The sequence below is a fragment of the Oculina patagonica genome, chromosome 2 (assembly GCF_052425735.1).
Source record: "Oculina patagonica isolate OP01 chromosome 2, crgOcupat, whole genome shotgun sequence".
NCBI classification, from domain to species: domain Eukaryota; kingdom Metazoa; phylum Cnidaria; class Anthozoa; order Scleractinia; family Oculinidae; genus Oculina; species Oculina patagonica.
The window spans coordinates 4,387,499-4,447,382 of NC_135759.1; the positions used below are offsets into that span (position 1 = coordinate 4,387,499).

Genomic DNA, 59,884 nt, shown 5'->3' on the forward strand with positions numbered 1-59,884 from the left:
CACTTAGAGTGACGTCTGGTACGAGCATTTCTTGAACAAGAGATCCGGCAGCAGAGAAGCCAAGCAGTTTTTTCCTTGTTGCGTGGTCCCCTGCATCCAAACTGTTTTTATAATTTGTATGACAGTTGAAATACAGAATACCGCTCACGGATAACTCTTTATGCCAAAATGTTTTACAAATGCTTTAGTTTCAGCAAAACATAGTCTTTCTATTTAAAAACGATTATTTCAGCTTTTGAATTTCGATGAAGTTTGTACTTTCACTCGCTATGGGTTGCCATGATGCAGTCAGTGAGCAGTGTCAACTAAATCTGCGAATGCGTCTCTCTTTTTTAACCTTTATTTCGAGGCCTGGGACCGATATCTTTAAGAGTCTATCCCATCATATCAGATGTCCAAGATCGCGTCTAAAAAGCAACATTACATCTCTTAATGTCTCAACAACGACGTAATTTCTGACGTCATCCACGTCTGATTCTTTGAATTTGCCACCATCTGTGTTTTCCTTGTCAATATCTTCGAGGAAGCACTTCTAGAGAAAAAGAGAAAAACTTTAGTAAAATTGATGTGAAAAGAGCACAATGTCAAATAAATTGCACAATTTTGTTTTAACTTCTTTTCTCTTACCAAGAACGACCTTGTTAACTCGTCTAGTCGGTCTTTCAGGCCACTGAAGTCTTGCGGATGTGGTGGCGAAATACTGTTTTCTCTCAACTGTAATAAATCAGAAATCTCATCATAAATCATAAATCAAATGAATTCTTACAGTTACTGTGACGGCTATTGCTAGCCTTCGACATTTACGTGACTGTAACGTCACACAAAGGTGGAAGTTGACTGTCACGCGTGACTGTCACGCTAAGATGTAGATTGTTTTCCGTGTTTCTATCGAGTTGTTTTAAGACGAGTGGAAGTTTGTGAGAACGAAATATGCTATGAGAGTTCCTTGAAACTTTCACGAGTGTTTCTAGAACTCGATAGTAGCAGAGGGAAAACTGAAACTGCGGGAAAAAGAAATAAAAATATTTGTTTCATTTTGATTGTCAAAATATAAATTCTCTTTGCTCCCGCGATAATTACGTCAACTCGTGCTAGTTCCGTGTTTCTATTTAACAAATAGAAGGCATCTGTGTAGCCAATCAGATTGCGCGTTTTGTCAATAGAGGGCCGCTAGGTTATGCTAATGAGTTATAGAATTACGCCTTTTAGCGCGGTTTTTTTTTTGTTTTCGCACGGATTTTTTTCTTAAACGAGATGGAAAAAGTCGAAATAGACACGAGAACACGAGATTTCGTTTACAAAAAATAAAATTATTTGTAAGTTCGACTTACCACTCTTCTCATTAAACTTGAGATGGTAATTAGACCTGATTCTAACTGCTGGCTTAGATTCTGTATTTTGTCATCACACGAGCTTTTGTTCACCATTTTCACAGTCGTTGCGAATCTAAGGAACCTTTGCATATCATCGCTAAGTATTCCTGCGTCTGTAGTCTGCGTAAAAATAACACAAACATGATTTTTAATCCTTTTTTTCACAGAAAATGAAAATTAGATCGTGACGGTTATTTTTTGAGAGAGAGACTCAAACCTTGATCAACATGTTCATGAAACATTGGTTTAACATCAGTTCAACAACTATCAATGAAAGGCGACAATCACGCACCTTTTTTCTACTTACTCCTTTAAAAGGAAAAACTACCACGCGCGCAACAAGCGGTTCGCGTGCCAACCAGCTTTTTTGGTAACGCAAAAATATAATGATGTCGGTCGTTCTTTTTTTGGCTTTTTTTTTTTTATTTTTTTTTTTTTTTTTTTATTTTCGTTCTTACCCGATCGATGGTAGTCTTTGTAAGTTCTTGAAACTGTAAGTTTTGTATATAGTCAATGACACGGCGAGGTACCTCGGGTTTCTGTAAGTAAAAAAATGAAAATACGTAAAAACATGTTCACCTAAATTTAACACTTCATTAAGTAGTTTGATAAGAAATTATTCAATTAAAACTGTCAGCTAGAGCTTCACGCCTTCACCTTTGCATTGAATAATAAACGCCCACTATAAATGCTTATAAACTGTGACAAAACGCACGAGGAGATAAACTCCACGCAACTGACTTAATGCCGGCTTTGTTGCTAAATTTAATAACAACAACATGCGGTAGTTGGGCGATTATTGCTTATAGCTAAGCAGGAGCCCATTATAGCAGAATTTCAATTCATTCTAAGCTCTCTCTCACCAGGTCATCTTGTAGTTGCTTTTGTAAGCGCTCCAACTCGTCGCAAAGGGCTCGAAAAGTTTGTACTTCTGATGTGGTGAAATTCAGCTTCGCTTTGTCCTTCATGGTTACTGTATATTTCAGTCTAATGCTCGAGGTCGATCTTCGCAGTTTATTTGCTTGTCTTGATTTGTAGAGTATGAAGATCTTGCAAACTTGCTGGGTATTTATTGACCCGGGCCGGGCCCGAAAGGGAAAAACCCGAGATGTAAATAAGCCATGATTACTGACCTTATAAGTCACGGGATGTTTGGACAAACCCTTTCGATAATGGAAAATTAAATCAAGGCCGTCGTTTTCTAGGAAAATTATAGGCTAGTTTTGGGTGAGGTTGGGTCAGTACGTGATAATTTAAACTTCAGAGTAACATAAACACACACTGACAGTTTAATACTCGAAAGAAAAACAACTTGAATTATTTTGCATTACTTTGATTTATTTTAATCGTATCAAACATTCTCTTCTATTAAATACGCCCGTTGAAACGATGAACAATATTAATTTAACTATTTGAGTTATTATTTTAAACAATTGATTTTCTTATTCTCTCAGATCGTGTCAGAATTGACTTGATATAATTTTGTCTGCACAAAAATAGATCTCCTCGACTCAAGTAAATTTCAGTTTCCTGAGTTTCCGCGAATCTGTCTTAGTTTGGTCAATCATACTTGATACACGTGAGTGCCTTGCGCATAAAATACTGAGAAAATCTAAAAAATTACGCTATAATCCGTTTACATTTATCCAGAACTTCCGTTCTAGAGAATGGAACACAAAATAGAAAATGAAAGTCACATCATCTATTTGATGGAACGGCTAGCTTACCTTTGGACCAAGGAACATTTTAAACTTCCGGTTTAAATCGCTTCCTGTTTTGAATAAATTAGACTCGCCCATGTGACATCACTTAGTGTCCGTCGAATGGCGGAACACGATTCACCTTCAGTGACATTGTCAGGGTGCTTGTTAGATTTTTTTAAAAAGTTACTCTGCGGAAAAAGAGTAAAGGAAAGATGTGTTTTCTCCCTGATATTACAGTGTACCTCCGTAAGAATTTTTTCTGGCTACGGCGCTGCGGTGCTTGTTAAAAAGTTGGCCTCTCTACCACAATGCGATAATTGGAAAACAGATGATCTGAAAGTTGAAATTTGGAGATGAAATTTTTGCAAATTTATGTCGGTTCTCCGTAAGAATAGTGTTCTCCTGTGTTTGCCGTATATTTGTTATCCTATATCAAAAATTTGAAATAATTTGTTTTTCAAAGAGGGCTAGGTAATATAAAGCCTAGCCTCTTCTAGGCTCTCGGTTTGTGCGGGAGAGCGAAAAAAGCGGGCGAGCGAAGAAAAGACGAGGGGGGTGGGTGGGGGGTGGCGAAGGTTGGTCAACCTCTCGTCTTTTCCTCGCTCCCCCTTTTTTCGCTCTTTCTCACAAACCGAGAGCCTGGAACAGGCTAGGGTAAAGCGTGGAAATGTCAGAGGTTAATATATCACATACACCTGATTGCAATAAATTTTAGTTGTCATTTTAAAATAGGAATTAATTGGTTTTATCATCATGACCGGGGTAGCATTTGCAGGAAGTTCGCGGGTTTTATATATCTGTACACATATTTAAAAATCGTCTTAGAAGATAAATTGATTTACGTGCACTGTTGAGGCATTTTGAGGCCGTTTCTTCGGGCGAATTTCAAACATATCGTTTTTTTAAAATGCCTAATTACGGTAGTTGCACTGGCCAATTTTCACTGTTTTCTTCTACTCTGAAAATCTCCATTTTGCTTTTTTTCTATGACAACGTTATTGCAATAAGGTGTATCTGTATTTTCATTGCAAAAAATCCAATTTGTTTGAACAGAATGTGTTGGAATGAGAAAAATAATGGAATGTTTTTTTAAAGGCAACCTGGTATTACGATCCATTGAATCGCTAAAAAAGAAAAAAAAAAAGAAAAAAAAAAACGAAAACGTTAGGAATCACATGACCGGATGTGGGTAGCAATTGTGTGACTCAGCGTGACGGAATCACGCCACAGTTTTATCACGCTAAAGAGAACTCAAAATGATACAAGCATGTACAACAAATGTTTATCTTTATTCCCGAACTTTCAATATAATCCTCTGTATTATAAAACCCTGTATAAAAGTAATTATTTTTTTTATAAATCCTAGCCTAATTCTAAATACATCTTTCTGTATATGCCTTCGACGCCTTCGTTTAGAATGCAATGTTTAAATATTCGAATTATATTACACTTAACCTTATATTGCTTAAGCATTAATCAATGTCTGGATAGATAAAAATCTGATTTTTATATATCATCTTAGAATTTAAACGGGTTATTTTCTCTCTGTACATATTATATATAACTTATGCTAGCTAGCTCAATATTATTTGCAGCAAGCGAGGCTTATGACCTTTTTTAAAAGCTATATTTTAGCTGTATGTTGCTGAAGACGCGCGTTTGATATTTAATGCCTTCTAAATAAATTAAATTTAATATGTGTATCTTAGTATCTTTACAAAAGGACCCATCTAGTCCTGTCAATCAAAAGGAACTCAGCGAATCAGGTGGCCAAGATTCCTTTGGAAGTTTTGCAACGCGTCACGAAGATCTCGTATAATGACGTAATTTCTGACGTCACTAACTGCTTTCATGTCGACGTCATTGTTGTCAGTAAAATCTTCTTCAATTGTGACTTCTGCCATCCATACATTTTCCTTGTTGTGCTCACCAAAGATTTCGCCCTACAAGGAGAAATATTATTAACTCAATGACTGCACTAATCATCATCATCTTTTTTTTTATCATCAAGTCTCTTCGCGCCAATTGGCGCATAAGGCCGTCACGCTTTCTAACCAACACTCCCTCTTCCGTGCCACCACTTTGGCTACTTCCCAGCTTGCCCACCCCGCTTTGTTTCTTTCCTTTTTGGTTTCTCCGGGACCATCAATGCCGAGAGAAAACAAAATTCATTGTTTCGTAAGGGGGCAGTCATTTATTGAACAGAACAGTTTGTTGAGGGTAGCAAAGGGGGAGATCGTGATCCCGTTTCATGCACAAACTATAACCGGCAAATTCACGTATCACGTATACTTGAAACAGCAGAATTCACGAATCACGTTTCTCTTCTAGCTACCTTTTTCACGCGTCACTGTCTAATTTTTGCCCTACGAAACCCTTTGCTACACACTTCGTCTTAAGATCCAAGAGTGAACAATTAATGTAGAAATGTATGAGATAATAAACAAGTGACATTGTTGGCTAAATTGAGCTTCACCCTTTACACTTCGCATTTCACACTTCATTTTCGATGTTGCAGTTCACAGTTCACACTTAATATTTCTCTCCTTAAGGGAACAGGCTAGGAATGCAGTTGAAACGATGAGCAAAAACAAATGCTGAAAACTAAAAGGATGTATAGTTTCACGAGCGTTATGCTTTTGTCTCCTGAAAGAAACAATGCCATACAACTTCCGGTGTCATTCATTTTTGTAAACCGGAAGTAACTTAGTACCTAAAGCATTTTAATAGTAATGGAAACAGATCTTACCAGAAACTCTTTGGTGGTTCTATTCAGCCGTTCCTCTAGATGTTCTGATCGTGGTGAATCAGGAGGCGAAATATCGTTCTTTCTGAGCTGTTAGATAATTTATACAAAGTATGATAAGAAATTAAACAAATATTATACCTAATTACAAACGTCAAGATTCTTACTATAATCATTATCTGAAAGGATTGAATCGTTAACTTTTTTTGTGGCTCGCATTGGAACAGAAACATGCACCTTTCACTCGCTCAATAAAAATAATTTGATAACAATGATTACAAAAAAAGGAAATTGTAAAAAAGGAAAACTGAAAATAACAATGAGAAATCGCAGACAAATAAAGGGAAAGGAAAAGAAAAAGAAGAAAAAAAGGAAAAAGTCCTACCACTCTCCAGATCATACTAGTCATGTCAGTTAGCAGTGATTCCAGGTTATCACTCAGTTCCTGTCCCCTCTCGGTGGCACTCTTAGTCACCAGTCTCTCAGCCGCGAGAAATAACCGGAAGCGCTGAAGGTCGTCCTCCATAATGCCTGCGTCTGTGTCCTGTGTTGATAATAAATGATTTTTAACACTGATTTATAAGTTCAGATCAGTTGTATTCTGAACAATTGTGAATAACAATCGACGCTTCGCAGAAATGGTGCGTATTTACAGTTCCATGTTTTGTTTTTACTTTCTGATTTTCAAAATAGAAAGAGATCAGAGATAGAGTACGATTAGTTTACACATTCACTTTAGAAGCCAGTCATTTATCACGAACTTGCTAAATCGAAAACGGAACTAAAACCTTTGACCTGTCAAAGTTTTAAAATAGACTACTAGAACTAAGCGTCCAGGGGGCTTCCAATAAATGATGCAACATTTGTCATGATGCTAGTTCAGTGATATGGGACATTCCCCTACTACTAAACCGACGCGCTTTATGCTACACAAGGGAAATATTGAACATTTCAGGTGACAATCTCACTTACCCTTTTTATCAAACATTTTGTGAGGTCATTGAATTCCAACAAAGTCACTATGTCGACATTTAGTCCATGGCGTCGCAGTAATGGTGCCTTAAAGAAGGGATAAAGAAAGCAAATTGTTTTTAAAGTCAACATTAAATCTACAAACTGAACTTACGTATTAGGCCATGTATAAACAGTACTATATAAGCGTTGACGGTTTGTTTACATACGATTGATTTAAACTAACAATTACCCAGAATGTTTCACACTTTACTTGAATAAACGTTTTATGAAAGATTTTCTATGGATATCAGTTCTTAATAGTAAAATAACAACTATAAAAATGTTTAAAAGGAAATCCGCCAGGACTTCGAGTAGTTATTGGACAAAATTATGTACCAAAACTATTTACACCTGATTGCAAGCTTTTGTGTTACTGCTTCAAATATCTTATCGAAAGAAATCTTTTCTAACAACACCACACATCGAAAACACATTTTGAAGTTCTGCTGAATTCCACTGAATCGCTTAAAAGATGTAAGCTTTTGCCCATAGCTTGTGAACTTTGAATATCATTTTCTCAGACTCTGATAAGAAATTGTTGTACCAGAATTATTTACACCTTATTGCAAACTTTTTTGTTACTGCTTCAAATATCTTATTAAAAGAAATCTTTTCTAACAACACCACACATCGAAAACACATTTTGAAGTTCCGCTGAATTCCACTGAATCGCTTAAGACGAATTTACAAAATGGCTTCACGTGAGATTTTGCCCATACCTTGTAAACTTTGAAATTCATTTTCTCACACTCTGATAAGAAATTGTTGTTGGTGTTATCACGGATAATTACTTACATCTTTACCTTTTATTAAGGGTAGGAAATAACGCAATAGGATTTAAATTATTCTGGAAATTGATTTTTGTCCAACTTTAATAAATATTACTCGACTTCCTAGTGGATTCCGTCTTAATTACATTTGTAAATGTGGACTGAGATAACTCTCACTTTAGAATGTAAAACAAGTATCGTAAATTTCTTACAAGAGAATAGTTTTTATCCAGTCTTAAGATTTTCAATCTTGATCTAATATTTTTGGAATAAGCAGAACAACTTATAGTTTCGGAAATAGCTAGTGGTGTATTTGTTTAGCCCGAAATAGGTATTCTTATTTATCAGGATAGCGAGGAAACTATCTTACCAAAACATCTTGGCATAGCTGTCGCTGAAATCTGTAAAGCTGGTCCAGCAAGCTTCTCATTGTGTTAACATCCTCTCGGGTTAGCACAAGTTTCTTTTCATCTTTAACTGAAGCTGAAAACACTTGTGCAATTTTGAATTCCACAAAGCACGTCTCACCAAAGCTATTCATCGTTAAGTCTTCACTCGCACTCGGCAACTGAGCAACTCGACGGTGCATTCTGTTTATATACAATTTCATAGAAAAGAGGGGAAAACCCCGTCCTTGAAACGCATGTCACGCGATTTGAAGCTGAAGTAAAGCTGCTAAGAATTGAATATTTATGAACAGCTTCCGCCAAATTATGATTCAAAAGCAATTTTCGTTTTAAACAACTAAATTGACTTTTATTTGCCTCAATGTACCTTTCTAAGCAAAAGAAGTATAAAACCCTTTATATATATGTCAGCTTTCGCGGTCATTGAAAGAGTATTGTGCCGTATTAAAACATCAAATTTACATATAACTGACTGCCTTTCCAGTTTAAGTTAAAAATAGATTTACGTAAGGGACGCTGGTCAGTCAAGCGTCCCTTTTCACATACTTTCGATTTCAGTTCTGAATAACATCATTTCTTTGTTTCAAAGCACTTGACTCCAGGCTTTTCTTAAAAAGAGACTAACAGAAGAGATCCTTCTCACGCGAGCGTCCCTTTGTTATTTTCGGCTTTTATAATATTAATTTCATTTCTTCTTTATTTTGATCGCGTGCTTTACAATATTCTAGCCGGTTTAACAGCTTAATTGCATCCGCCTATTGTTCAATTTCTTAGAATTTTCCACTTGAAAACACAGTTTCACGTGTTTTGCCAGAGGTTATTTAGACTTCTATAATCACGAGTTGGCGTCTTGTGATGCGAGGCGTACTTGGAAATACCAAAACAATTTACTTAATGATACAATTCTGTATGCCACGACATTCTAATCTTATTGACACGAACGTTTATGGGTTGCATTGCAGAACCGCTGTGATAAAGAATAGTAGTCACTGAGTAGTATTAGTATCCAAGATTTTATGGCCATTATTTTAACACGAGAAGTTACGCTTGGTCTTGTAATTTCACGTTGCGTAGGTTGATACAGGTAGTTTTTCATAATACCATTCTCGACCCTGATAGGGCTCTACTTGGTAAAAGAAACCGAAAGCTCTGGGGTTGAGAATGGCCAAGCTGTCCAAGCTTGTGACCTTAAGTGCCACTGTCAGAGAAAGTGTTCCAGACCTTCGAAGTCGGGGTCAACCGATTTTCCTGAAACTTACTGCAGAAGTTGGCCTTGATGAGATATTCTAAAAGCCATTTGGGTTTTGTTTTCTGACTTTTACTTTCAAAGTTCCAGGGGTGGTGCCATATTGAGCCTTCAAATCATGAAAAATCCTGCTTTTGAAGGAGTATGTTTGCACTTGTATAAAATCAAACACACAAAACCTTTTGACTAAATACTTGTAGGCTGTGATTCTACTATAAATGCTCTTTCGTTTCATATATGCTGATTTGGCATAGAGGGTTCTGACAGTGTGAGGCATAACACGAAACTTGGCCAACTTTTGATGAGAAAACCACTACCCAAAATTGCCAAAATTTAGATGTTCATATTTTTTAACTGCCTAACTAGAAAAAAAGGACACTTATATCAGGAGTTATCCCAATGCATGTAGAACAAAATTCAGTTGAGAAAAATTTGGGCCGTGTAATGTTTTAGTTCTTTAATGACCCATTTTGAAGCACACCCTGACCTAATTTGCATATTGTCAAAACCAAAAGTTTAACATTCATACTTATTTTATTTATTGTTAAACACTTTAATTTGCCTTGGCGAGGCTTAAAATTCTTAGGAAAGCTATTATTAGTAGTAATAAGACGAGTAAACATAAATTTTGACTGTTAAAATTAGCAAAAATTAAAAAACACAATACTGAAAAAAATCAGTTTGTTCCCCTCCAAAGCTTGTTCCTTAAAATATAATGTGCATACAATACAGGAGTCCGTATAACGTCTACGTAATAGTTTACTATACTAATAAATACACTTGTTTGAAACGTATCCATGCTGAACTTGCTAAAACTTAACTTACCAAAGCGTATTAAACGTTCTAAGAGTAAAGGTAAATTTCCATATCTTTGAAAATCGTGTGAGTACAAACATCCTACGGCCAAATCGTATTTTGCAATGATCGCTTCATTCTGCATTTGATAACAGAAGTCCTTAATAGTCCCTTACAATCAAGAAACGTTTCTGAAGCCGCTCAGTTCCTCGCCATTAATGCCATATAGTTTTGCTATTTTGGTTGCACGCTGTTCATCCGCCATTTTGCATATGGTCGCAAGAGAACTGGGGCGAGAGTCGCCTGGCTGAAAACGTGTGGACCCAACGTTTTTCAAACGAAACTTCCATAGAACTCATTAAGATACCTTTAAAATGTACTGAGAAAATTATTTTTGTTTTCAAATTAGCCTCTTTTGACGCTGTGTTATAAACTTGTTGACATAATATTAAGACTTTTTCATTTTGGTCGCATTTTATAAGACCTAGCCCCCGAGACCGAGCCTGGGAGGAACAATTGATAATGCGACACAAACCAAATGGCTTATTAAAATCATTCTTATAATGAAATGAAACAAGTATCAACACGTGTTTTATCTCTGGTGTCGAGTGAGGGCCATTAAATATTCTCTTTTCGGCAGATTACACTTCAATGGGGTATAAAGGAACTACATCACAGTTGAAAAAAATGACAATTTTTTAAAGTTTTTCGTCATAATCAGGCATTAAAAAAAAACATCTGTGTTTTTTCTCAGGTTTTGATAACTTGCATAATTACTCTGTTGCCATTTTTTATGTGAGAAAAATATTATTTTTAGACAAACTTCAATTTGGAAGTAATTGAAAAATTGGCTAAAAAACCCGTGGCTGATTGCTTGATCAAGAGGAGTGTACGTAAACGGCAGTGTCTGCCTTAAACATGCATGAACTTTACTCTGTCCTCCACAGAGGCCTCTTCTTTAATTTTTTGTAAGGGCTGGGAAATGGGGAGAGGTGAAAAGTTAGCGCGAGGCTGAGGAGTGAAAAACAAAAGCGCTCGGGACACTGGGAAAGAAGGAAGGAAAAATCGAGTCGTTCCACGAGCTCCCCCTATTTTTTAATTTTTTATGCTTTTCACCTTTCCCCTTCCACTGAAAGTGTCTCATTTTTATTCGAATGTTGATTATAATATAGCGATGAACTAACAATAGTTGGGCCTTCTGTCCTCAAATCCTAATATAAACGCTAACCATATCCGCATACAGTCAACTCTCGCCTTGCGGACACCCCGCTATTGCGGACACTCGCTATTACGGACAAAATCCAGATCCCCGGCGAATAAGGTTTGACTGGAAATGACTCCCGCTATTACGGACTCTCGCTATTACGGACACTAAACGACGCCCCGAGCGTGTCCGCTATAACGAGAGTTTACTGTAATGTAATGTCACTTATATTAGAGTAACCGATGTGCTTTTTAAGCAAACGGCAATGGCTTGCACGACTCGAGGGCTCGCACATTGTCAAGATTCGATAGTAGGCTCTTACCGATAGTGCTCGTAAAAAATTAAAAGCATTAAATGCTTAAAGCAGTGCTCGTTTATTGCCAAAAAAGTGCTAAAATAATGCTAATTTTTTTTAAAAAGTGCTCGTGGTCTACATAAAAATGCTCTCTCTTTACGATTTTTTTAAACATAGAATATTACATTTTTCAGATTTTCAGTAACATTTTTCATTTTTTTGCCTTGGCTGGCTGTCTTCCATTGTTCCTAGCTGAAAACGTGGATGACGCCATCTTGTATCGAGTGTGATGGACTGGGTTTTTAGAAGGAAAACGCTGACCTATCAAATCTATTCCTCAGGTCTCCTCGGCTCCTGTGACTAAAATGAGGGCAAAATGCATCTGGGTTCTGGGAGGCTTTGGACGCCATAAAAAAGTCAGATTGTGCTTTTTAACACAAAATTATACAAATAATCAGTCGAAAATTCAAAATAATGCTAGCAGTGCTTTTTGGGATAAAATGTAGAAAAAAATGCTCGCGAAGCCAAATAATGCCAAAATAAGTGCTAGCCCTAGCACTATCGGTAAGAGTCTATTCCATGGCGTTTGCCTATAAGGGCCTGTTTACATGGAGGGAGGGTGCCCCGGCTAACCGAGTTACCCGGCTAGAAGGGATAAAACCTAGCCCGCCTTAACATGCAAAATTCACAGCCCTTCTACCCGAGTTGAGACAGCGTCATTTAAGCGTGTCACAGCGTGGGAAAACCATGTAGCTCCAAATGATTGAAGAAAAATATGATTTTTTACCAAATAATCAAGGCTAGCCGTCTTTAAACCTATTTTATTTTGATGTGCAAGCTCTCAGAACTTTACTACGTCCAATTATGGGGGAATTCAATCGAAATTCAACAGTCTTTGGCCGCCAAATTGAAATTAAAGTTGTTGTTTCGTGAGTAAGGATAATCATTCCTACGAAAATTTCGAATTAATTAGCTGTTGCTCAAAGAAAAATTTTCCAGCCTACAGATAAAACTAATTTGATCTAATTTTGGTCAAATAGCACTGTTTTGGTCCAGAATTTATAATTTTTATGCCAACACGCGCGAAGACTTATCCCGGCAAGCTGGGATAGCCCGGTCAACCGTTTACATGGCAAAAAGCTATCTCGCCTAGAAGGGTGCCCCGGGCAAGTAGACCGAGTGCCCCGGCAAGGCGGGTTTCCCGTCTTGCATGTAAACGCTTCGATGCGTGTTTTAAAGAAACGTATGGAAAGTTGGTTCGCCCAGGGTAGCTCGGTTGGCCGGGTAACTCGGTTAGCCGGGGCACCCGCCTTCCATGTAAACAGGCCCTAAGTTCTACCCGCTGAACCCACGCAACAAGCCGGGAGGATTTAAACGCAGAAATTAATGGAAAATTAAAAACGTAACTGAACGCTTTATATCCCAGCTACATCATTCAAATTTGTTTGATTAAATATTTTACCTAGAAGCTAGGCTCCTTCGGATAGTCCATCAGATTCCCATAAGACACTGTAATTTGTGACGGCGTTGCATATCCTTCCAGATGGCGGTCAAAACCGTGACCGGCCTGAAGATCTATTATTTTCGTGTTGTGCTAAAATAATTAATACCGTGAGTCAACTTTCGTTATAGCAACACGCTTGGGACGTCGTCGTTTAGTGTCCATATTAGCGAGAGTCCGTAATAGCGGGATGTGAGGGAAAAAACGTTAAGTAATATAGACTGTTTTTTAAGAACTGTAACGTGCTCATCAACAGTTCTAGAAGAGAAACTACGCAGTAGCCGTTGGGTACGGAGCATGACAATGGTTGAAAGTTAATTCCGTTTAAGGTAAGCACTCATCTGGAAGAAAAGGTTGCAGTAGTTTCCTAAATCTAACCTGAGTTGTCGTTTTTCTGTTGTAATTCACTAGTCAGGTCACTTTGACTGCTAAGCTGAAGGAAATGGTGAGCGCACCATTGACATGCATATATACGAATGTGGCTATTCTTGCCAACTGCAACTAGGACTGGTTTTCGGTCTTGTGCATCATTGTAGAGTTGTGACAACATTTTGATGTCGATTGATGGCTCTTATCTACACCATATACAATATACATGCTGTTACTTGTTACTAGTTCTTCTGGCCGATCGTTCATTTATTTAGCTGTCTTAGCTTGGTGAGGCACACCATTATGATCATTACGTGTATTAAGTCAGTTTTAAACTCGAAAAAAAAAAAAAAACAGTAGAAATTTTAATTTTTAACGATATGACAGGCGGAAGTTCCAGGAATACGATTCAACATCAATCTAAAAACAAAAACAAAAAACTCTTGAGCCACTGTTGGCCACTTAGTTGATTTTGGGGTCCGTGTCATATGCTTTAAAGTCAAGTTCCACCCAGGTCTAATAAAATGTGACCAAAATGAGAGTGTCACGATCAGTTCTGTCTTTAAAGTTGAGCAAAGGACTTCTGTTGGAAAAAACCTCTGAACCATTCTCGTCCCCATAGCCCTTTTCGTTTCTCTTAGCCGGCAGGGCCTAGGCACGAGGAAACAAAGGGCTCTGGGGACACAGGATTTCCAGTCCTAGATTCTAGGACTTCCGGTCTTCATGTATGCAGTCGTGAGATGTCTATAGACTGTATGCGATTATCATGGCGGCCGTCGAGCCACAATTCGAGGAGTCTTTGTCACGGGCGCTTAGTGGTCTCAGTTTGGAAAATATTTCCCTCCGTGTTGAACAGAAAGAGGCAATACGGAACATTGTTCTTCTAAAGAAAGACACTCTTGTTATTTTACCGACAGGCTTTGGCAAGTCGTTAATTTTCCAGTTATATATTGCCCTTTGTTTTTGACTCCAAGCTTGGAGAAACTAATGCTTTTATTTTGGTTGTTTCGCCACTAAATGCATTAATGCGAGACCAAACAGTGAAGCTCAATGATTTAAATGTCACCTGTCTAATGGTTCGCAATACCGAGTCGCTAAGTGAAGTTGAAATCAACGACATCAAGCAATCAAAGTATCGAATAATTTATGGCCACCCGGAGGCATTTGTTGGAAAATTAAGAAAAGTGTTGGATTGCAAAGAAGTGAGACGTAATATGAAAGCTGTCGTAATTGATGAAGCACATCTCATTGTAGAGTGGCAAGTATTTATTAATTAGTATCTGTGTTTAGTTATTTCCATTGACAACAGTAATAATATATAAGGTTCTGTAAGTGAAGCAATTTTGTAAACAAAATGTTGTTATGACTTCAGTATATTTATAATACTACATCCTGTAAATGAATTTTCTACTTTTGTCTTTTCCCACCTTCAAGCACATCTAAAAAAGTAGAGTGCTGTAACTATAGACAATATGCTTTGAGAACATAGAATAGAAAAGCTTATTAAAACACTCCATTTTGAAACTGACAACATGACTAGTTGTATGTTTTTATTGTTAAAGTATTAATAGTATGTTCCTTTTTTAAGGTGGCATCTTTATTTCATGGGTTCACTCAGACCATGGGAAGCACTAGTTGCACGATTTACAGCTGTCAGAGTCTTTTGAGCCCCTAAAGCATATATCAGATTCTTATTTTTCTTAACAAAATGTTCTTGCTTTAGGTCATTGGCTACGTTTTGCCCCTCCCCTCCGAAATAGTTCACGTCTCTTTCGTGTATGGCACGATGAGCCATTTTTTCTGTGTAAAGTGCCTTGATGTGAGAAATAAATCTCATGGACTCAAATCCATATTTCATGCTTCTCTTGCGTGATCGAAAAAAATAAAAAGAGCATCTTCCAGTTAATAATCACTGAATCATGCGGTTGCCGTCTCCTTCTCGCTCATCTAGATGCATCAAAAATAGACCCATTTGCAGTATTTGTCTGGCGTAATTTTCAACATGGTCACTGGGATTTTCTTTAATTCCTAGAAAAAGAAATTATAAGAACTCTTAAATTATTATCAGTGTATATATAACTTTTTACTTGTTATTTATTTTTAAAAATGTTGTAAGGATCAGTTTGTTTAGAGATTCAACTGTCTCAATATTGAAAAACTTTAACATGAAATTGTTATGGCATGGTGGATGTGAAGTTACAGTATATCTGTTTGCTACTTTTAAAATAAATATCATAAGATAAAATTGAGCATACAAAATTTGGAAGTTAGTGCTTTATAATTATTTTAAAGAGATGATCCACAATGGTTGTACAGGCTACCAGTAGGAATGTGCTCATTTTCATGCAAAGTCATATGATCATAAGATTAACCTCGTTTATTATTGTTGTTTACCCTCTTTGCATTAGTTTTAGCACCTTCTGAAACATGTCCTGTGGTACTTGCATTTCTGGTTGCTTGTGATGTGGGATGTTCATTTTGTGCTGTGTAAAAAAGATAGCATAGTGAGATTCATATTTTATTGCTTTTTGTTAATTAAAATGCACAGTAAAAAGGGTATTTGTCTTAAAAGATACTGTATTTTTGTTGTGTTGTGAAAATGGCTCTAGGGTTTGTGGAAGAGTGAGATGGTAAACAAACCTCCTTTTCTAATGTGATCGAGAGTAGATCTTTTGATGAGATAGGTATTCACTTTTAAGTGATGGTGGATGGTTAAAACCATCCACCATTTGGAACCATAGGTATTTTCTGTAAATGTCAAATCTCTTTTTTAAAATGTAGAACTTCTTATTTACAGTGGTGGGTCTAGGAACACCTCACTTCTCCCCCTCCTTAATTCCAATTTTTGCCTGCTGTATTTCCCATTTAATCAGTCTACACTTCCACAGCTGGCATACCAAACATCCTTATAACTAGGAATCAATAAATAACAAATAAAAAATTCGCGCATTTTTTCTTATGAATGAAAAAAAAAATAGGCTGTTTCCTCGGGGGTCCGCATATACCGGCCGCTAAACTCATCTTCGCCTCGGATATCCTCCCATTTTTTTTTTTTCAAATTCGGAAGAAAACCTCTATTTTTTAAAAATACCTGTAAGCTACTGGTAAATGTTGCTAGCAAAGTTTATTAAACTGAAACGAGTGTACTCACCCTGCGACTACATCCACCGGACCCAAGCAAAATTGATAGCAACTTCTGAAGCATACCCAGCTTGGAATTTCTCTGATACATCAAAACTGCGTAACCAAAGCACACTGGAGGCACTTGTGACTCTGACGGTTGTTTGCTAATTGTAGCAAGAACATCCAAGACATCGGGAGACCGGTCTCTCATCTCAACCATTACTTTGGCACGTCTGCACTTCTCTCTCTTTGTTGATGTCTTGTTTTTCTCTACTAACTTGTAAGAATTCGGGAAGGCGCCGTGGTGCACTCACATTACTCTTGGGAGCAATAGGTCTATATCTGGGAAGATTTAGATCCTAATTCTGACCTCCCTTGGCGAAAAGACACATCCGCACACTATCACCACCTTCGCGGTTCACTGAGATAGCACTCTTTTTTGTCTGCTGGCTTGAAGAAGGCGAGTCTCCAACTTGTTGCGAGGCACACATTCTTTTCACACCAGTTGCTTTAATCGACAATTCCTGTTTGGAAAGTGACGCCAAAGACATAGAACGAAATTCTATGACTGTCTTAACCTCTCGAAAGCACGGCTGGCACAGTTTATTCGGAAAGCTATCGTCAGACTTGTCTTCTTTTCCAGTTAAAAACTCGAGCACCTTTATCCATGCTTTAGCAATTCTGGCTCTTTGTTAATTACTTTTCTCGCCAAAAATATTAACTGGATGGTTTCTAAGTAAAACCGTTTTATTACAACAGCGACAAGTGTTTTAAAGTTGGACGTTTTTTGTTTGGCAGGATCGTTTTTTATCCTCCATGTCTTCATCTGTTCATATTTTCGCGCCATCAGCCTTCCGAACATTTTGACTTCCGTGTAAGATTTCTTTGTTTTCAAACAGCCAATCAAAAAAATTCGAATTTTTTCGGTAATTCTCTGTCCCCAGAGCCCTTTGTTTCCTCGTGCCTAGGCCCTGCCGGCTAAGAGAAACGAAAAGGGCTATGGGGACGAGAATGCCTCTGAACAGGAAAACTTCATAATGTAAAACGCGTAGGTCGAGTCCACACGTTTTTAGTCAGGCGACTCTCGACCCAGTTCTCTTGCGACCACATCTAAAATGGCGGATGGACAGTGTGCAGCCGAAACAGCAATGGCAAAGAACTGAGCGGCTTCAGAAATGTTATTTGATTGTAATGGACTATAAAGGAATTCTGTCAACAAATGCAGAATGTAACGATCATCAGGAAGTACGATTACGCCGTAGGATGTTTGTACCCGCACGATTTTCAAAAATATGGAAACTTACTTTACTTGAAGAGCGTTTAATACGCTTTGGTAAGTTAAGCTTTGGCAAGTTAAGCATGGATATGTTTAAAAGAAGTGTATTAGTATAGTAAACTATCACGTAGACCTTATACGAACTCCATTTATTGTATGCACATTATATTTTAAGGAACATGCTTTTGAGAAGAACAAACTGATTTCATCAGTGTTGATTTTCTAATTTTTGCTAATTTTATCAGTCAAAATTTATGTTTACTCGTCTTATTACTGATAACAACAGCTTTCCTAAGAACTTTAAGCCTCACCAAGGCAAATTAAAGTGTTTAAAAATAAATAAAATGAGTATGGATGTTAAACTTTTGGTTTTGACAATATGCAAATTAGGTCAGGGTGTGCTTCAAAATGGGTCATTAAAGAACTAAAACATTACACGGCCCAAATTTTTCTCAACTGAATTTTGTTCTACATGCATTGGGATAACTCCTGATATAAGTGTCCTTTTTTTCTAGTTAGGCAGTTAAAAAATATGAACATCTAAATTTTGGCAATTTTGGGTAGTGGTTTTCTCATCAAAAGTTGGCCAAGTTTCGTGTTATGCCTCACACTGTCAGAACCCTCTATGCCAAATCAGCATATATGAAATGAAAGAGCATTTATAGTAGAATCACAGCCTACAAGTATTTAGTCAAAAGGTTTTGTGAGGTTGATTTTATACAAGTGCAAACATACTCCTTCAAAAGCAGGATTTTTCATGATTTGAAGGCTCAATATGGGACCACCCCTGGAACTTTGAAAGTAAAAGTCAGAAAACCAAACCCAAATGGCTTTTAGAATATCTCATCAAGGCCAACTTCTGCAGTAAGTTTCAGGAAAATCGGTTGACCCCGACTTCGAAGGTCTGGAACACTTTCTCTGACAGTGGCACTTAATAGTTAAGTCATTTCGGGCTCGGTTGTAATTAACTTTTAGTTGATTTCCAGTTGACGTCTTTTCGAGTTCAAACTAAGCACAGTTCGGCTCCGCATCACGGGTTAACTACTTTGCTCTACAACTCTACCTTTCACTGATAACCACAATTTCATAGTCGCAATATTCACCTATTTTCTTGTTTCAACTGTGAGCTAATCGATCCAAATAAGAAACTTTGCCAATTACCGTACAGTCGAGAGGAATTGTGGTGTAAAAAAAGAACGCGGGAATGTCTTTTAATTTTAACTGCATGCAGCTTTTCCCCTTTTTCAAAGCCTTCAGTGACGTTAATTTATCTCAGTAACGTAACTGAAACACGGGCGGGGAAACCCCAGGCAGTCTGCGCATGCGTCCAGGTCTATTTTCAAAATGGTGGACATTCAATTCTGGGTCATTTATGTAAGAGTTTGTGTGATAGAAACTTAAAATGTTGTAATAAATAAAGAAAATAGGGTTTACAGTTTTTAGTTCGTTACAAACTCACATATAAGGATTGGTTGAGTCTTGCAAATTTATCTGGTCCAGTGTCTTCGGTTGGCTTGCTTTTTGTTTCGGTCACAAAATGACACTGTAAAACGAGTAGCTCTAGGGACGAGAATGGTTTTAGTAAAGCTAAGGTAAAAAACGAAAAGCAATCACGTTATCTGCCTCAGCTGCCGTCTGGCAAACTATATCCTGACCTTTAGCCAAATGTTTTGAAATAAAATTCATTACATCGAATAAAATGAACTAATAGTTAAAGGGCAACTCTCGGGAAATTTACCCCAATTTTTTTATTTTTTCTATAAGTTGCTTATAGCAACAGGAATCTTTAGCAGGTAAATTTTTTAAAGGGCAACTCTCGGCTAGAAAACTATATTTCATTAAAAGCTTCCGAATGTTCCCAAAATCATACAGAAAGCAAAAAATTTGACTTCAGAAGCTTTTTTACCGGTTAATTTTAACGTAAAAGTTCGTATTTTGGCGCTTTTGTGACATTTCGCCATGAACGCTTCGATTGTGGTCACGTGATGTGATACGTCACAGGTGTGGAACCACAAAGTCACGAACATGGCGGACTCAAATTCTAGCAGTGAGAGCTCAACTTCTGCTAGCGATTCCACTATTTTTTAGAGAGCTATAGAAGGGGATATGTCAGGGGATGATTTTTATTCATGGTTTGCATTTGAGATGGTCGTTTTGCTGTAACTGCTCTACACCATACGTGTCTTACAGCCTTGGCATGTTTTTCCTAAGTTATCTCGTAAACTGACATCTGCACACACGAAGCTGTTTTGAGGCGAGGCTAGGGAGACACGCTTTCGTACTACACCATAAGTTGTTTAATTTACAACAATACCTTCTCAAAAGGAATCACAGAATAAGTACTACACGCAACACAGTCTTCTTCTGTTTAATTACTTCGCATATTGTTTTATATTTGCTTTAATTTCCCCATTTCCGCCTCCATATAATTAAGTATACCCTGCGAGAGCGCATCTGCTAGCGTGGGGAAGTGAATTTGTCTGGCTTCGTATTGCGCAATACTGACCTCAGTGCACGCAAATCACGCGCGCCTTTCGAAGGCTCTAATTTTAAAAGACTACATTTGCTTGGGAGAATTGCTTTTTTTTTTTGCCAATTAACAGCAGGAGAAATCTCATGGTGGCTACAGATTTCTCAACATAAGAGGCGAAATATATTTGTATTTTTCCGAACGCGTGGATTTCGTTCATATATATAGACCCATAGAGACGACCATAGACGCTATTCCTGCTTATAAATGAAGAGATTTCTGACAAATTATGGGAGTCAGCACTCGCAGACCCTTTCAATCTATTATTTACTCCAAACAAAATGAATCTTTATCATGATATAGTGCAGGGGGTGATGTATCGAGGTCAGGAAATGTTCGTAGCTTTATGATACAGAAGGCCGATCGATCTGACGGATTTGTTTCGTTTCACAAACGCAAGATTGAGTCTATTTAACTTTATTTCCTTTCATATTTAAGCACTGAAGCACTACCTTTTTTATCTTGGACATCATTGGACAGCATACGGTCTTTCTCTCCTTGTCATTCTCATTTATGAAAAGAAGCTTGGCTTGTTTTCCTCTTATCGGAAGCAAAAGCAAATCTGCCTTCCACACCTGTGACGTAGCATCACGTGACGTACCAAAATCCGAACGTTTTCAAAATGGCCGCCAAATTGGCGTTAAAGAAAATTCATAGTAAATTCATTTTAGCCGGTATCTTAATTATTTTTTAAAACCCAACAACGCTTTTCAGTTTTCAGAACATGTTTCGATGTTTCAAACATCATCATCAGCCATAATGAATATATAAGGTTTACAGAATGATCGTTATTATATGTGTAACAGCCTATACAATGAGCCTTATAAATTCAAATAAACGTAAAATGCGTTGATACAGATACAGATACTGCAGATACAGTAAAAACCCGCGAGTAAGATCCTAATTTTTAAGAGCCTATTAGGCTAACATTCAGCCAGCTAGACACCCTCTTTATAAGAATCTCTTTAGCCTAAAATAAAAACCTTAATTTTAAAGAAAATAAGTCGACATTCTGGATCCTCTTTGGAGACACCTAGGAGCCTTATCACTTCAGCTGCAATGTAAATGCCAATGTTGAAAATCATGAAATATTATTGATACAATCACAAAAATATAAAAGGCTGAATGCCACTAAAAAATCAGCAATAATGTTAAGTTTTCTTTAGAAGTAAGAACCTATTAAGAATCTAAATAGCCTACTTGTGCTAATTACCATTCAGTTTATGCAAGAACCTGTTCAGGCTAACTTGGGATAATGCAGGGTTTTTTTTTTCGCGGTATTTTGTGGTATCTAACAAGACCCAGCGGTGATTGACTAAATACTTTACATTTACCCAGTGAAGATAAGCGATTCGATGAAATCTTATCTTTGATTTACAGTTTACACTTGCATGTTATTAAACAGCGAACACTGAAAAAACATCGAAACAACTTAACTATCTGTTCCATTTGGTATAACCCATGATATTCATCAAACCACCACAGACATCTTCCACAACTGCTATTAACTCTTTTGAAGCTTCTGTTTTCCACTTGTTAATAACAACTGAAGCATTTCTGTACAGGGAATACGGGTTCTTATCAACCGCACTGCTCCGCGACCTTTCATGATCAGCTACCCATTTATCAACCCTTATCGACCAATTAAAACCCGCAAATCTGTATAGCTCCCGTGCTACAATTGTAGTATTGACCACAAGGTCTTCGTAGCGAATTACTTTAAAGCGATTTCTTAGCCACGACGGAGGAGATAACAAACCATATCGCACATTTTTCTCCATGGGATCACAAATCTTGCGAACATTTACACGAAAATCTTGGTCCGAGTGATTTTTGATCCAATTTGACTTAACCCACGAATAAACCACAGCCCTGGGATCGCGAACCAAGTTAATAAATTTCACATCATAACTGCTCTGGCGGGCGAAATGCTCTTGGAAACTTTGTATTGAGTTGTTCGGCAAACGCGAACTCAAAATCTTCGTAACTGTATGTTGATGAGAGCTACAAGCTTTCCTGAGCAGGGTTTTTGAGAATGATGCACATCTCTTAGACTTTTGCTTCCCAGGGCATAAAAACCCGCTGTTAAGTGCTTTACTATGAAGCCGAAATCCGCTCGTAGAAAGTTCTGACAAAGTAGTATTCGTTAAACTACTGAAATCGCATTTGAAGAAGCTATCGATTAACCGAATGCAAGTGTCTTTGTATGTGACTGGCTCCTCGTCCATAAACAAATTCACATTTAACAATTTTCCGACATTAAAAAGTGGCTCAAACCAGTACATGACTTGAGGGTTGCAATTGAAAATCTCTCCAAGAAAAGAAGATCCTCCTCTTCCTTGACTTAATATGATGAGATTTTTTCTTGTAGGAAAGGTTTGTTGTTGTTGTCGTTGTTGTTTGTGCTCATTTTCTTCCCTATTCTGTGGCTTAATATCAAAGTGAACGTTTTGTTCCTTCAAAACTTGCTCCGTTCTTGCTAGTTGTTCATGATTTTGACGGTCTTCTGCTTTTGACTCATATACATTGAAACGTTGCTTCGTGCCATTAGAATTACCTTTTGCAATTAAATCCAGGATTGGCTTCCATACAATGGACGAACTCGCGAAATAAAACAACAACACACAGAGTGAAACAATGATGCAACGTTTCGTAAAGAACTCCTGGCGTTTCTTCATGATAAAAGAAATTCTTAGTTACTAAAAGTGTTCTTGTAAGTGTTCAATAAGACCGTAATGAATTTGATTTTCGGCGAGAAGGACAGATATTTCCTCAGATTAATATGTATCCATTCTTGTTTGTATTTGCAGTACGACAGCGTTCTGTTGATTAAAGTGTACGATAGCTGGGTCGGCGAAAATGCGAAGCCTGAATTGAAAGAAAAGAAAGCAATTATTTATGAGATGTTATGCGAAGTAAGCTAGGTAATGTTTTGGGCGATAAAGAAATATTAGACGAGTTAAAATATTGTGGAATGATAAGAAAAGATTTCAATTTAGGTGAAAGCAAATTGAAACAAGAAGGTACATTTACATACAACCTCACAAGTATCCTCAGAAACAAAATAAATAAAAAAGTATTACAGTGATTTGACTATTACTTCATTCTACTTCTCGAAGAGTTCAGATAACCTTCTGGCTGTCGGTAAAACATTGACTCGGGCTAGGGTTTGGTCATTTTTAGTGTCATTCTTTAGTAACATATCTTTATTGCTAAAGCAAGAATAAAAAAGTCGTGTTTTGTTAATTTAGCATGAAGATCTTTCACTGCAAAAAATCAGGCGTTTTTTTCTTTCAATCTTGAATCGACCGATCCCATTTTAACAAAGACAGCCTCTTGGCCCAGTTACAAAATAATTACGTTCAATAGCAATTAAGTACCTTTTAGCAAAATGCAATGAAAGTCGGTCCTTGCAAGAAAGTCTTTTCAATTCATCATGATTTCCTTTACCAATAACCGCACTTCGTCCTCGAATAAGCGCAAATGAAAACAATTTAAAAAGATCTGAATAGGGTTTAATGACACTTCACGTTTTTCCAGCTCGTCTCGCGTTTCTATAGAAACAAACTCCGCATTTCATTTACCGAGCTTAAAATTACCATCGTTCTTCTCTAGCTCCACACCGGACGCTTTCGACACTGCCGATCCTAGCAATATACGGGACGCGAGTTGTACACGAAACTAGAAACAAAGGTGGGGGGGGGGGGGGGGAGGGGGCGCAGATCGCCACCAGTCTCCCTTAGACCGGTGTGGGTTCGATTCCCATCGGAGACTGGGAAGTTTTCTTTGTTCCACGGACGTGACAACAAAAAAATACATCTTTCCCAATCTCAACTACATCGTGTTTTAATCCATGAACAAAATAACTTGCTCCGCTAAACTTACATAAACACCCGAAGGATTTGTTTGAAATTCGAAACTCTTTAGCAAGTCACTTACGAATTTTAATAATTTATTTACGCGAGATATTTATTTTATTCCTCAAACTGTCAACTAAGTAAATGCAGAAAGCCGACCCAAATTCGATGCAAATTACAAATTGAATACCTTCCGAAGTTACCTACATTTTTTTTCTTGCAACTTTAAGCATCAAGTAAGTAAAAGGTCAGGGACGAAACCTTCATTTACGAATGTAGGTCAAAACGCCCCCCAAGACAAAACGCCCGACAAAAAAACCCAGGGATTTTTACGTGGAATATGTTTATTATAAAAAACCCTCGTCGCGGCACGTTTTAACAACGAGAAATGTACAGCCATTTTTTTTACGTGAATTAATTATTTTCGTTATGCTATAAATGGAACGTTTTGTCGGGGGCGTTTCGTCTTGGGTTTTTTTTGATCGGTTACCTTATTATAGTTTACGATTGTTTTCGTTTCCGCGGCTTTGTGCGTATCTTAATCATTTTTAAAAATTCTTTCTTCCCCTGACAGCGGCGTAGTTTACGGACCGGCAAATATCCTTTCTGAGAGCAATGGTCGGTCGCCAAAACTTGGTGAAATGAACTTCAGGTATACGTATTCTTGTTCTACGTACAGCATTCTAGGCCTAAGCCTCTTTTAACCTGTTTAAATTGCGTTGTTAGAGTAGCTAATTTGTAAAAGTCAATACGTGCGCTACACAACTTACTACTGTGTTGTTTTGTTTTTGTTGTAAAGATCAGATCTTACAAGTGTATTGAAACCTTATTTTTCGGAATTGTTAAAAATGTCGGAGTAATGGTTATGTAATATTTTGTGAAACCCAAATATTGGTAAAAAAATGAAAACTCGCGTTTTCTAGCCTCGTTAATTTTCTCATTTCGAGATAAAACGGTGAAGCCATAGATGTTTATATTTTTCCTCGGAGCAATTCTCGGTGCCTCTTCTTCGCTAATTCTTCGTAAACAATGCTCTTGAATTGACCATAACAGTGGTTCTTCGTTGACGCCAGCACTTTCGCCGAGTCGTGTTCTTTTAAATTCTGTCAAGTTTGACACACTTTCCCATTTTCTGGGAATAAATCATGTCGTTTAAAATGAATAAAAATAACAAAGTAACATTACAGTTCTATAGTTACAAATTTCACGTAAGGAGTTTACGAAGACTACAAACAAAAGCCTATTACAATCACTTACTCGGTCGCAGGCTGAAGGAAGGGGGGGGGGGGGGAATAAAGGAAATTTTAACAATCATAAAACTAACACTGATCAACTTTCAAATCCTCAAACTAACACAATAAAAAAGCGTGTTGTGGTTGCAAAGACGGACAAAGACAGGCTTAGATAGTTTCGTTGTTGACTATATCATCTCACAATCCTGGCTTCGGTTTGGTAACTTTGATGTACATGTACCAGATGACTCCAGCAACTCTTAGCGCCGCGCCATTTTTCTATTTTGAAAATTATTGAGAGCTCGGAGAAAACGAATGGGTTGGTGCTTTTTATTATCAATACTGCTGAACGAAAGATTTTAGTTTTAGAACAATTTTTTTTTAAACAGAACTAGAGCTTAGCGGTCATTCAGTCGGTCGATCGGTCGGTCAGTCGGTCGTTCGGTCGGTCGGTCAGTCGGTCGTTCGGTCGGTCGGTCGTTTGGTTGGTAGGTTAGTCAGGCAGACACTGACAGACAAGCAACCCTTTATGTTCCAGCATATCATAGGTATTAACAGAAACGTACACAATGTGTATATGTAGCTATGTGTTATTTATTTCGAATGCTTGGAGAATGTATCAGGAAAATACGTTTACAGTTTGTGAACCATTTGTTTGATAGAGAATAATGCTTTACACGTTCTGTTGCATAGTGGGTACGCTACGCATGCGCACGTAGCCACCAAAAAAGTGGAGTACGAACAGGAGTCGCGCTAAAGTTGAATAATTTAACATCTTGGTTTGTTTTCTACCATTCGGTCTAAGTCATACATGAAAAATGGTAAGGACGCCATCACTGTCCAGTCCCTGTCATGCATAATAATCACATAGATTTCGCCAGGGTCCGGATAGGTATGCAGTGTATAATAATTATGTGAATAAAATCAAAACGCAACTTATTATTATTATTATTATTATTATTATTATTATTATTATTATTATTATTATTATTATTATTATTTATTATTATTATTATCACTGAAGCCCTTACGAAACTATGTAGGAGCAGCTAGAGAGCATCTAGCTTGTTCCATAATTATATTTGAAACTGATTCGTCTTTGTAAAACTACGTAGGCGTTGTGTATTGGGTCTCAATTGGCTTTACGTGAGCGCCTTTGTGACGGGTTTGGATTTTCAGCTGAAACAATAATTATTATTTACATGACATTGCAAACTGTTTGCAACTCTCCATTTCTTTCTCAAGTATTCTCTGCGAGAATACCCTCGCCACAACGTTTCTATTTCTACACCCTGTAATACCAGGATTGATTTACGTAACACTTTTATAGTTTACGTCCAAGCATTTCAAGTAAATTAAATTATTTTTCAATTATCTGCAGCCAAATAACAGCATGAAATATAATACACGCCCCAATATTAAAGGCTAGTTTACGCGAATAGTTTTAATATGACAGTTTTTATTTGCTCGTGTAGACGAGGAAAATTGGCCAATGTTTTGTGACAAATATATTTGCTGAGAAACTGGAGCCAGCTTTTATGTGACATAAAAATTGTCACATACGAAAAATTGCTCGTGTAGACGACTCGTCGCATAAAATGTGGCAATTACCTTATTATAGGAAATTAACGCTTGTGTTAATTAAGGTATTTGAAATTAACGCGACTTAAATTAATGCGAATTGAAGGGAAAATTACTTCCCAATAAAGGAAATTAACGCGAAAGAGGGGGTAACATTTCAAAATGAAGGAAATTAACGCGACGTACACAACAGGAACAAGTTTATTTCAACACTTATATGCGTGTTATCTTAAACGAAAACAATGTTCGTGGTACTTTTCCCACTTTGAGCGTTCTTCACAGTATCAATGATAGTGGCAGATAAAATTATGCTTTTTCCTTGGAGTCAAGAACATCTGGACTGTAACGAAATATTGGAGCCAAAATAATGGAAATTAACGTCATGGAAATTAACGCTCCACTTAATTAACGGCGCGGAAATTAACGTTAACAAAAATTAACGCGACTTAAATTAACGCGAAAGTTTGAAATTCGCGTTAATTTCATGACGCGTTAATTTCCTATAATAAGGTATTGCAACAGCATTGTTCGTCGCCAGTCTCCCAATCTCTCACCAGGCACTATGCACGCGTATCTTTGTGCGTATCCCTGCTGTCCAAAGTCATTACTGGCGCACTTAACTTTGAACTGTTGATAAATATATAATTGTTGCGCCATCTACACGATCAAATATATTTCAGTGTCACATAAAAATCGCCCGTGTAAATCCGGCTTTAAGTGCTACAGTAAAAACCCACGTATATAGTACTAGTTTAGATGATAACCATACAATAAATTTATCTTTCAAATGTACTAGCATGCATGTCTAGTCATCTGTGCTTTCATTTTAGTAAAATAAGAACCTATTGAAAATTTTAGGCTTAATAGGTTCTTAGGAAAAGGGGGTTTAAAATGAAAGTTTTAGCCTAACAGGTTTTTAAATGTTAGGTTCTTATATGTGGTTTTTAACTGTACTGTACAAACAGATTGATTTGAAAACATCACTGCTTAGACTTGGGCTTTACTTTCATCTCAGTACGTTTTAGTGAATAGTTATATCCTCTGAAGCTGAGCCAGTTGACTCCATTTGCAAAAGAAGAATGTGGCCCTTTCAGGTATTTGCCATTGAGATTGGAGTCGTGGCATTCCATGTACCACCAAGCTCCTTCATACCTCTTGGCACAGTTGTCATTCGCGGAAAGGTCGTTTTCGTTATCTTTCGTTGAAAACTGCATATTACTAAAAATCAAAAGAGAAACACGGCTAATTTGTCAATAGATTTTTACCAAAGGACTGAAAAATACTTGCGCGTTGAATATGAGATGGTGGATAGCCAATAAGTCACATAAACCCCATTTACACGCGCAAAAAAATCGGCACGGCACGGCAAATTTTTGGCACCGTGCTGACAATTTTTGGGCACGGCACTCCCAATTATCGACGTGTAAACGTACCGGTCCCAAAAAAAATGTGGCACCAGTGCCCAATTTTTTAGGAGTGCCGAGACTACCTCCAGGAGGTAGTCTCGGCACGGGTAAATCGAGGCACCGTGCCGAAAACAAGTGTGACGCATGCGTTGTTTCTACGAAAATGGCGGCCACTGCGTCATTCTCGCCCCAAGAGACTTTGTTTCTTTTAGTCACGTGGTCGGCGAAAAGAGTACAAAAAGAGAAGTTCTGGGGGATAAGAATGCATAGGCGTACGGGCACCTTCGGACCCGGGGGGGCGGAGACCTCGTTGCCCGAAAAAAAAAAATTGGCATGGGTTGAAAGCCAAATAAAGAGGCATATATAATATGCAAAACAAAACGTGCATTGAAATAGTTTTGAAAAAGCTTTCCCGTTTGCTAAAAGGAAACGATAGTACTTAAATTAATTTCGTGGCATTGCCCGAAGGTGTCAATGCACTGAATCCTTTTTCTTCGGAAATATTTATTTATTCACTCTAGTTCAGGGAAAAAAATTATTTATAAAAATTAAAGTATTTTGGGGGAGCCAATTTACATTTTGTTTTCCCCCACCTTGAAAGTTACACAAAAGCGTGCGAAACATTTTCAGGGATAAATGGATCGAAAATTTTGAGCTATCCCTAAGAACTTACATGTAACATTTGAGAAAAGCATCTGCAGCTTCATCACAATTGTAACAGCTTTGTTTCAAGGTCTTACACTGGGTCCACCGCGCGCAAACGCTCAAGCTATGGAAAAGCTGATTGCAACTGAATCAAACTGAGGGGTCACACAGAATTTTCGAGGAAAATCGAACATGATGATAGCAACTTTCGAGAGAAAACGAAAGCAAATGAATGAGAAATTTAGACTTTTCAACCACAAGGTTCGGTATATTTCCAATACTTTTCCTGTTAATGTAATTCGTTTTGAACGTAATTTTGAGATTTGTCGGCTTATTTTCTATTTTTTGCTAGGCTTATTGCCCGAATTCTAAGCATTTTGCCCGAAAAATTTCGGCACTGGGGGGGGGGGGCTGCAGCCCCCCTCGCCCCCCCGCCTCGTACGCCTATGTAAGAATGCCACCGAGGCAGAAGATAAGAGAAAGCTCCCGCTCTAAAATAATCACCGCGTAAGTCAGCCACTTCCACCATCACTGCAAAGAGCCATTTATTTTTCAGACTTTTCAATCTTCTTCTTCTGATTTCGTCAACTCCTTTCAGATGTCGATTTGTTTTGCCCCTGAACACTCTTCATTATGTTGAATGGTCGACAACTCGTTCCTTTCCGATAAAATTCGCGTTTTGCACTGAAAGCACGATGAACTATCACAGCAAAACATTTTTCTGCCATTCCTCGGCAAGGAAACCGATGGAAAGTAGGGGTGCCAAGATAAAAATTGGTACCGTGCCTAGCAGGAGAGAACCTTTTTGTTTTGGTCGTGTAAATGGGCAGTGCCGTGCCAAAATGGTTTGGTCACGGTGCCAAAAATTTGCCGTGCCGTGCCGATTTTTTTGCGCGTGTAAATGGGGTTATAGTGGCATGTTTGCTATAATCATTTCATATCCAACCACCGCGAGTGAAAAAGAGATGTTCAGGTTTTATTCAAACAAACGACCACGAAATATCAATGAATCCTGCTGATTTTATTTTGTAAAAAATATACCGAAAGATGACCGCTTAGCCAACTAAGGCTCTGGGAATACCTATTTTTAATGAATGCCATGCTGTAAATTAAATTGAATAAATGATACATGTAATTTCAATTTCCTTACTTTGCTGAGATCAAAGCATTCATGCCCATCGAATCACCAGCCGTGCCGTTGTATCCTCCAATCAAAAGCCGGTACTTATCTCCCTCGTCTGCCACCTTAAAAGTCGTGTACTTAGCATATGTGATGTTCCCATCAAAGTCCTCCAGGTCAACTCTTAGCATGACGTCATCGGCGGCTGTCAAACGGTGAAGATTGTCGTTTCCAAGCCAGAACTCGCCGTTCAGATCTCCAAAACCTTTTTTGTACGATCGCCATCCAAGATAAAAGTCAACAGAGCCGTCTAAACGCTTCTGAAAAACGGTCCAACCTCCACCGTCCGTGGTCATGTCACAAAACACTTGCATTGGTTTGCCGCCATCTGGATTGATAATGTACACACCACTGGATGTGAAACCATCTTGAAGGAGTTGGGCGCAGCTTTTTGGCTCTTTTCATCGATAAAAATAAAAAATAAAAAAAATACTTCATTGACCACTCCCCGAATGGGGCTTTTCAGGGCCAATTTGAAACAAATATTGTAAATGAAACATAACATGGTTAAAAATCCCAACTGACAGCAGGCAGACCAGTTGGCTATTTACAAGCGTAGCCGAGGAGTTAAACTCGGGTGACCGAGGACAAATCCTGCTAGTGGTCAGAATGGGACTTGAACCCGCGACCTCCAGATTTCAAGTCCGGCGCTCTAACCACTCGGCCACCCTGCCTCCGCAGACAGAACAATATTTAACGCTGAGTTATTTAAAATGGGTCTTTATAATTCAAGTCAAGTCACACAATTTGTGGTGAAACATTTCAGAACTTACTGCAAGGTTTTCCTGCATATCCATCGTTACACTTGCATCTTAGGCTGTCATCTTGATAGTTTGGAATGCAGACTCCTTTGTCGCCACATGGCGAGTTGCCCGTCTCACAGGCACTCTGTTTAAAAAAAATATATAACATAAGCGTGTTATAGGTTTGTTAAACCGCTATAGTAAAGTATTGTGTTTGCATCACGTGATAGTTTCTCGCTTCGGCTGGGTATTGAAGCATAAACATTTTCCTGTCTCCAATTGAAGGTCAACTAGTAGAAAGATGCGCAAGCAACAATACGCCTTTTCCTTACCCAAGGGAGTACCGAGGTGGTCCATAATTATTACTTCCGTTTTTCTTGATTACTAGGGAAAAACAAGCCAAAAACGTAGCAAGTGCACAAATGCACTTTATACTTTCATCGTGCTTTTTTAAAGATTTCGAGAATTTTGTCAAAATTTTGCATATAGGGAAGCCAAAAAACTTTTGCCTTGAAATATAAAGAAAGTAATTTACATGAAGACTTGTTTGAGAAAAGTTTTAGAAAAAGTTTGAGAGAACTGACAATGTGTGATATAAACAGACGTCTTCCATGTTGCTATGGCAACTTTTGATAAAAAAACAAAGCTATGACAACTTGATACAATATGACAAAGTTAGAAGATGTCTTCTTCGGAATTTTGTTTTTCCAAAAGTTTCTCACAAGGTTGTAATAGTTGCGAGTCTTAGCATTAAGTGCTAGAGGCGTAAGATATCATTGACCTTCAATATGTAGGAATTATTAGATGATATAAATAATATAAATTCCGTCTCAATTAAGGGCCTCTTCATAAGAGCCCAGTAAACGGGCTGCCTCGTTACCGGGACGAAATTAATTTTCGTCTGTTCATTATGGGGAATTTCAGCCCGATTGACCGGGATGAAATTCAAGAGACGAAACCAAAATAGCGACACATAAAGTTGCATCGTTCGCGACTGAAGAGGCCCTAATAATTCCGTCAAAATAAATGCTTCGAATTACCTTTATTCCTCTGTAATTGAAATCTTCATCTTTTGTGAAGTTAATTGAACTAGTGAATCGATCAGAGTCACATAGTTGACATTTGTATCTGCCAGCGTTGTTTTCTGTAGTTCCAAAGTTGAGAGATTGACAACGCTCTTCCTCAACGCACTCAAACCGACAAGAACTTTCGGAATCCACTTCTATTTCTTTTATCACGCTTCCATTTAGCTTATGTCCTGCTATGACTTTAGCAAAGTTAACAGCTTTCAAATCTGGCTGTGAAATACGGCCTATACCGTGCACAGTCGTGCAGACAACAGCAAGAATCCAGAGCTCGAGATGCATGTTCACGTAAATGGTGTAATAGTTTGATAAGATGTTAAGTTTGTGGAACAAGTAAATATGTCTCGGGTAGCAGGTGCAACGAAGATAATTAAGCACGGTTTTAATGACTCGAAACAAGAACCATGCCCTATTTCAGGTGAGGAGTAACATAATACTTTCCATTAATGTTATACCCGACAGGTATACCTTACATAAGCTTGCAAGCTATTTGTTTACGACTTTATTATTTTCTACTACTTTGAAGCCATGCACGGTCACTTAAGTACAGCGTATACCGTCCTTTGTCGTGCAGAGTTTAACTTACAGAGTTAAACGTGCAGACGCGTTTACTAAGCTAACGTGTGTAATTAACAAAGTGGCTACGCCATAAAATGATGTAAAACGTCAATCAATTTTGTTGGCAACTTATTCCTTAATACCTTGCTCACCTGCCACAATACCAATAAACCGGATAATTGGTTTTCGTTCTCGGACATTTTTTTAAAAAAAGCGATGTTAAATTTAATAGCTGATTTAATCAGGGAAAAGGAAATACAGAATATTATACAGAAGCAAAGCAAAATTGTGATTTCCGTTGCTACAGGCTCGTATCTAAGGAACTTATTAATAATTAGGCAGATGTTCCATTTTAAGATGAATTTACTGCAGGTGCCCAAGAACAGCACTGAAGCCTGCAAAGTTGCACGATCTGCGTTAGTATTACTTATTTTTTGGAAATGAATTTTCACGATTGCAACTGAAACACACGTTGCTTCTGTGAATACTCGTTTGGAATCTTTTCTAACACAGTTTTTCTTCAAAGAAAGGGGAAACTTTAAGTCTCGCGAAATTTAAACAGAGCGAGCAAGCGCCTGACGTCAGCAGACTGTTGCCAGGTGCGGTTTTTCCAACCTCGTTCCCAGGGCCTCTCTTCTTTTCCTCCTAAGTCGTCGACGACTTGGGAGGAAAAAGAGAGAGACCCTGGAAACGAAGTCGCAGTTTTTTCAGCTTCAGAGTTGTTATAACACAATTATAATGATTCTCTTTAGCGCGTTTTAACATTTTGATTAACAATTTTTTTTCACTGGTAATAGTGTGTCCTCATTAAGCGATGTTCAGTATTTTTCAATTCACTAAGCTAAACGTTTGTGTCGCTACAAATTCCTTTCCCAGAGTGCTTAATTCATGAAATAGTCTACGTTTAATCTCTATTTTTCAGCTTTTATGAATGGTTTAATCTTCATAATTATTATTGTGGACAACCAAACATTTGGGAAATTGTAAGACTAAAGGTTCTCAGTGAACTTGAAGTATAAAGGAACACGAAACGCGAAACTTCGAGAAAAAAATCGGCATAGAAAAGTTAAAGCGATTAAAAGGTGCCCCTCGGGAAAGAGTCTTATTAGGCCAGTTCCAAACAGCCCTCTGAGTACTGCCCCCTGATTGGGCAGAAAAGTTCTTTGTATTCCCTTTGTATTATCATGCCCAATCGGCGGGCAATCGGCGGTCTGCAGTCCATTTCAATCGCTCCAACTTTTCTATGCCGAATTTTTTTTTTCTCGAAGTTTCGCGTTTCCCTCGCCCCCACTAACTGTCCCTGGGTCTACAAGAATGGGAAAATCAGCCTATAGTGTGATATTTAACTTAGCGACCTGGTGGCGACTACATTCGTTCATAGCATGGAATTTAAGTATAATAAACACTGCCCTTCTCTGATTGTACACAGGCTGATTTATAGGTTAAGTTTTATTATACATTAGAACTACTTTGAAACATGTGATTGGTCGAGAGCATTCAGTCAATATACAGTAGCATGTGAACTTGACATGATAACCCAATATCTGCAGCAGATATTGGGTTATCATGTCGAGTTCAAAGTCCGCCTAGTTTCCAAGCCCCTCGTCCGTGTAGTGCTGTCAAACTTTTGAAAATGGCTGAGCGATTCGCCTCCGTTTCTGAAGAGGAATTGAAAGTTTTGATCGAGAATAAAGATTCTAAAAACACCAAGAGAACAACAAAAACAAGTGTTAAAATTCTGAATGATTATTTGAGGGAGAAGAACCTGGAGAAACCACAAGATAAAACCGCTTTGGCCAATGTTCTGACGAAGTTTTATTCCGGCGCTAGAAAAAGTGATGGCAAATTGTTTGAAAACGTATAATAAAACAATTATTGAATACGGTTTTTGCATGATATCGTGAATTATCAAAACCTCGTGTCTGTGTTATCTGCCTCAGCCTTCGGCTTCGGCAGATAACACAGACCTCGATTTTGATAATTCACGATACCATGCTCAACCTCATCCAATAATTGCTTAGTACTCTGTCTAAATAAAGCTTATAATTCGATTATTATTATTCCTAATATAAATATAATTATTATTTACATGACATTGCAAACTGTTTGCAACTCTCCATTTCTTTCTCAAGTACTCCCTGCGAGAATACCCTCGCCACACTTTTTATTTCTATACCCTGTAATACCAGGATTGATTTACGTAACACTTTTATAGTTTACTTCCAAGCATTTAAAGCAAATTAAATTATTTTTCAATTATCTGCAGCCAAATAACAGTTATGGGTTTCTGATGAAATATAATACACGCCCCAATATTTAAGGCTAGTTTACGCGAATAATTTTAATATGACAGTTTTTATTTGCTCGTGTAGACGAGGAAAATTGGCCAATGTTTTGTGACAAATATATTTGCTGAGAAACTGGAGCCAGCTTTTAAGTGACATAAAAATTGTCACATAATTGTTCGTCGCCAGTCTCCCAATCTCCCACTAGGCACTAAGCACGCGTATCTTTGCGCATCTCTGCTGTCCAAAGTCATTACTGGCGCACTTAACTTTGAACTAACTTTTGACAAATAATTGTTGTGCCATCTACACGATCAAATATATTTGTCGCATTAAAATTGTCCGTGTAAACCCGGCTTTAAGTGCTGCTGTACAAATAGTTAAGGCCGGACAGATTGATTTGAAAACATCACTACTTAGACTTGGGCTTTACTTTCATCTCAGTACCGCCGGTTTTAGTGAATAGTAATATCCTCTGAAGCTGAGCCAGTTGACTCCAACGCCCAATTTAGAATGTGGCCCGTTCAGGTATAAACCGTTGAGATTGGAGTCGTGGCAATTCCTGTACCACCAGGCTCCTTCATACATCTGGGCACAGTTGTCATTCGCTAAAAGGTCATTTTTCTTATCTTTGGTTGAAAACTGCATATTACTAAAAAGGAAAAGATAAACACAGCTAATTTGTCAATGCATTTTTGAATAAATAAAAATATGAATAAAAATACTTGCGCGTTGAATATGAGAAGGTGAAAGCCAATACGTCACATAGTGGCAAGTTTGCTACAATCATTTCATTTCCAACCACCGCGAGTGAAAAAGAAATGTCTGGTTTTATTCAAAAAAACGACCACGAAATATCAATGAATCCTGCTGATTTTATTTTGAAAAAAAATATACCGAAAGATGACCGCTTAGCCAACTAAGGCTCTGGGAATACCTATTTATAATGAATGCCATGCTGTAAATTAAATTGAATAAATGATAATTTATTTCCTTACTTTGCTGAGATCAAAGCATTCATGCCCATCGAATCACCAGCCGTGCCGTTGTATCCTCCAATCAAAAGCCGGTACTTATCTCCCTCGTCTGCCACCTTAAAAGTCGTGTACTTAGCATATGTGATGTTCCCATCAAAGTCCTCCAGGTCAACTCTTAGCATGACGTCATCGGCGGCTGTCAAACGGTGAAGATTGTCGTTTCCAAGCCAGAACTCGCCGTTCAGATCTCCAAAACCATTTTTGTAGGATCGCCATCCAAGATAAAAGTCAACAGAGCCGTCTAAACGCTTCTGAAAAACGGTCCAACCTCCACCGTCCGTGGTCATGTCACAAAACACTTGCATTGGTTTGCCGCCATCTGGATTGATAATGTACACGCCACTGGATGTGAAACCATCTTGAAGGAGTTGGGCGCAGCTTTTTGGCTCTTTTCATTGTTGAAAATAAAAAATAAAAAAATACTTAATTGACCACTCCCCGAATGGGGCTTTTCATGGCCAATTTGAAACAAATATTGTAAATAAACATAACATGGTTAAAAATCCCAACTGACAGGAGGCAGACCAGTTGGCTATTTACAAGCGTAGCCGAGGAGTTAAACTCGGGTGACCGAGGACAAATCCTGCTAGTGGTCAGAATGGGACTTGAACCCGCGACCTCCAGATTTCAAGTCCGGCGCTCTAACCACTCGGCCACCCTGCCTCCGCAGACAGAACAATATTTAACGCTGAGTTATTTAAAATGGGTCCTTATAATTCAAGTCAAGTCGCACAATTTGTGGTGTAACAGTTCTGAACTTACTGCAAGGTTTTCCTGCATATCCATCGTTACACTTGCACCTTAGGCTGTCATCTTGATAGTTTGGAATGCAGACTCCTTTGTCGCCACATGGCGAGTTGCCCGTCTCACAGGCACTCTGTTTAAAAAAAATATATAACATAAGCGTGTTATAGGTTTGTTAAACTGCTATAGTAAAGTATTGTGTTTGCATCACGTGATAGTTTCTCGCTTCGGCTGGGTATTGAAGCATAAGCATTTTCCTGTCTCCAATTGAAGGTCAACTAGTAGAAAGATGCGCAAGCAACAATACGCCTTTTCCTTACCCAAGGGAGTACCGAGGTGGTCCATAATTATTACTTCCGTTTTTCTTGATTACTAGAGAAAAACAAGCCAAAAACGTAGCAAGTGCACAAATGCACTTTATACTTTCATCATGCTTTTTTAAAGATTTCGAGAATTTTGTCAAAATTTTGCATATAGGGAAGCCAAAAAACTTTTGCCTTGAAATATAAAGAAAGTTATTTACATGAAGAGTTGTTAGAGAAAAGTTTAATAAGAGTTTGAGAGAGCTGACGATGTGTGATATAAATGGACGTCTTCGATGTTGCTATGGCAACTTATGATAATGTAGAAAGAAAGAAAGAAAGCTATGATAACTTGATACAATATGACAAAATAAGATATCTTTTTCGGAGTTTTTTTTAGGTTGAAATAGTTGCGAGTCTTAGTGCTGGAGGTGGACGAGTTCATTGAACTTTACTATGTAGGAATTGTTAGACTGATGATATAAAGACTATAAAGTCCACCTCAACTAAGGACCTCTTCATATATGAGCCTAGTAAACGGGCTGTCTCGGTTTCCAGGACGAAATTTTTGTCTGTTCATTATGGGAAATTTCAGCCCGATTGACCGGGATGAAACTGACCGGGATGAAATTATGTGTCGCAAAATAGCGACACATAAAGTTGCATCGTTCGCGACTATCGTAGCTTTATTGACACTTGCAACTTTACTAATAATGCATAATTATTCGCATACTTCTAAAGTAAAAAAAAAAACATACAGGGCAAAAATATGCCATTTTGACCGTCCAGTTGCGAAAGTGAAGCTTTTTTCTCAAAAAAGGTTCATCGCGGTAACCTGGTTGGAGTGTTCAAATGGAAAAGATTCCAGCCCGGTTAGCCCGCCTTCTTATATGAACACATCGAAATTTTTACAAAGGAAAAAGAGTGAGGCGTGATCTCGCTTGACTAGGCTAGCCCCGTCAACCGGGCTCATATGAAGAGGCCCTAATAATTCCGTCAAAATAAATGCTTCGAATTACCTTTATTCCTCTGTAATTGAAATCTTCATCTTTTGTGAAGTTAATTGAACCAGTGAATCGATCAGAGTCACATAGTTGACATTTGTATCTGCCAGCGTTGTTTTCTGTAGTTCCAAAGTTGAGAGATTGACAACGCTCTTCCTCAACGCACTCAAACCGACAAAAACTTTCGGAATCCACTTCTATTTCTTTTATCACGCTTCCATTGAGCTTATGTCCTGCTATGGCTTTAGCAAAGTTGACAGCTTTCAAATCTGGCTGTGAAATACGGCCTATACCGTGCACAGTCGTGCAGACAACAGCAAGAATCCAGAGCTCGAGATGCATGTTCACGTAAATGGTGTAATAGTTTGATAAGATGTTAAGTTTGTGGAACAAGTAAATATGTCTCGGGTAGCAGGTGCAACGAAGATAATTAAGCACGGTTTTAATGACTCAAAACAAGAACCATGCCCTATTTCAGGTGAGGAGTAACATAATACTTTCCATTAATGTTATACCCGACAGGTATACCTTACATAAGCTTGCAAGCTATTTGTTTACGACTTTATTATTTTCTACTACTTTGAAGCCATGCACGGTCACTTAAGTACAGCGTATACCGTCCTTTGTCGTGCAGAGTTTAACTTACAGAGTTAAACGTGCAGACGCGTTTACTAAGCTAACGTGTGTAATTAACAAAGTGGCTACGCCATAAAATGATGTAAAACGTCAATCAATTTTGTTGGCAACTTATTCCTTAATACCTTGCTCACCTGCCACAATACCAATAAACCGGATAATTGGTTTTCGTTCTCGGACATTTTTTTAAAAAAAGCGATGTTAAATTTAATAGCTGATTTAATCAGGGAAAAGGAAATACAGAATATTATACAGAAGCAAAGCAAAATTGTGATTTCCGTTGCTACAGACTCGTATCTAAGGAACTTATTAATAATTAGGCAGATGTTCCATTTTAAGATGAATTTACTGCAGGTGCCCAAGAACAGCACTGAAGCCTGCAAAGTTGCACGATCTGCGTTAGTATTACTTATTTTTTGGAAATGAATTTTCACGATTGCAACTGAAACACACGTTGCTTCTGTGAATACTCGTTTGGAATCTTTTCTAACACAGTTTTTCTTCAAAGAAAGGGGAAACTTTAAGTCTCGCGAAATTTAAACAGAGCGAGCAAGCGCCTGACGTCAGCAGACTGTTGCCAGGTGCGGTTTTTCCAACCTCGTTCCCAGGGCCTCTCTTCTTTTCCTCCTAAGTCGTCGACGACTTGGGAGGAAAAAGAGAGAGACCCTGGAAACGAAGTCGCAGTTTTTTCAGCTTCAGAGTTGTTATAACACAATTATAATGATTCTCTTTAGCGCGTTTTAACATTTTGATTGACAATTTTTTTTCACTGGTAATAGTGTGTCCTCATTAAGCGATGTTCAGTATTTTTCAATTCACTAAGCTAAACGTTTGTGTCGCTACAAATTCCTTTCCCAGAGTGCTTAATTCATGAAATAGTCTACGTTTAATCTCTATTTTTCAGCTTTTATGAATGGTTTAATCTTCATAATTATTATTGTGGACAACCAAACATTTGGGAAATTGTAAGACTAAAGGTTCTCAGTGAACTTGAAGTATAAAGGAACACGAAACGCGAAACTTTGAGAAAAAAATCGGCATAGAAAAGTTAAAGCGATTAAAAGGTGCCCCTCGGGAAAGAGTCTTATTAGGCCAGTTCCAAACAGCCCTCTGAGTACTGCCCCCTGATTGGGCAGAAAAGTTCTTTGTATTCCCTTTGTATTATCATGCCCAATCGGCGGGCAATCGGCGGTCTGCAGTCCATTTCAATCGCTCCAACTGTTCTATGCCGAATTTTTTTTTTCTCGAAGTTTCGCGTTTCCCTCGCCCCCACTAACTGCCCCTGGGTCTACAAGAATGGGAAAATCAGCCTATAGTGTGATATTTAACTTAGCGACCTGGTGGCGACTACATTCGTTCATAGCATGGAATTTAAGTATAATAAACACTGCCCTTCTCTGATTGTACACAGGCTGATTTATAGGCTAAGTTTATTATACATTAGAACTACTTTGAAACATGTGATTGGTCGAGAGCATTCAGTCAATATAGAGTAGCATGTGAACTTGACATGATAACCCAATATCTGCAGCAGATATTGGGTTATCATGTCGAGTTCAAAGTCCGCCTAGTTTCCAAGCCCCTCGTCCGTGTAGTGCTGTCAAACTTTTGAAAATATGGCTGAGCGATTCGCCTCCGTTTCTGAAGAGGAATTGAAAGTTTTGATCGAGAATAAAGATTTTAAAAACACCAAGAGAACAACAAAAACAAGTGTTAAAATTCTGAATGATTATTTGAGGGAGAAGAACCTGGAGAAACCACAAGATAAAACCGCTTTGGCCAATGTTCTGACGAAGTTTTATTCCGGCGCTAGAAAAAGTGATGGCAAATTGTTTGAAAACGTATAATGAAACAATTATTGAATACGGTTTTTGCATGATATCGTGAATTATCAAAACCTCGTGTCTGTGTTATCTGCCTCAGCCTTCGGCTTCGGCAGATAACACAGACCTCGATTTTGATAATTCACGATATCATGCTCAACCTCATCCAATAATTGCTTAGTACTCTGTCTAAATAAAGCTTATAATTCGATTATTATTATTCCTAATATAAATATAATTATTATTTACATGACATTGCAAACTGTTTGCAACTCTCCATTTCTTTCTCAAGTACTCCCTGCGAGAATACCCTCGCCACACTTTTTATTTCTATACCCTGTAATACCAGGATTGATTTACGTAACACTTTTATAGTTTACTTCCAAGCATTTAAAGCAAATTAAATTATTTTTCAATTATCTGCAGCCAAATAACAGTTATGGGTTTCTGATGAAATATAATACACGCCCCAATATTTAAGGCTAGTTTACGCGAATAATTTTAATATGACAGTTTTTATTTGCTCGTGTAGACGAGGAAAATTGGCCAATGTTTTGTGACAAATATATTTGCTGAGAAACTGGAGCCAGCTTTTAAGTGACATAAAAATTGTCACATAATTGTTCGTCGCCAGTCTCCCAATCTCCCACTAGGCACTAAGCACGCGTATCTTTGTGCATCTCTGCTGTCCAAAGTCATTACTGGCGCACTAAACTTTGAACTAACTTTTGACAAATAATTGTTGTGCCATCTACACGATCAAATATATTTGTCGCATTAAAATTGTCCGTGTAAACCCGGCTTTAAGTGCTGCTGTACAAATAGTTAAGGCCGGACAGATTGATTTGAAAACATCACTACTTAGACTTGGGCTTTACTTTCATCTCAGTACCGCCGGTTTTAGTGAATAGTAATATCCTCTGAAGCTGAGCCAGTTGACTCCAACGCCCAATTTAGAATGTGGCCCGTTCAGGTATAAACCGTTGAGATTGGAGTCGTGGCAATTCCTGTACCACCAGGCTCCTTCATACATCTGGGCACAGTTGTCATTCGCTAAAAGGTCATTTTTCTTATCTTTGGTTGAAAACTGCATATTACTAAAAAGGAAAAGATAAACACAGCTAATTTGTCAATGCATTTTTGAATAAATAAAAATATGAATAAAAATACTTGCGCGTTGAATATGAGAAGGTGAAAGCCAATACGTCACATAGTGGCAAGTTTGCTACAATCATTTCATTTCCAACCACCGCGAGTGAAAAAGAAATGTCTGGTTTTATTCAAAAAAACGACCACGAAATATCAATGAATCCTGCTGATTTTATTTTGAAAAAAAATATACCGAAAGATGACCGCTTAGCCAACTAAGGCTCTGGGAATACCTATTTATAATGAATGCCATGCTGTAAATTAAATTGAATAAATGATAATTTATTTCCTTACTTTGCTGAGATCAAAGCATTCATGCCCATCGAATCACCAGCCGTGCCGTTGTATCCTCCAATCAAAAGCCGGTACTTATCTCCCTCGTCTGCCACCTTAAAAGTCGTGTACTTAGCATATGTGATGTTCCCATCAAAGTCCTCCAGGTCAACTCTTAGCATGACGTCATCGGCGGCTGTCAAACGGTGAAGATTGTCGTTTCCAAGCCAGAACTCGCCGTTCAGATCTCCAAAACCATTTTTGTAGGATCGCCATCCAAGATAAAAGTCAACAGAGCCGTCTAAACGCTTCTGAAAAACGGTCCAACCTCCACCGTCCGTGGTCATGTCACAAAACACTTGCATTGGTTTGCCGCCATCTGGATTGATAATGTACACGCCACTGGATGTGAAACCATCTTGAAGGAGTTGGGCGCAGCTTTTTGGCTCTTTTCATTGTTGAAAATAAAAAATAAAAAAATACTTAATTGACCACTCCCCGAATGGGGCTTTTCATGGCCAATTTGAAACAAATATTGTAAATAAACATAACATGGTTAAAAATCCCAACTGACAGGAGGCAGACCAGTTGGCTATTTACAAGCGTAGCCGAGGAGTTAAACTCGGGTGACCGAGGACAAATCCTGCTAGTGGTCAGAATGGGACTTGAACCCGCGACCTCCAGATTTCAAGTCCGGCGCTCTAACCACTCGGCCACCCTGCCTCCGCAGACAGAACAATATTTAACGCTGAGTTATTTAAAATGGGTCCTTATAATTCAAGTCAAGTCGCACAATTTGTGGTGTAACAGTTCTGAACTTACTGCAAGGTTTTCCTGCATATCCATCGTTACACTTGCACCTTAGGCTGTCATCTTGATAGTTTGGAATGCAGACTCCTTTGTCGCCACATGGCGAGTTGCCCGTCTCACAGGCACTCTGTTTAAAAAAAATATATAACATAAGCGTGTTATAGGTTTGTTAAACTGCTATAGTAAAGTATTGTGTTTGCATCACGTGATAGTTTCTCGCTTCGGCTGGGTATTGAAGCATAAGCATTTTCCTGTCTCCAATTGAAGGTCAACTAGTAGAAAGATGCGCAAGCAACAATACGCCTTTTCCTTACCCAAGGGAGTACCGAGGTGGTCCATAATTATTACTTCCGTTTTTCTTGATTACTAGAGAAAAACAAGCCAAAAACGTAGCAAGTGCACAAATGCACTTTATACTTTCATCATGCTTTTTTAAAGATTTCGAGAATTTTGTCAAAATTTTGCATATAGGGAAGCCAAAAAACTTTTGCCTTGAAATATAAAGAAAGTTATTTACATGAAGAGTTGTTAGAGAAAAGTTTAATAAGAGTTTGAGAGAGCTGACGATGTGTGATATAAATGGACGTCTTCGATGTTGCTATGGCAACTTATGATAATGTAGAAAGAAAGAAAGAAAGCTATGATAACTTGATACAATATGACAAAATAAGATATCTTTTTCGGAGTTTTTTTTAGGTTGAAATAGTTGCGAGTCTTAGTGCTGGAGGTGGACGAGTTCATTGAACTTTACTATGTAGGAATTGTTAGACTGATGATATAAAGACTATAAAGTCCACCTCAACTAAGGACCTCTTCATATATGAGCCTAGTAAACGGGCTGTCTCGGTTTCCAGGACGAAATTTTTGTCTGTTCATTATGGGAAATTTCAGCCCGATTGACCGGGATGAAACTGACCGGGATGAAATTATGTGTCGCAAAATAGCGACACATAAAGTTGCATCGTTCGCGACTATCGTAGCTTTATTGACACTTGCAACTTTACTAATAATGCATAATTATTCGCATACTTCTAAAGTAAAAAAAAAAACATACAGGGCAAAAATATGCCATTTTGACCGTCCAGTTGCGAAAGTGAAGCTTTTTTCTCAAAAAAGGTTCATCGCGGTAACCTGGTTGGAGTGTTCAAATGGAAAAGATTCCAGCCCGGTTAGCCCGCCTTCTTATATGAACACATCGAAATTTTTACAAAGGAAAAAGAGTGAGGCGTGATCTCGCTTGACTAGGCTAGCCCCGTCAACCGGGCTCATATGAAGAGGCCCTAATAATTCCGTCAAAATAAATGCTTCGAATTACCTTTATTCCTCTGTAATTGAAATCTTCATCTTTTGTGAAGTTAATTGAACCAGTGAATCGATCAGAGTCACATAGTTGACATTTGTATCTGCCAGCGTTGTTTTCTGTAGTTCCAAAGTTGAGAGATTGACAACGCTCTTCCTCAACGCACTCAAACCGACAAAAACTTTCGGAATCCACTTCTATTTCTTTTATCACGCTTCCATTGAGCTTATGTCCTGCTATGGCTTTAGCAAAGTTGACAGCTTTCAAATCTGGCTGTGAAATACGGCCTATACCGTGCACAGTCGTGCAGACAACAGCAAGAATCCAGAGCTCGAGATGCATGTTCACGTAAATGGTGTAATAGTTTGATAAGATGTTAAGTTTGTGGAACAAGTAAATATGTCTCGGGTAGCAGGTGCAACGAAGATAATTAAGCACGGTTTTAATGACTCAAAACAAGAACCATGCCCTATTTCAGGTGAGGAGTAACATAATACTTTCCATTAATGTTATACCCGACAGGTATACCTTACATAAGCTTGCAAGCTATTTGTTTACGACTTTATTATTTTCTACTACTTTGAAGCCATGCACGGTCACTTAAGTACAGCGTATACCGTCCTTTGTCGTGCAGAGTTTAACTTACAGAGTTAAACGTGCAGACGCGTTTACTAAGCTAACGTGTGTAATTAACAAAGTGGCTACGCCATAAAATGATGTAAAACGTCAATCAATTTTGTTGGCAACTTATTCCTTAATACCTTGCTCACCTGCCACAATACCAATAAACCGGATAATTGGTTTTCGTTCTCGGACATTTTTTTAAAAAAAGCGATGTTAAATTTAATAGCTGATTTAATCAGGGAAAAGGAAATACAGAATATTATACAGAAGCAAAGCAAAATTGTGATTTCCGTTGCTACAGACTCGTATCTAAGGAACTTATTAATAATTAGGCAGATGTTCCATTTTAAGATGAATTTACTGCAGGTGCCCAAGAACAGCACTGAAGCCTGCAAAGTTGCACGATCTGCGTTAGTATTACTTATTTTTTGGAAATGAATTTTCACGATTGCAACTGAAACACACGTTGCTTCTGTGAATACTCGTTTGGAATCTTTTCTAACACAGTTTTTCTTCAAAGAAAGGGGAAACTTTAAGTCTCGCGAAATTTAAACAGAGCGAGCAAGCGCCTGACGTCAGCAGACTGTTGCCAGGTGCGGTTTTTCCAACCTCGTTCCCAGGGCCTCTCTTCTTTTCCTCCTAAGTCGTCGACGACTTGGGAGGAAAAAGAGAGAGACCCTGGAAACGAAGTCGCAGTTTTTTCAGCTTCAGAGTTGTTATAACACAATTATAATGATTCTCTTTAGCGCGTTTTAACATTTTGATTGACAATTTTTTTTCACTGGTAATAGTGTGTCCTCATTAAGCGATGTTCAGTATTTTTCAATTCACTAAGCTAAACGTTTGTGTCGCTACAAATTCCTTTCCCAGAGTGCTTAATTCATGAAATAGTCTACGTTTAATCTCTATTTTTCAGCTTTTATGAATGGTTTAATCTTCATAATTATTATTGTGGACAACCAAACATTTGGGAAATTGTAAGACTAAAGGTTCTCAGTGAACTTGAAGTATAAAGGAACACGAAACGCGAAACTTTGAGAAAAAAATCGGCATAGAAAAGTTAAAGCGATTAAAAGGTGCCCCTCGGGAAAGAGTCTTATTAGGCCAGTTCCAAACAGCCCTCTGAGTACTGCCCCCTGATTGGGCAGAAAAGTTCTTTGTATTCCCTTTGTATTATCATGCCCAATCGGCGGGCAATCGGCGGTCTGCAGTCCATTTCAATCGCTCCAACTGTTCTATGCCGAATTTTTTTTTCTCGAAGTTTCGCGTTTCCCTCGCCCCCACTAACTGCCCCTGGGTCTACAAGAATGGGAAAATCAGCCTATAGTGTGATATTTAACTTAGCGACCTGGTGGCGACTACATTCGTTCATAGCATGGAATTTAAGTATAATAAACACTGCCCTTCTCTGATTGTACACAGGCTGATTTATAGGCTAAGTTTATTATACATTAGAACTACTTTGAAACATGTGATTGGTCGAGAGCATTCAGTCAATATAGAGTAGCATGTGAACTTGACATGATAACCCAATATCTGCAGCAGATATTGGGTTATCATGTCGAGTTCAAAGTCCGCCTAGTTTCCAAGCCCCTCGTCCGTGTAGTGCTGTCAAACTTTTGAAAATATGGCTGAGCGATTCGCCTCCGTTTCTGAAGAGGAATTGAAAGTTTTGATCGAGAATAAAGATTTTAAAAACACCAAGAGAACAACAAAAACAAGTGTTAAAATTCTGAATGATTATTTGAGGGAGAAGAACCTGGAGAAACCACAAGATAAAACCGCTTTGGCCAATGTTCTGACGAAGTTTTATTCCGGCGCTAGAAAAAGTGATGGCAAATTGTTTGAAAACGTATAATGAAACAATTATTGAATACGGTTTTTGCATGATATCGTGAATTATCAAAACCTCGTGTCTGTGTTATCTGCCTCAGCCTTCGGCTTCGGCAGATAACACAGACCTCGATTTTGATAATTCACGATATCATGCTCAACCTCATCCAATAATTGCTTAGTACTCTGTCTAAATAAAGCTTATAATTCGATTATTATTATTCCTAATATAAATATAATTATTATTTACATGACATTGCAAACTGTTTGCAACTCTCCATTTCTTTCTCAAGTACTCCCTGCGAGAATACCCTCGCCACACTTTTTATTTCTATACCCTGTAATACCAGGATTGATTTACGTAACACTTTTATAGTTTACTTCCAAGCATTTAAAGCAAATTAAATTATTTTTCAATTATCTGCAGCCAAATAACAGTTATGGGTTTCTGATGAAATATAATACACGCCCCAATATTTAAGGCTAGTTTACGCGAATAATTTTAATATGACAGTTTTTATTTGCTCGTGTAGACGAGGAAAATTGGCCAATGTTTTGTGACAAATATATTTGCTGAGAAACTGGAGCCAGCTTTTAAGTGACATAAAAATTGTCACATAATTGTTCGTCGCCAGTCTCCCAATCTCCCACTAGGCACTAAGCACGCGTATCTTTGTGCATCTCTGCTGTCCAAAGTCATTACTGGCGCACTAAACTTTGAACTAACTTTTGACAAATAATTGTTGTGCCATCTACACGATCAAATATATTTGTCGCATTAAAATTGTCCGTGTAAACCCGGCTTTAAGTGCTGCTGTACAAATAGTTAAGGCCGGACAGATTGATTTGAAAACATCACTACTTAGACTTGGGCTTTACTTTCATCTCAGTACCGCCGGTTTTAGTGAATAGTAATATCCTCTGAAGCTGAGCCAGTTGACTCCAACGCCCAATTTAGAATGTGGCCCGTTCAGGTATAAACCGTTGAGATTGGAGTCGTGGCAATTCCTGTACCACCAGGCTCCTTCATACATCTGGGCACAGTTGTCATTCGCTAAAAGGTCATTTTTCTTATCTTTGGTTGAAAACTGCATATTACTAAAAAGGAAAAGATAAACACAGCTAATTTGTCAATGCATTTTTGAATAAATAAAAATATGAATAAAAATACTTGCGCGTTGAATATGAGAAGGTGAAAGCCAATACGTCACATAGTGGCAAGTTTGCTACAATCATTTCATTTCCAACCACCGCGAGTGAAAAAGAAATGTCTGGTTTTATTCAAAAAAACGACCACGAAATATCAATGAATCCTGCTGATTTTATTTTGAAAAAAAATATACCGAAAGATGACCGCTTAGCCAACTAAGGCTTTGGGAATACCTATTTATAATGAATGCCATGCTGTAAATTAAATTGAATAAATGATAATTTATTTCCTTACTTTGCTGAGATCAAAGCATTCATGCCCATCGAATCACCAGCCGTGCCGTTGTATCCTCCAATCAAAAGCCGGTACTTATCTCCCTCGTCTGCCACCTTAAAAGTCGTGTACTTAGCATATGTGATGTTCCCATCAAAGTCCTCCAGGTCAACTCTTAGCATGACGTCATCGGCGGCTGTCAAACGGTGAAGATTGTCGTTTCCAAGCCAGAACTCGCCGTTCAGATCTCCAAAACCTTTTTTGTAGGATCGCCATCCAAGATAAAAGTCAACAGAGCCGTCTAAACGCTTCTGAAAAACGGTCCAACCTCCACCGTCCGTGGTCATGTCACAAAACACTTGCATTGGTTTGCCGCCATCTGGATTGATAATGTACACGCCACTGGATGTGAAACCATCTTGAAGGAGTTGGGCGCAGCTTTTTGGCTCTTTTCATTGATAAAAAAAATAATAATAAATATACTTAATTGACCACTTCCGGAATGGGGCTTTTCAGGGCCAATGTGAAACAAATATTGTAAATAAACATAACATGTTTAAAAATCCCAACTGGCAGGAGGTAGGCCAGTTGGCTATTTACAAGCATAGCCGAGGAGTAGAACTCGGGTGACCGAGGACAAATCCTGGTAGTGGTCAGAAAGGGACTTGAACCCGCGACCTCCAGATTTCAAGTCCGGCGCTCTAACCACTCGGCCACCTTGCCTCCGCAGAGAGAATAATATTTAACGCTGAGTTATTTAAAATGGGTCCTTATAATTCAAGTCAAGTCACACAATTTGTGGTGTAACAGCTCTGAACTTACTGCAAGGTTTTCCTGCATATCCATCGCTACACTTGCATCTTAGGCTGTCATCTTGATAGTTGGGAATGCAGACGCCTTTGTCGCCGCATGGCGAGTTGCCCGTCTCACAGGCACTCTGTTTAAAAAAGTATAACATTTGCGTGTTGTAGGTTAAAGTATTGTGTTTGCATCACGTGATAGTTTCTTGCTTCGACTGGGTATTGTAGCATAAACACTTTTCTGTCTCCAATTGAAGGTCAACGACTAGGGAAGATGCACAAGAAACAATAGCCTTTTCTTAACCGAAGGGAGTACCGAGGTGATCCATAATTATTTCCGTTTTCTTGATTACTAGAGAAAAACAAGCCGAAAAAACGTAGCAAGTGCACAAATGCACTTTATACTTTCATCATACTTTTTAAAAGCACGATGAAATACTCAGAAATTGATTTCGAGAATTTTGTCAAAATTTGCATATAGGGAAGCCAAAAAACTTTTGCCTTGAAATATAAGAAAGTAATTTACATGAAGACTTGTTTGAGAAAAGTTTTAGAAAAAGTTTGAGAGAACTGACAATGTGTGATATAAACGGACGTCTTCCATGTTGCTATGGCAACTTTTGATAAAAAAACAAAGCTATGACAACTTGATACAATATGACAAAGTTAGAAGATGTCTTCTTCGGAATTTTGTTTTTCCAAAAGTTTCTCACAAGGTTGTAATAGGGCCCGGACGCACTGGACTGACAAAATTTGTTTGGCTCTACCAAAAGTCTCGACAAATTTTGTCTCTACCAAATTTTGAATTTGGCAATCGTGGACGCACTTGAAAACACCAAATTTTTTGGTAACCAGAAAGTGTCAATCATGTTAAAACTGTACACCTTCGATAACTTTCCGTTCGCTGAAAAGAGTCTTACGTTCCGGCCGATAAGAGCCGTATTTATCGCTTTTAGTACAATTCAATAGTCTTGGCTCGCCGCGCTTTCGTTTTGATCAGCAGCGGTACTTGTACTCGGGCGGTTTAAAAATTGTGCCAAGCCAGGAGTACTGCGAGCATATATATATTGTTGTCTGAGTCGATTGTCATTATATCTTTGCCGTCCTCCGCCGTTCACAGCTCAATTGTCGAGAAAAAAGAAAATATTTTGGCAGACAACTGGCTTTAAAAGCGAGATCAAATATTCTTGTTTGACGTTTTCTTTAAGATTAAGTCGTGTTAATTGAAAAATCTGTCAGTTTTGACGCTTGACAAAAATTTGTCCTGCTCCGAGGCAGGACGACGGCGCCTTTGAAGATTGGTAAGGCTTGACAAAATTTGGTAGATCTGAAAATCACCGGGCGCACTTGTCTTACGGAACTGGTGACAGATTTTTTCGCAAAATAAACAAAAATTTGCCCAGTGCGTCCGGACCCATAGTTGCGAGTCTTAGCCTTAAGTGCTAGAGGCGTAAGATATCATTGACCTTCAATATGTAGGAATTGTTAGATGATATAAAGAATATAAATTCCATCTCAATTAAGGGCCTCCGTCTGTTCATTATGGGAAATTTCAGCTCGATCGACCGGGATGAAATTCAAGAGACGAAACCAAAATAGCGACACATAAAGTTGCATCGTTCGCGACTATCGTAGCTTTATTGACACTTGCAACTTTACTAATAAAGCATATTCGCATACTTCTAAAGTGAAAAAAACATACAGGGCAAAATTACGCCATTTTGACCGCCCAGTTGCGAAAGCGAAGCTTTTTATTTCAAAAAAAAAAAAAACGGTTCATCGCGGTAACCGGGCTGGAGTGTTCAAATGGAAAAAATTCCATCCCGGTTAGCCCGCCTTTTTATAAGAACACATCCAAATTTGTAGTAAATAATAAAGATGGTAAAAGGAATGAGACGAGATCTCGATCGGTAACTAGGCTAGCCCGGTCAACCGGGCTCATATGAAGAGGCCCTAATAATTCCGTCAAAATAAATGCTTCGAATTACCTTTATTCCTCTGTAATTGAAATCTCCATCTTTTGTGAAGTTAATTGAACCAGTGAATCGATCAGAGTCACATAGTTGACATTTGTATCTGCCAGCGTTGTTTTCTGTAGTTCCAAAGTTGAGAGACTGACAACGCTCTTCCTCAACGCACTCAAACCGACAAGAACTTTCGGAATCCACTTCTATTTCTTTTATCACGCTTCCATTTAGCTTATGTCCTGCTATGACTTTAGCAAAGTTAACAGCTTTCAAATCTGGCTGTGAAATACGGCCTATACCGTGCACAGTCGTGCAGACAACAGCAAGAATCCAGAGCTCGAGATGCATGTTCACGTAAATGGTGTTATAGTTTGATAAGATGTTAAGTTTGTGGAATAAATATGTCTCGGGTAGCAGGTGCAACGAAGAACGAAACAAAAACCATGCCTTAATTCAGGTGAGAAGTAACATAATACTTTCCATTAATGTTATACCCGACAGGTATACCTTAGCTAAGCTTGCAAATAACTTGTTTACGACTAAATAAATTTCTAGCTAAAACTGCTACTTTGAAGTCATACACGGTCACTTAAATACAGCGTATACCGTCCTTTGTCGTGCAGAGTTTAACTTACAGAGTTAAACGTGCAGAGTTTAGCGTTTACTTAGCTAAGGTGTTTAATTAACGAAGTGGCTACGCCATAAAATGATGTAAAACGTCAGTCAATTTTATTGGCAACTTATTCCTTAATACCTTGCTCACCTGCCACAATACCAATAAACGGGATAATTCGTTTTCGTTCTCGGACATTTTTTAAAAAAGCGATGTTAAATTAAATAGCTGATGTAATCAGGAAAAAGGAAAAAGAGACCAAAAATATAATACAGAAGCAAAGCAAAATTGTGATTTCCGTTGCTACAGGCTCGTATCTAAGGAACTTATTAATAATTAGGCAGATGTTCCATTTTAAGATGAATTTACTGCAGGTACCCAAGTAGAGCACTGAAGCTTGCAAATTTGCACGATCTACGTTATGTTACTTATTTTTGCGGGACTAAATTTTAACGATCGCAACTAAAAAATACCTTGCTTCTGTGAATACCCGTTTCGAATCTTTTCTAACACAGTTTTTTTTTCAAAAGGGGAAGTTTTAAGTCTCACGAAATTCAAATAGAGCGAACTTGCGTTTGTCAGGAAGGCCATGACGTCAGCAGACTGGTGCCAGGTGCAGCTTTTCCAACCTCGTTCCCAGGGCCTCTCCCCTTTTCCTCGTCGACTTTTAACCAGCGTGCGTGCTTACCTTGAAGAAGGGTCTTGAAACAGTCTACGTTTAATTTCTATTTTTCAGCTTTTATAAATGGTTTAATCTACATATTATTGCCGACAACCAAAAATTTGGAAATTTTAAGACTTTTAAATTCACGGTAAACTTAAAGTATAAAGCAACACAAAATTTTGCGAAACGCAATTGTAGACAGCCACAACTGTAGACAGAACTGTTGCAATGGTAACCAACTGTTTAGGACTTCTAATAATCCCTACAAATCCTTGAATATTTTTTACTCTGCGATGATGTCCTTACAACCAACACTAATTCTTTAATATTTTTTATTTCTGAGATAGTTTTCTTGCATGTAACCACACAAATTCTTTAATGTTCAAATTCTGAGGTTGTTTCCCCACAGTACAATAAACCAAAAATTCCAATATTTCTAAATATTAGCCTTACAATACACCTCTAGACCTAAACCTTATAATCCTGTTTGTAATCCACAAAAACTGGATCGATGTGGAGGAGAATCGATCTTCTTTTCTTACACCCCTCTGTAACAGACCCAGTGGAATCTTCATTCTCACCGGGTTTTCGAAAAAAACATTACTGTGTTGGCCAATTTCCCACTGGGTCGGCTTATTTGGGCTGGTTTTTTAAATAGGTCTATTCGACAAAAATCACACTGTACAACTGTTGTACAGTCACGGGGGAAAATAGGTGGGTAAAATCAAACTATCTTCTTGGTACCGGGGAGACTAAATTTCCACTGGGTACGGGAAAATAATCCACTGGGTCGGGTTCCACTGGGTTTGTTACAGAGGGGTGTTTTCTTGGAGGATTGTTTGACAGCAAGCCACAAAACGTGTACTGGTTTGAGCCGCTGTACACAATAAGCTGACTGCTCAAATTCAACTACACAGAAAAGTGTATCAATATATCGACATCTTCAAATGTTGGACAAAATATGGTAAAACATGATTTTTCTGCAATAGAATGAAACAATTCAAATTATAAGATGTCGTCGTCGCCCTTGTTCTGTAAAGGCTTCTTTTCAATGCACTTACGCTTATAGTTGTGCTTGTTATTATTCTTGCAATTGTACTTTATATGCTAAGTGAAAACCAGCCTATAGTGCGATATTAACTTAGCGACCTGGCGGCGACTACATTCGTTCATAACATGGAAATAAAGTACTAATAAACAGTAAATAATATTCATGAGTATTATGGTGTGCGGTAGTAGGCAATACTGCCGATACCGCCAAAGCCCCCTGGGTTTACACCCTTAAAAAGGAGTTTTGGGAGGGTTCCCACACGATCAAGAAAATCTTGACCCGGTGGGATTTGAACACACGACCTTCGGATTAGATCTACCGACGCTCTACCGACTGAGCTAGAAGGCCAGACGGGAGCAGGTCGGGAAAATTTAGATAGTCAAGCGCGGTAAGTATTTAAATCATAGAGATATATGGAAAGGACCGCGCGGTATAGATAACAATTACATTTCCATATATTACTAATTAACACTGCCCGGACAAAATATTGGATAAAACTGGCCCAGTAACGCAATAATGAACATACGTGAAAAGGCATTATAGGCGATATAATAAGTTGTACTCTGTTTAAATAAAGCTTATTTCCATTCCTACAGAGAAACGTGAAAAAGATCAAAAGTACTTCGTTTTAATATTCACAAAATTCTCATAGAAACCCATATCTCTTGGCTCCATAACTACTCGATTTGATTATCTTTAAAGATAATCTGTTTATCAAAGCATTCAGTTCCGAAATAGACAATATCCTCGTTCAAAATATAACCGTGCTCATATCAGTAGTATGTCGGGTTTTTACCTTAGTTTTTTCACCACTCGGCATTGTATATCGTCCATTTTATCCAAGCCCTCCATGTAAAATACAACAACGCAAAAAATACTACTTTATTAAAAAACATAATAACGTGTCTAAACATTGAGGCAATTACTTTAAGTCTGGCTTTAATTATAATATCATGATGTATAATTACTAGGGCAAATATGAGGTAAAAGTTATATTTAAATATACCCAGTCTCTCAACTGCAGATATTCATACCAACAAAAATTTCATTCAGAATTCTCAGCATCTACACTGTCTTGTTTGTTTGGCCATTTCCGCAGTCTTGTGCTCACATTTCAGGTTTGTTTGCTTGTCTGTAATGTTCATTTCGATAGCTGGCTTTCTTTCAGTGAGAGTTCTGAGGCATTATTGACATACTGATTATGTTATAAAGTCCTAAAAACCAAATACTAATGCAAGCGCGTATTTTTTCCCGGGTACAGTTCCATAATTACTGTCCCTCCTAAAATCCTATTGTTCTCTCTCTACAATATATCGACGATTGCAGCCATAAACCAAAACATCAGTGTGGAAGCGACCAGGATCGTCGATGTAATGCAGAGAGAAAGAGAAAAAGGGTTTTTAGGATATTCAATAATTATAATATATAATTACTGAGGCTTACAGCATTATTGGGTATATTGTAGACAGCTGAGGACGCAGGCAAGTTAGAACACTAGAATTATTCCAAGATTGGAGTCACTTTTGCATTAGTTTTTAGTTTTATTACTTTAGCATAATGCACGACAACTATTTGTTCCGTGTAAAGTTTAATGAAAACACCACTTCTCAAGTATACAATTCCATATGATCGCGGACGACCGTCGAAACGCAGAAATCACCCAATCGCTTGGTCGCAGCGATCGAACCACATGATTGCAGACGTTCTCAGATATAATGATCCTTTGTTGCACGTATGCCACTGTTTTAAAGTCATTCAGGGGCAAACCAAACAATCAGTCATTTTTGACCTGCGATTCTGCTATTATCTGCGATCATTTGGAAACCAGGCTTTAGAAACAACTTTTCTACAAATTCTCTTTAATTGATCACTTCACTAGGATTTCTGGCCGGGATAAAAGCAAACAGATATTTATTTATTTTTTAAGTTATAAAGACATGTTTTAATCAATTTTCCAACACCTTCTGTTACAATGGATTTGTAAATTATTTGAATGAGGGGAAACCAACATATATTTATTGTACTCATAAGTAGCTAGCTTTCCATACAGCGAAAACTATTTGCGAAAATTAAAATGGATTTAGCCATTTTATTTTCGCAGAACTCAAGCTTGATTTGATAACGCAAAACAACTTCGATCTACTTGTTTCGATCGTCGGACAGATTTTGTTTAAAGGGACAGTACTTTTGTCTTTGGGCAACTTGTATAACTTTGCTAGAGAGCTGGGCACCCAATATTTCTTATGTAAGAGCCTTCGGGCTCCCTGCAATTATTCTAAAAGCACAACTTTGAATGTTATTTTTTGCCTCTGAGAACAACAAATTTGCATTTTGTGACCGGGCTCACGAATGATTCAAATCCACTTTACTGCGGCCTGCAAAGATGACTGCAAATGCAATAAGCGTTGCATCACCAAAATTGGATGTAAAATTACGAAGAAAAAATACAGAGGAAAACAGTGAAGTAATGTACCGGTTTTCGATTGTTGCCATGAATAGCCACCTCCATGCAAAAACTCTACATATTAATACGGTCGTGATGGACAAAGCTGTTCTACGTAATAATTACTTTTAAGATTCTTAATTTTTTAGCGCCTTCTTATTTATCGTCCCTTATTTCTCTTAGGCTCCCCTCCAAATATAATCTCAGGAATTCTAGCGATAACCTTTTACTTAGCTATCCACGTTTTAAATCAAAAGCCACACTAGGTGACCGTTCTTTTACCTGTGCTGCACCGAAACTTTGGAACGCGCTTCCATTTGATATAAGAAGTGCCAGCACTGTTACTATTTTTAAAGCTAAGCTAAAAACACACCTTTTTCGTCGTTCATTTTTATCATAGTTGTTTTTAAATTATATTTTACTTTTAATAATTGTAATTTTAGCTTTTTAAAATCATTGTAAGTTTACCTTTAATTGTAGCTTTAGCTTTTTAAATTCATTGTAAGTTTACTCTTAATTGTAATTTTAGTTTTTAGCTTTTTTATTCCGTTTTTAATCTTGTAATGCGCATTTGAACATTTTATATATGAAATTTGCGCACTATAAATGTTATTATTATTATTATTATTATTATTATTATTAAAATCGAGCATACTACCTGAAAATTGAGCTAGAAAGAGGGAATAAGTTTTGCCATAACAGGAGCTTAGGCGATATGCCGGCTGGCCATAATAATAAGCATGTTTGAAAATTCAGGTCAGACGACTGAAAAAGGGTATAGGAATTTCCCTTCAGTAGCATAGATTTCCGTTTTCTTTCCAGAGTGGCTAAAAGAAACGATTACATGTAAGCTAAAGCTACGTTAGGCAAATATGTGTACACCATAGTGAAGAAACGTTCACTCTGTGAAAAGCATAAACCATAAACGATAAGACCGAATGGGATTCTGGGTAGACAACATAGGTAAACTTAGTTATATTCCATTTATTTATAATTAAGATATTTTCTTTCTTTGATGATTTATGCAACCTGTCTCATTATAATGTTCATTCTGGCACAGACGACCAATACTTTTTTTCCGATTTCCAAGTAAACATTTGGGTCGCACTTTTGTGGTTTATGTTTTTCATGGGCAACGCTTCATAAATCAGGTGTATATGATATAAGGGTGTTTTGACAAGCGTAAGGTCAAGAAGGCGGTATATTGGCCAAGTTCTATTTTTGCGTGTTCATGGACCCGATAAAAACGCAAAAAAACGAAGCCAATATCCCGTCTCTTCACAGGCGGCCCAGACGTTGTATTCGATTTAGGTGATTATACAGACAATGTATGAGAATACCCTTTGAAATTTGCTCTCCCAAATAGTACGTACTTGTATGAAATATTTTAAAAAAAATATCTTAAAGCCCCCTGATGTTTAAGCCCCCCTCTTGTGTTATTTTGGCATTTCTTTGCTTCTGGAGTGGTTTTAAAGCCGTCAGTTTAGACGAGTTTTAGGGGAAGCACAACGTCGGAAAGAAAAACTCGTCTAAACGTTTGCTTTAAGCCCTCGAACCACTCCAGAAGCACACAAATGCCAAAATAACACAAGATAAACATCAGGTAAGATATTTTTATTCAAATATTTCATACAAGTACTATTTAGAGCAATTTTCAAAGTATTCTCATACATTGTCTTATAATCACCTAAATCTAATACAACGTCTGGGCCGCCTGTGAAGCGATTACATTAAACGATAAAATGAATTGATTTAATTGCTTGACAAGTTTGAAGAATGAATTTGTTTTCTTCGTGCAAAGTTTCAGTACAATAGCCGGCGGCAGCAAGCCCTATAATAAATGTTTTTTAATAATATATTATTTATGGGACTTTTCCTTTTCTGTCTTCGCAGATAACAAATTTAGAATGGTTCCTGCCCTGACTGAACCATGAAGTATCACGTGGTCTTTGTCATATTTTGTGTTGTCATTTCGCTGTATGTGGTGGCTCTCTACAACCTTGCTCTAGTGTTGCCAAGGAAACCAACCCTGCGTCTTACTCAAAGAAACAATTCCACTTGGAGTTTCCATGACATTAAAGGGAAAAGGCGACAAAATAAAGAAACAATTCAAGCCACGACTGAAATGGAGGGAAATACAGGGACTTCTGAGAATAAACAAGGACTTCAGTTCATAAAAGAAATATCATTGGCTTTACAGAACAGAAAAAAGCTGATTGAAGAAAAGGGAGAAAGTCAACATCGTCAGAAACGTGCTTCAAGGACAAACCTTATCATATTGAGCCCGGGTAGAGGAGGGTCTTCTTTCCTTGGAGCTATTTTTGACAATAATCCAGAAACTATGTATTGGTATGAACCGCTTCATACAATAAGCCGAGAGGTGTTCAAATTGCACTTGACAAAAGGCAAGGAGCCAGTACACTACAAAGAAACTTGCAACAACGTAATCGACAGCTTTTTCAAATGCGATTTCAGTAATATCAACAAAGTCACTTTATCGAAACTTTCCCAAACCATATTTCGCTACCGAAGTAAATCGCTCACAAGTGGGTATTTATGCCCTGATGGCGAGAAGACCTCAAGATGCCCGCCGTTCTCAAAAACATTGCTTAGCAAAGCCTGTAACTCTTACAAACATACGGTTATCAAGATTTTGACTTCCCGTGTGCCGAACAGAACAATAGAAAGTTTCCAGGAGCTTTTCCAACAACAAGACAGATATGATGTGAAACTTATTCACTTGGTTCGTGATCCTAGAGCAGTGGTTTACTCGATGGTTAACTCAGTTAAATGGATCGAAAAGAACTATTCGGATCAAGATTTTCGTTCACATCTTCATGGGATTTGTGATACCATAGAACAGAATATACGCATGGGGTTGTTAAATCCCCCATCTTGGCTAAGAAATCGCTTCAAAGTGATCCGCTTTGAAGACCTCTCGGTCAATACCGTAAATATCGCACGTGAACTGTACAGATTTGCGGGATTTGATTGGTCAATGAGTGTTAATAAGTGGATAACTTCCCATAACAGACCGCCGAGCAATGCAAAAGAAAGTGATGCTTACTCCCTGTACAGAAATGCTTCAGATGTTATTGACAAGTGGAAAAATGCACCAAAGGACTTAATAAGAGCTGTTGAAGAAAGCTGTGGGGATTTAATGGATATGCTTGGCTACGACAAATTCAGAAAGTAGGATAGAACAATGATTTAAAGACTATAAGAAGTGCAAAACAACAACTATGTTTAGGTCTGGACAGAAAGACAGCACACAAAGTACAATTCACGTAAAATAAGATCAAATCTAAAACGACTATTAATGAATATTACAATTTGCTTGAATGTGATTGGTGCTTGAATGTCAGCAATGCCCTGCACAGTTTTTCCAACAAGTAATTGGGACAGTTCAACCGAACTTTTGTCGTTTTAACTCACAAAAATATATTTCCCATGAATTAAAAAGTAAGAGGAATCTGCGTCGTATAACCAAGGGATGACTGATTCGACCAAACCAGACTATCTTTTCTCTTTTAAGGTCATTGCTTAGTACAAGGAAAATACTTACATTTTTTTAATTTTTCAACAATTTTTAAAAACTTTTCTACAATTTTTTTTTGATTTTTCAAACTTTGTCAGGTTTATTAACTAACCTTATTATTTTAAAAATATAAGGTGGCGCTGATCCTCACTGATAGAATTTTTTTAACTTTGCCAAAAGTTGTATCATGAACTGCTGGTTATAACTCAATAATAAAAAATGGGGGTCGCCGAGCTCATTTTTTAGTTTTTAGCGCTGAAAGCTAAAATAAAGGGTGTTTTAACAGGTTATACTGTTGCTATGGTAACCACTAATGTCAAGAAAATGATTATAACTTGCCGATCAATGATTGGGCATTTGTTTCATACCATCACTGTTATAACAACTGATAAAGAGTTGCACTTAGTACTGACCCATCAAATTATGAAAACCGCTCAGTCTGATTACAAGTCATGATATTACAAGACCCTGACAGCGGTCAAACGCAATACGCACGCGCAGTTCCCGTTAAAATTGCCGGCAACCCACGTTGTCATATGTGTTAAATCCTCCACTATCAAGCCAAAACTTAAGACATTTACTATTGAGCTTTAAGTACTGTTAAACGTAAGCTTAATTTCTTATTTGTATACCGAATATACATAAAGAGGTTTATAACTGTTATTCACACCATTTTTATTGCCTCATAGTTTGGTTTGCCACTGTAATTTTCGTAACGTTTTCTTAAAAACTTTTTGCAACTCTGACAAAACTAAAGGCAACGAAAACCAGCTCAAACCGGAAGTGGTGCTCAATCAATCAATCAATCAATCAATCAATCAATCAAACTTTATTTATAGAGGGTTACACGTAATATTTTTACAACTAACAAATTTGTGGCCCTCTCTAATGTACTAAAAATTTAAGATTCTATTATAAACAATATT

The 59,884-nt window shown here is 37.9% G+C and overlaps 6 protein-coding genes and 3 pseudogenes across 9 annotated transcripts in view; 1 reads left to right on the top strand and 8 right to left on the bottom strand.

Annotated features, from left to right (window-relative positions):
* Positions 1-2,448, bottom strand: part of LOC144642709 (uncharacterized) — a 2,741-nt gene extending 293 nt beyond the window's left edge. Inside the window, exons 1-5 of the mRNA XM_078501751.1 lie at positions 2,237-2,448; positions 1,832-1,912; positions 1,332-1,493; positions 628-714; positions 1-532 (exon numbers count right to left, since the gene is read on the bottom strand). The exon at positions 1-532 is cut by the window's left edge and continues 293 nt beyond it. Of these exons, the coding sequence (XP_078357877.1) occupies positions 383-532; positions 628-714; positions 1,332-1,493; positions 1,832-1,912; positions 2,237-2,341 (585 nt within the window). The 5' untranslated portion in view covers positions 2,342-2,448 and the 3' untranslated portion in view covers positions 1-382. The remainder of the gene's footprint in view (positions 533-627; positions 715-1,331; positions 1,494-1,831; positions 1,913-2,236) is intronic.
* A 1,904-nt stretch (positions 2,449-4,352) lies between these two features.
* Positions 4,353-8,734, bottom strand: LOC144642668 (uncharacterized). The gene is made up of 5 exons (XM_078501689.1): positions 7,977-8,734; positions 6,795-6,881; positions 6,208-6,366; positions 5,826-5,912; positions 4,353-5,019 (listed from the first exon to the last, which is right to left on the bottom strand). Exons 1-5 carry the CDS (start codon positions 8,214-8,216, stop codon positions 4,831-4,833), a joined length of 762 nt encoding a protein of 253 aa, XP_078357815.1. The 5' UTR covers positions 8,217-8,734; the 3' UTR covers positions 4,353-4,830.
* A 6,055-nt stretch (positions 8,735-14,789) lies between these two features.
* LOC144641722 (uncharacterized) lies at positions 14,790-17,293 on the bottom strand. Of its 3 annotated transcripts, none has more exons than XM_078500753.1 (3): positions 16,575-17,293; positions 15,841-15,906; positions 14,790-15,451 (listed from the first exon to the last, which is right to left on the bottom strand). In XM_078500753.1, exons 1-3 carry the CDS (start codon positions 16,764-16,766, stop codon positions 15,380-15,382), a joined length of 330 nt encoding a protein of 109 aa, XP_078356879.1. In that variant the 5' UTR covers positions 16,767-17,293; the 3' UTR covers positions 14,790-15,379. The 3 variants fall into 3 exon arrangements, with proteins under 3 accessions (XP_078356879.1, XP_078356880.1, XP_078356881.1); XM_078500754.1 differs by having other exon boundaries at positions 15,818-15,906; XM_078500755.1 differs by having other exon boundaries at positions 15,796-15,906.
* A 4,332-nt stretch (positions 17,294-21,625) lies between these two features.
* On the bottom strand, positions 21,626-23,030 carry LOC144641723 (carbohydrate sulfotransferase 3-like). Its single transcript, XM_078500756.1, has one exon. It carries the CDS (start codon positions 23,028-23,030, stop codon positions 21,789-21,791), a length of 1,242 nt encoding a protein of 413 aa, XP_078356882.1. The 3' UTR covers positions 21,626-21,788.
* A 4,910-nt stretch (positions 23,031-27,940) lies between these two features.
* LOC144642695 (microfibril-associated glycoprotein 4-like) lies at positions 27,941-32,363 on the bottom strand. Its single transcript, XM_078501725.1, has 4 exons — positions 32,037-32,363; positions 31,027-31,141; positions 30,224-30,650; positions 27,941-28,240 (listed from the first exon to the last, which is right to left on the bottom strand). The coding sequence occupies exons 1-4, from the start codon at positions 32,361-32,363 to the stop codon at positions 28,003-28,005; spliced, it is 1,107 nt and encodes a 368-aa protein (XP_078357851.1). The 3' UTR covers positions 27,941-28,002.
* A 2,850-nt stretch (positions 32,364-35,213) lies between these two features.
* LOC144641724 (microfibril-associated glycoprotein 4-like) lies at positions 35,214-38,353 on the bottom strand (annotated as a pseudogene).
* Positions 38,354-41,076: 2,723 nt separating this feature from the next.
* LOC144641725 (microfibril-associated glycoprotein 4-like) lies at positions 41,077-44,344 on the bottom strand (annotated as a pseudogene).
* A 2,722-nt stretch (positions 44,345-47,066) lies between these two features.
* On the bottom strand, positions 47,067-51,896 carry LOC144641726 (microfibril-associated glycoprotein 4-like; annotated as a pseudogene). Its single transcript, XR_013568610.1, has 4 exons — positions 50,671-51,896; positions 48,705-48,819; positions 47,904-48,330; positions 47,067-47,557 (listed from the first exon to the last, which is right to left on the bottom strand). The product of XR_013568610.1 is annotated as a microfibril-associated glycoprotein 4-like (transcript).
* Positions 51,897-54,019: 2,123 nt separating this feature from the next.
* LOC144641727 (carbohydrate sulfotransferase 3-like) lies at positions 54,020-59,564 on the top strand. The gene is made up of 2 exons (XM_078500758.1): positions 54,020-54,095; positions 57,314-59,564. The coding sequence occupies exon 2, from the start codon at positions 57,351-57,353 to the stop codon at positions 58,614-58,616; it is 1,266 nt and encodes a 421-aa protein (XP_078356884.1). The 5' UTR covers positions 54,020-54,095; positions 57,314-57,350; the 3' UTR covers positions 58,617-59,564.
* The last annotated feature ends 320 nt before the right edge of the window (positions 59,565-59,884 follow it).

What these genes read in the sequence shown, in the direction of transcription:
- LOC144641727 (XM_078500758.1), top strand. Translation starts at nt 57,351, where the DNA reads ATGAAGTATCACGTGGTCTTTGTCATATTTTGTGTTGTCATTTCGCTG.
- LOC144642695 (XM_078501725.1), bottom strand. Translation starts at nt 32,363, where the DNA reads ATGCATCTCGAGCTCTGGATTCTTGCTGTTGTCTGCACGACTGTGCAC. An exon ending in TCAATTACAGAGGAATAAAG is followed by an intron (nt 31,142 to 32,036) that starts GTAATTCGAAGC and finishes TTTTTTAAACAG; the next exon opens with AGTGCCTGTGAGACGGGCAA. An exon ending in AATGCTTTGATCTCAGCAAA is followed by an intron (nt 28,241 to 30,223) that starts GTAAGGAAATTG and finishes TTTGATTTTTAG; the next exon opens with TAATATGCAGTTTTCAACGA.
- LOC144641722 (XM_078500753.1), bottom strand. Translation starts at nt 16,766, where the DNA reads ATGGTTGAGATGAGAGACCGGTCTCCCGATGTCTTGGATGTTCTTGCT. An exon ending in CCGGTGGATGTAGTCGCAGG is followed by an intron (nt 15,907 to 16,574) that starts GTGAGTACACTC and finishes TTTTTTACACAG; the next exon opens with CACAAAATGAACATCCCACA. An exon ending in CACAGGACATGTTTCAGAAG is followed by an intron (nt 15,452 to 15,840) that starts GTGCTAAAACTA and finishes TTCTTTTTCTAG; the next exon opens with GAATTAAAGAAAATCCCAGT.
- LOC144642668 (XM_078501689.1), bottom strand. Translation starts at nt 8,216, where the DNA reads ATGAAATTGTATATAAACAGAATGCACCGTCGAGTTGCTCAGTTGCCG. An exon ending in CTAGTATGATCTGGAGAGTG is followed by an intron (nt 5,913 to 6,207) that starts GTAGGACTTTTT and finishes ATTATCTAACAG; the next exon opens with CTCAGAAAGAACGATATTTC. An exon ending in GAACCACCAAAGAGTTTCTG is followed by an intron (nt 5,020 to 5,825) that starts GTAAGATCTGTT and finishes TTCTCCTTGTAG; the next exon opens with GGCGAAATCTTTGGTGAGCA.
- LOC144641723 (XM_078500756.1), bottom strand. Translation starts at nt 23,030, where the DNA reads ATGAAGAAACGCCAGGAGTTCTTTACGAAACGTTGCATCATTGTTTCA.